Source organism: Urocitellus parryii, chromosome 11 (genome assembly GCF_045843805.1).
Source record: "Urocitellus parryii isolate mUroPar1 chromosome 11, mUroPar1.hap1, whole genome shotgun sequence".
NCBI lineage: Eukaryota > Metazoa > Chordata > Mammalia > Rodentia > Sciuridae > Urocitellus > Urocitellus parryii.
The window spans coordinates 123,284,494-123,345,441 of record NC_135541.1 but is presented as its reverse complement, the minus strand read 5'-3'; the positions used below and the strand labels follow the sequence as shown (position 1 = coordinate 123,345,441).

The 60,948-nt window shown below is 40.7% G+C and overlaps 1 protein-coding gene across 1 annotated transcript; it reads right to left on the bottom strand.

Moving 5' to 3' along the window:
- Positions 1 to 12,567: 12,567 nt before the first annotated feature.
- On the bottom strand, positions 12,568 to 12,759 carry LOC113175858 (uncharacterized). The gene has a single exon (XM_026380200.2). It carries the CDS (start codon positions 12,757 to 12,759, stop codon positions 12,568 to 12,570), a length of 192 nt encoding a protein of 63 aa, XP_026235985.2.
- Between the last annotated feature and the right edge of the window lie 48,189 nt (positions 12,760 to 60,948).

Genomic DNA, 60,948 nt, shown 5'->3' with positions numbered 1-60,948 from the left:
TAGTACTGGAAGTCACCCTTACATCTTGTCTGTCCTATAGGTGATGGCCTACTATCTCCAATTAACTCAGGCTGTTATATTAAAATTTGTACCTTTTGCAAGGTGTTAACAGATAATAGTTATAAAATTTACAAGGAAAATATAAAATGAAATTAACAAGAGTAAAAATATGTTGAATTTGTATAATAGCTATGAATAAAGAAACACAATTTTTTAATCTCAAATCTTTATTTCAACATTGAGTTTGAAGAGCACCAACTTGGTAAAATATTCTTCTAAACCTCGTATTTTAAAGATTCGTATACTTGGAAGATATGAATACATCTAGTATACAAAGAAGCCAGTAACAGCATCACCATTACACTTATGTTCTTATGTTAACCAAGTTTGGCTTTTAAAGAAAAATTCAGAATCTGCATTGAGTTGTTGTTTAGCCAGAGTTTTACAAACCCTAGTTCCTTTAAGCCTAATTTCTCTAAATAATAAGACTCACCAGACATAAGAGATCATCTCCATAGATAAGAACAGATTAATGTTTTAAGAAATCTTTGTTACTTCAACACATAGAGGATTCAACTTTGGTTTATATCAGTACATTAATATTTGACCTTAGGAGAAAGCCTTAAAGAACATAAACTGATTGTGCTAATTACATATTACCAATTTAATTACGCACAGACTTTTTGAAATTTACCCTCCACAAACCGTTTGCAACTTCGACATTCAACAAGTTTTTACTTTGTCATACAAAGTCTTTCTCATCCAGAAACATTTCTTTGTCCTTTTACTTTCCATACTAAAACACATTTCCATACCTAGCACCTTCTTATCTCTTTCCTAGCTTTTTAAATTCACATTCTGAAATAATCCTTATGAAATTTCTGAATTTAGACAAATTACTTCACTTTAATAAGATGGAATGCTTTGTTTTTATGATACTTTAATTGAAACCTAACTGAAACATCGTGTTGTCTTTATATATAAAATTATAACTGATAGAATCTTAACTCTCAGTAACCTTGTTTTTACTGAAGACAAAGAAACAATCTCAAACCTTTTTTCATTTACACATTTATGAAAACTAATTTGTTTTAAATTTATCTTATAAAACTTAAGAAGTCAAGAGCACTTGATTTTGTATTTAGCAGTTGATGTTTTAGCAAATTAACTTTGTAAATTAAACACATGTCTCCTAGCAAACATGTTTATGATTAATCCCATTGATGCTGAGTCTAATTTACTCATTTTTAACTGCAAAAACCAAGATGTCAGACAAATGCAGTTAACAATATTAGCTTTCTCTTCCCTGTTGATGAAAAAATCTAGAAACAATGGATATTACATTCTAGATATTTTATGGAAACCCACACTCTTTTAATTTTTGATCATGTAGAAAAACTTGTGAGTTAATAATTTTAAAGACTTCTTCACTCTCATCTGTTTATCTAATTTGAATTAAACTTTCTTTTAAGACATATGAACTAAAAGGTTCTTGGATATACTTCTCATTTAAATTTTAATTTATGAGCACTCATTTACCTGTGCCAATTTTGACATTCTGTGCATGGTATACGGACAGAAGCACATATGTAGACCAACAACACAATACACAGGTGTGCACACATACATAAAACAGGAAACAAAGATCTTGTAGCTTTTTGTAGGTAGATCTCCACAGCAGGAGGCAATTCTACAATGTTTATTAGGGCCTCTATTAGATTTAGCCTGATAGAAATTAAAATAGAGTCTACCAGACTTTTACATTATGACTTCAATATTAGGCAGTCCTATACAGTTGGAAATGCTAAAAGTAAAGTCTGATAGCCATTGTGGACACTAAAATCAAAGGTTCAGGTGGCCACTTGTCCTCAATGGCTATCAGATTTAGTTTCAATATCACCATATCTATGTTCTCCTTAGGAGTCTGGAAAAGGAGGTTTTCCAGTGTATTTGAAGCAATAATATTTCACAATGTCGGGAAGCGGCAGTGTGACTGAGCTCCCCATCACCCACTTGACCAGGAAGATATACACACCCAGTACTCTACAGTGTACTGTGTGGCTTAATTATGTCATTCAGTGAGGTGTATTAAAGTCACTTTTTTTACTTTTTATATTTTCAACTTACAATGCATTTATGAGTATGTAACCACATCATAAGTCAAGGAGTATTTTTATACCAATTCTATGGCCTGATTTTGCCATCTATCCTAAGGAATGTTCTACAGGCACTTGGTAAAAGTATGTATTCTGATATTGTCAGACAGAGTGTTCTATAGATGTTTACAAAGTCTTGTTGGCTTATGGTATTGTCCAATTCTCTTATTTCTTTTAAGTGACTATTTAAAAGCATTCTTTTTGTTTAACCTTTATTTATTTATTTTTATGTGATACAGAGGATAGAACCCAGTGCCTCATACATGCTAGGCAAGTGCTCTACCCCTGAGCCACAACCCCAGTGAATTCTCTCATTTATTTTTTGATCTGCCTAATTTTTCTATCATTAAAAGTGGGATATTGAAGTCTCTAAAATTATGAGTTGTCTACTTGTCCCTTAAATACTGTCAGGTTTTGCTTTATATATTTTTGAGACTTTGTTTTTAGTTCAATTATTTCTTGAACTCTACAGTAATTTATCAGCAGTTGATAATCACCATTACCCACTAATAGTGTAATTGTTTCCACCACTTCTCCTGTAGCTACAAGTATATGTGGTCCCCTTTGAAGCATTGCAGGTGATGGTTTTTCTGAGTGTTTTGTCACTAGTTCATGTGGCTCACCATCTTCCCGACCATCAGCATCAGTTTTCTCATTGTTCATCACCAATAGCTAAACTAAATGACAGACAAGGTAGGCATCTGTTTCAACAGCTTCCCCTTCGAGATGCCAACTGTTGTTATAGTGTAGATTACTATGGAAAACAGTCCTAAGCATCAGTAGCTTAACACATTAGAAAGTCATTTCTCACCCATATTAGAATCCAGTGCAGATTAGCATAGACCTCTATTTTCTAGTCGTTCACGGATCCACGCGAGTTCCTTTACACAGCGCCACATCGTGTAGGACCTTGTTCTTTGCATTCACTGTGCATACAGACGGAGATCCTAGAAAAGGTCAACCTGGTAAACTAACTTGGCCTACAGGTGACACATACTACTGTCACTCACACTTCCCCGGCCAGAGTTCAGCAATCACTGCCACTTAGACCAAGAAATGTCACCCAGCAGTGTGTCCTGGAAAGTGAGGGGAAGGCAGACATGGCCTGTGCCTCACACCCTCTATGTCTGCTAAATTGAGAACCCTTATTCCAGACCCACGAGAAACACTAGCAAGTAGTGTCTACTCATCCACTTCTGAAACCCAAGTTGGTTTATTCTTTCTTTATTTTTGACATATGGTCATTGCAAACTGACCTATGGCATATATGCTGAAAGGTACTGAAGCTGGAGTGGCCATCATAGTATATTATGGGTAGGAGGTGAGTTAGATGTTCCCCGAGTAATTAACACAAGTTGTCACATAATTTTAATTGTGATCATGTCCATAATTGGGAAATGGAAACTGCTAAGTATATAAGTATTCTATAACAGATCACCACAAACATAGTGGCTTACAATGGCATAAGTTTATTGTCCTAAAATTCTGGGGTTCAGAAATTGTGTTAATCAGGTCACCCTGACCAAAATACCTGGCAAGAACAACTAAGAAGAGGAAAGGTTTCCTTTGGCTGACAGTTTAGGAGGTCTCGGTCCGTATGAGCTGAATTCACTGCACTGGCCCAAGGTGAGGCAGAATGTCATGGAGGAAGAGAGTGGTAGAGGAAAGACACTCAGTTAATGTCATGGCAGCCAACAAGAGAGAGTGAGAAAGTGTGAGGAGCCAGGGACCAGATATAATCCTCAAGGGCACACCCACAGTGACCTGCTTCCACTAGGCATGCCCCACCTGCCTACTACCCAGTCACCCATTTGGATTATTAATCCATCAAATAGATTAATCCAGTGATGAGGTAACAGCTCCCATGATATCATCATTTCACCTCTGAACATTCCTGTGTTGCCGACCATGAGCTTTTGGGGGATGTCTCATATTCAAACCATAATAGAAGTTCACCATGAGTCTCACTGGGCTAAAATCAAGGTGGCTACAAGGTTATGTTCCTTTCTGCAGATTTTAGGGGGGAATTCTTCTCCTTGTCTTTTCTAGCTTCCAAAGGCCATCTACCTTCCATGGATCTTGGCCCCTTCTTTTATTCTCAAAGCTGGTAGCAGTGGGTTGACTCATTCTCACACTGCACTCTCTGAAGCTCCTCTTCTGCCTCTCTCTTCCACTTTTACGGACCCTTGATACTACACTGAGTACCATGAATTATCTGGAATCTCTCCCCACCGAGGCAAACCTACTTAGGCATGCAACCTGTTAAGGTCTGAATGTAAAAATTTGTCTCCCCCAAATTCATACTAGGTTGAAGTCTAATTGCCAACATGATGGTGTTAAGACATGAGGTCTTTGGGAACTGATTAGAGTATAAAGGTGACACCCCCTGAATGGGATTAATGCCCTCACAAAAGTGGTCTGAGACACCTTATCCCTCCACACTATGAGGACACAGCCATCGGCAAACCAAAAAGGAGACCCTCCCCAGTCTCAATCGGCCTTGATCTTAGGCTTCTAGCCTCCAGGACTATATGAATTTCTGATCTTTACAAGAACTCAATCTGTAGTATTTCTATGGCAGCCCAAAATGAAGAAGACACAACCCTAATTCCCCATTGTCATGTGGAGTACCACATTCACAGGTTCCAGAGATGAGGACTTGGACACATTTGAGGGGCCATCCTTCTCCCTACTACACTGACAGAGTGGATCAAGGCAAAACCTGAGACCCTAGAAAATTATAGAAAGGGTCTTTAAGAAAGTGAAATTAGGATGACGCCAGAAAGATGAATAATTCATCTTACGCCATAAGATGAATGCAGCTGGACACAGTTGTGAGGAGTAGGCCAAGGAGGGAAGTGAGGGAAGGTGGACTCCAATGGAGCTCACACCCCATCATGTGGAACTGAAGGCCCAGTGTTCCTGGCTGGAGATGAATCAAAGGGAAAGTGGCAGGAGAGTCTGTAGAGACAGAAAGGGGCAACTAATTTACAGCTTTAGAAGCCATATTAAATATCTGGGATATTATCCCAAGAGAAATAAAAACTCTTTAAAACTTGACGTGCATTGAAAAACAATGTGGGTACCTTCAGAAAACTTCCCAGAAGTTGCTGCAGTCTCTCTTTGCTTGGGTTCTAATGAGAAAAAAAATAGCAAAAATAAATAATATGACACATTTCATGTCTTTGGTTATAGGGAAAAGTGAATTAAATGATGATAGATTCTAAATGTCACTAGGCACACATTGTGACTCCTTTTGAATGTGTACCACTTAACCCATCTCAAGTGATTTTTGTAACTGTGACTCAGCAACTCCAGGCTCATCTTCCTCTTTTCTAATGAGTATCACAGGTTTCCTTTCTTCTTTTTCCCTGACATCCAGAATATCTGTTTTCCCCACCCAAGACGGTGACATTCCCATCCCTGACCCAATTTTCAAACGGATCTTCATCTTCATTGGCCACACCAGCGTTTTCTGAGATGGTATCAAGTAGGACTTGGATATAATCCTGCAATTTTGACGTGCTAAGGACCTGGGTGTTGTGCTCTCCAGCTGTAGGATGCTGAACTCTCCTCTTTTCTTTTGTCAATCAATGCAGTTATTTTAGTTCACTTTACTGAGCTCTGTACTAAATGCAATGACTTAATTACTTAATTAAAATTAATTGAAAATTACTATTAAGATGATTAAACTATAGAATATTTTCATCACCCCCAAATCTCTCTTTTGCCCTATATAGTCCCTAAAACAAAAAGGGACAATAGAACACCGTGTCTCTGAATGCTTCTTTGTGTTCCCCAAAATCTGGCTTAATTCAGGGAGCAATGAGAGCCAGCCTGGGCTAAAATGTCCAGATACATATTGTCTTGAAGGACACTGGCTTTCTCATGTATACCCTGGGAACTAAGGTCAGTCAGTGTTACCTGTAAAAACTTCTTTCTTGCATGCACACTGGACAGCTACCCCTTGGGATACTGGTCATACAAGCAAACTAAGCCAGCTTTAGCATGAGAAAATTGTGTTTATTTGTATCTTTCTAAAGATGCATTTTGTAGAAGACTTTTAGCTATTGCTACCAAGTCAGAAGTTAAAGATTAAGGGAGAAGTGATTGCAGAAAGAATTGGCAATTTTAGTGTCATGAGAAATTTTCACTGATTACTGAAAATATGACTTAAGCTATAAACACTTTTCTCATGATAAAATAGGAACAGAGAAATGGATTGATGGGGTATCTGGTCTTGTCTGTTGCCTATAAGATATTTGAAAAGACATTTAATAAGACAAACATTCAATTATGTAGGCAAAATTGACACTCGGTACAGCTTTTTGGACTGCTAAGCTAAAAATCCACTTAAACAGAAGTCACCAAAGACCACCATGTTATTAATGGAGTCTGTATTTTTCAGGAGAAGTTTAAAAGTAGAAGAGCTTCATGCATTCAGGGAGCTAACTCTAGAATAAATGTTTCCTCGGGTCCCCCAAATTTCCCCCCAAAATACCCACCATGACTGTTTTCTCCCCAGTTATATATACCATAAGGTTTTTATCTAACACAGGAATTCAGTGGTGGGAAGGTTAATGAATGCAGAACTTCAGCAATGACAGGCAAGAGGGACTAGCGGGGATGGCATTTAAGGTGTAGGTTTTACTCCGTCATCATACCACTCCACAGGGCACGCCAATTAGGAACCCTTGCTCAGACATTGTTAATCGGGAAAAATTAGTAGATGAACTTTTGTGGTCTCTCACTTTTTAAAAGTACTTAGGACACAGACTCTATTAGCACCACAGTCTGCCTTCAGTAGTACACCTAAAATGTTTTCAGGATGAGAGGCATGGGCATTGCATTTAGTTGGAAAAACAATTCTCTTTGCAAATGTGAATCTGTATTATTACTAACACTGTAGGTCAGAGATTAGGTTTTTAATGATATTAACAGTAGTCTGATAAACATTTAGAAGTCTGACATTGAGAAACAAAAGCTTATACCCAACTAATATTTTAATTAAAAAATAATCAGTTTCTATTAGCTTTTTAAAATTCCCTTACATTTATTTATCCATATAATGTTTATTTATTTCATGCCTTTCATCTCACTGAAAATTGTCTGCAGGCTCTTTGATTTGGATTAGATGTGTGAAGTACTGCTCTTGCCAAAAACCTCAAATTACTTCCTCAACCCGCAAAGTAGTGGGTTTGTGCTTATTTGGAGATCAGTTTTAAAACTATCTGTACTGCCTTGGATGTCAAAATTTTATGTATAGCATAGAGAAGCTAGCTCTGATTATATTTTCCTAAGAATAACAAAAAAAAAGAAAAATTCTTAGAAACAAATGATAACAGAAATAAAACATTGCTGAGGGCCATAGCTGAGTCTGAATGATGCATGGCATTTTTGCCAGAACCGAGTGGTTGAGAGGTGACAGCAAGCCATTGAGATGATAATGGTGATGTTCAGCTGTGTATGTTAGACCCCTGCTGTCCGCCTCAGCCTGCTACTTTGGAGTTCTCTCGGGGATTCCCGGAGAGTTCCCATTGGTTGGGGAAGGGCCGGAGGAGGGATTTCCGGTTGGTGTGTGGCGTTCTCGGGAGTGCCAAGAATAAAGGAGTTCTTGTTTTGAACCTACAAGGCTGTGTGGTGGCTTGGTCATTTTGTGCCCAGCCAGACTGTGGCAAAACATGAAATTCTCTGGAACAGTATGAAGACAGTTCTAAGAGGAAAGTTTATAGCATTGAGTGCCCACATTTTTAAAAATACCAAATAAATAATCTAATGCTATACCTGAAGGCATTAGAAAATGAAGAATTCCCAGATATAATTAATATCAGAGATGAAATTGAGAATACAAAATTACAAAGGATCAATTTAACAAAGATTTGGTTCTTCAAAAAGATAAGATTGGTAACTCTTAGCCAAACTAACTACAAGAAAGAAAGGATTCACATCAATAAAATTAGAGATGAAATAAGAGATATCACCACAAACACTCCTTTTTAAAAGATTTTTAGTTGTAGATGAACACAATACCTTTTTTTTTTTAATGTGGAGCTGAGGATCAAACCCAGTGCCTCACATGTGCTAGGCAAGTGCTCTACCACTGAGCCACAACCCCAGCCCCATCATTACAGTAATTTCTGAAGTTCAGAGTATCATTAGAAACTATTTTGAAGATTTATGCTCCAATAAATTGGAAAATCCAGAAAACATTGACAAATTTCTAGACACATATGACCTGCTCAAATTGAACCAGAAATATATGGAAAATATAGACCAATATCAAGATTAAAGTAGCAACTAAAAGCCTTCCAACAAAGAAAATCCCAGGACCAGATGGATTCTCAGCCAAGTTCTACCAGAACTTTAAGAACTCAAACCAGCCTTCCTCAAATTATTTAATAAAATATAGAGGGAGTGAACACTGCCAAATATATTCTGTGAAGCGAGAATAATCCCAATTTGAAAAATCAAAGACACAACAAGAAAAGGAAACTACATACCAACATCCCTGATGAACACAGAAAAGTCCTTAATAAAATACTAGCAAATTGCATTGAAAAAGACATCAAGAAGATGGTACACCATGAACAAGTAGGCTTCATCACAGGGGTAAAAGTTAGGATCAATATATGCAAACCAGGCTGGGGTTGTGGCTCAGTGGCAGAGCGCTTGCCTAGCATGTGTGAGACACTGGGTTCAATTCTCAGAACCACATAAAAATAAATAAAAGTCCATTTTATTTGGCATATATATATACCAATAAATGTAACTCACCATATAGATAGTATTGAGAACAAAAATCACATGATAATCTCAATAAATGCAGAAAATCCAACACACATCCATGTTAAAAACACTGGAGAAATGAATGATACAGGGAACTTAAACATTATAAAGGCTTTATACAGCAAACCCAAAGCCAACATCATACAGAGATGAACAGAGAAAAACTGAAAGTATTTCCTCTAAAACCAGGAATAAGTCAAAGATGCCTACTCTCATCACTTCTATTTAATATAGTTCTTGAAACTATCTACAGTAATCAGACTAGAGATGGAAATTAAGGCTACAAATAGAAAAAGAAGTCAAATATTTCTGTTTGCTAATGAGAAAATCAAATAGGACAATATCTATATATAGAAGACCCCAAATATCCATCAGATGACTTCTAGAACTGATAAAAAAATACAGCAAAATAGTGGGATACAAGATCAACATCCATAAGTCACTAGCCTTTCTGTACTCCAAGAGTGAATGTACTGAGAGAGAAATCAGGAAAATAATCCTGTTCACAAAAACCTCAAAAGAACTTGGGAATAAATCTATCCAACGAAGTGAAAGACCTCTACAATGAAAATGTAGAAAAGCAAAAAAGAAATCAAAGATTTTAAAAGATGGAAAGGCCTCTCATGTTCTAGAATAAAGAATTAATATTGTCAAAGTGGCCACATTACCAAAAGCAATATATAGATTCAATGTGATCTCCATCAAAATACCAATGACACTCTTCACAGAACTAGAAAAAAAACAGTCCTAAAATTAATTTGGAATAATGAAAGATCTATCATAGCCAAAGCAATATTAGACAAGAAGAGTGATGCTGGGGCATCATAATACTTGATCTCAAATTATACTACAGAGTGACAGTAACAAAAACAGCATGGTATTGGCATAAACAGACATGACTATCAAAAGACTTGATTAGAAAATAGAGAGAAACCCACATAGATACCACCAGATACTCCACAAAAGTGCCAAAAACATAGGATGGAGAAAAGATGGCCTTTTAAACAAAAGATGCAGGGAAAATTGAATATCCATATGAAGAAGAATGATGCTAGATCCCCGTCTTTCACTCTGCACAAAGGTCAAATCAAAATGGATCAAAGAATTGGGATTAGACCAGAAAGGTTGTGTGTGTAGAAGAAAACATCAGGACCCTACTCCAACATAATATCGGCACAGGTACCAACTTCCTTAACAAGACCCCTAAAACTCAATAAATAAAACCAAGAATCACTAAGTGGCATGGCATCCAGTTAAACACTTTCTCACAATAGATAAAACAGTTAAGAGTGTGAGGAACAAGCCTACCTAACGGGAGAAAAATTTTGCCAGCTACACCTTTGACAGGGGATTAATCTCCAGAAAACTTTTTCCTTTTTTTAAGTATTGGATTGGCATCAAGAACAAAGACCAAGGTTTGTTATCAAAAGAACCTGAGAAAATCAATAAATGGAGCCTACATTTATTTGGGTTTGTGTATTCAACAGTCCAGGGTAAGCTGGATCCATTGTTTGGGGACCTGTGCTGAAGAGTGTGGTAGAGCCAAGCTGCTTACCTCATAGTGGCCAGGAAGGAGGGAGAGAGACTGGACAAGACAGACTGTTCAAGAATATGCCCTAGTGACCTAGGGCTTCCTTCCTTCCTTCTTCCTCAAAGAATTATAACAGACAAGTTTTTGTGATTCAAAAATAAATGTATTCTACCCTGTGAAGTTAAAAACGTAACTGATCTTTCTCATTCAACTTCGATTCCCATTTTGGACACTTGGGACCACAGGAAAAGACTCACATTTTTTTAACTACTCCAGTCAATGTAAGGGAGACTCTATTGAGGTCCCAAGGCCATACGTGGCTTGGGGAGGAGGCCACCCTTTGGGAAAAGGAGCCAGTGGAGCGGTTTTATTGACCTCTTGGGGTGGAGGTGGCTGTGGGGCCACACTTCTTCTTGTGGCCCTTGACAGTCCTTGGGGCCCAGGCGGGCGTAACTCTTGTGACAGATCGTCTCTCCCAGTTGTACTCTGGGCAGGTTGGCCCAAGGAAGGCGCCATGCTGCCACCTCGCAGGTGAAGCACCAAGTGCAGGGGACTCTGTCTTGAGCAAGGCCATCCCCCCACCGTCTGCCTGCAATAGATGCAGCTGGTCAGCTGGGGTGTTCTGCTGGTCTTGAATTTGGGCTCTGACATTCTCCATGGTGTCATTGGGCTCGAGCTCCAGGTGACGGTCTTACCCATGGGGTCTTCACAAAGATCTGCATCTCTGCGTCTGCGGCTGGGGAAGCTCCTTGGAGAGAAAGGGCGGCAGAAGCAGCCACGTACCCCGTTTCATGAGCTGACTTGACGAGGAGGCCAAACCCTTAGTGCACTGTCTGCACAGTGACAGGAACTTGCAGATCCCAAACAAACCGTGGAGACACCAATGTTTTTCAAATGTAGGGCCCGAACACTCTAGAAAGTAATCTCAGAGGTGAACAACAATGGTAGGAGCCTGAATGCTTTTGTGTTGGTGGAGCAAGAATGTGGCATACATGGCCAAGCCTGGTGGCACATGCCTGTAATCCAAGCAACTGGGGAGGCGGAGGCAGAGGACTGCAAGTTCAAAGCCATCCTCGGCAACTTAGTGAGGCCCTGCCTCAAAATGAAATAAAAAGGACTGGGGATGTAACTCAGTGGTGAAGTGTCTCTGGATTCAATCCCCAGTACCAGAAGGAGGGGAGGGAGGGATGCAGGGTGGGGGAGAGAAGTAGAAGGTGGCGGCACACATGAGAGTCTGACAGTTTGACTTCCATACAATCTGTGTTCTAAAGACTGCTGTAATTTTATGCAGGACATCCACCAATTCCTAAAAGCTCCTTATCTGCAATAGTATCGCTTAGAAAAATTGAGTTAGAAAATAAACAGTAATAAAGTTTTTACATCTTATTTTCTACTTCTGTGGAAGTCACTTTGTTGCTGGAGCAAATATGGTGGTGGTAGTGGTGGTAAAATAAATAGTGATGATTAGCTGCTGCTAATAAACTCCCACTTATTGAGTTCTAACTGGGTGTCAGGCATTGTCCCAACCAAACGACGTGCACAAATTCAATTTCATGCCAAAGACTAGTTCCTGATATCAACACCCATTTCCCCACTTTACAGTAAAGAGATTGAAATTCTCAAAGAGTTAAATAATTTGTCCCTCAAAACAGTCAAGCAGGAATTAAAGGTCATGACATGAGTTTGAATATGGAAATCATCTTTAAAAAGAAAGAGAACACTTATCCTGTCGCCAAAAATAAAGTTGCTTTATTCAGAAAGTGGGTTGCCCACATGGTAGAAGTTCCTGCCCAGGTGACAGACAGGGAAGACACCCTCTGACGGCACCGAGTGGGAGCACGGCTGCTCTTCCTTCTGCAGGGCTGGATGCTGGCACAGCCGGCCACTGTCGTCTCTCGGTTACTGTTGGGACATATCAGTCTAAGAGGATGCTCCTCACTGTCAGCAGTGATCCCAGGCAGACATAGGCTAAAGGACAGAGAAGAAGGTTCTGTATGCTTGATAAGCTTTGGAGATGAAGATGAAGACGTTGCTGTGGCATTAGAGCAGCCAACTTTCCTCGTCTTGTCATGGTCTCAATGAGTCTTGGAGCTGTTACTTGCTCTTGGGTGGGCACTTCTGCTGGCAGGGCGGAGGAGGCTGCACAGGAGGGTATTTTTGCTGATACTGTCTAGGTGGGCATGGCTCAGGGCACTTTGGAGGTGGGCATGGCTCAGGGCACTTTGGAGGTGGGCACACTGGGGGTGGCTGGCAGGGCTGCTTACACTGCTGCTGTTGATAAGACATCCTTCTAGAGTCTCAGAATCTGAAAAAAAAATATGACAGTGTTCACAAAAAGAGATTCCTACGGAGGAACAAGGCAATGATTATTGACATCAGGGGACATTATTTTTCTCTCCAAGTATATACTTTAATCTCCCAACTCCCTGTGTATGACTTTGTGACATCTCCCTTCTGTTTTAGTAATTTGTTTCAGACTTGGGGAAACCTTCTTTTATCTCATGCAATTTTTACTAAGAAAATATCTGTTTCAAAGAATTAAATAATGTCATTTTCATGAAAATAAAATCTTTAAGAAAGGCAGTCACAAGCAATCCCTATGATTATCTCATATAAAGTCCCAGTAGGCTGGCTAGGATACCGAGTGCAGGGCCATTCTGGAAGAATTCAAGGGTCTCACATCTGAATAGATCTTTAAAAAGAACACTAAAAAGATATGAAAAAGAGAAAAATGCTTCATTCTGTCCTTTTCTTCAAACAAATCTTTCCTATCATCTTGCTTTTTTCTCTATGAATATCAAACTATCTACAAAACAAAAACACATCGATACAGTAAATCATTATGCTCCAGGGGTAAATTTCATTAAATAACATCTGTCCCACGATCATAATTTGGACCCACCAAACTCACCGTCTCCAGATTCAACTCAACACTTGATAAGACAAAAAGAGAAAAGTCAGAGAAACTCAAGAAAAGTCAGATGGACTCACCAGGTTCTCCAAAGTGGATCAGGACGCAAGTACCAGGAGTGTAGTATCCATCCACCAGAGGACCTCTTTATAAAGCCTGGGCTCCACCCAGGGGGAAGCTGAACTGCCTAAAACTGGGCTGGCCCAACAGTTTCCTCACCAAAATGCAAATCCACCTGTAACTGGCTTGGCAGAGGCTCTGAAAACAAGTGGGGAAAATTCTGACCCAGGATTTCCTCATTGAGTTCAGTGCTCCTGATACAGAGGCCCTGCCTTAGCCGAGTTTCAGGAACTGGTGGAAGAAGTGGGAGGATTGGAGGATTCTGACTGGGGAGCAAAGTTCCTCTTTCTTGAATGAGGACAATAATCCCTTCCTGTCTTGAGCCTCCCCCAAATCTTCAAGCTACCTGACATCGTTGCTCCTCATTAGCTGATCAAAATGTCGCAGCCTTTTCCAGCTCCACTTTCTTCATACAATTTGCTCATGTGCTAAAAGGAAGAACTGAAAATGACCTGCAGGCTGGTCCCATTCTCTCTATGACAAGCCATAACAAGTCATGGTGACAATCATGGGCCCGTCACCTCTCCTCCCTGGGTTTGAGTTTTTCTCTCTGAAATAACAGCTGCCTCTCAATTAGGATCCTGACTGCACTGGACCATCTCTTGATCCCGTTCAAGCCTAAACCTTTTTCTGTCAATGGGTAGAACCCCAGATTTCAAAACATCTTGGCCTCTTTAAAGCTATCTTCTTTCCACTCAAAAAAAAAAAAAAGCACTTCTCTCCCAGGAGAGTTTGATTTCAGAGTGGAATCCAGACTCCTTGGTATTTTTCTCCCCTCAAAGGTGTGTCCTGGAGCACTTTTATTTCTAAAAATGTTTTCTTCATCACCACATTAAGGAAATGGAAGCAAGTGAACAAAAACCACAAGCATTCATTCAGAATTTACCTACTGAACCACGCCTGTGTGGTCCCCTTGAGGTTCACTACAGAATAGGACAAGATGCGAGAACCACAACATCATGTAAGTAATTGAGTAAATTTGGAAAGAAGAAAGTCTGAAATCTGAGAGACAATAGCACCCCTGCATGTCGGTTTTCTCTTTTTCAAATGGTTCCCCTCCACACACATTTTTTTTTTCAAACAGGTTTTAAGTCTTTGAAAGACAATAGATTTGTTTACACACCATCTTCTCCACACGCTCTCCAGCGCTCTCCACCTGCTACATAATCCTGTCACTACCCAATGTCTCCCTCTTTTCTGTTCAATTTGGTGTATTCTGTTCACTTAAGGCATGTTACCAATGCATTTAGGGACTAGTCCTTTAATCTTTCTTTTAATTCTTCCTGCAATTGTAAGGCTAACCAAATATCACATACTAACATTTAAAGTGCTGTTGCTAGTTTCCTTGTCTTGGCCAAATAATCAGGAAACTTTCCAAGAATGCTGTTTTCTAACTGGAGAAAGAACAGAAGAATGAGGAACAGGAAAAACTCAACTTTGAAACAGTCACCAGCTGAGCTCCAGAAAGCACAGGAGCATCAATCAACCTGGAATCTCGTCCTCCAGGGTCAGCAGGTCAGTGAGGTTCCCAGGACAGGAAGGAAGAGCTTGTGGTGATCACACGCTTTGACACCTCAAAGACATGCCCGTGACACCTCAGACAGAGCCACGGCTTCAGCACCTTGAGCCAGGGCACCACTGATGGCTCTTGAGGACCCCCACACTTGCCAAATGGAGAAAGGATAAAGTAAGGGACTCTCCTCAACAGGTCAGGCTCTGCCATACTTCACATCACAGCTCAAACAGAAATCTGAAAATGTCCAGCTTCCGCCATTCAAAATGTGAGCATTGGCTGACTCAGTGGGACAACGGTGTCCGATGACCCAGTTCGGGTTACACTGCGAGATTCTTCCTCCGAATACATCCCACTCCAAAGAACTGCTAATCCTGAGAAGATAGGCACCCTAATCATGGCAGACCAGAGACATGAAGCATAGCACACTTCACACACACACACACACACACACACACACACACACACACACTCATACACACACAATGTGTCTTACCTGTCTGCATCGCCAATGAACTTAGCTTTATGACATTTAAAATTCAATAGCCCTGAATTCAATCCTAATACTGGATAATTTTCTGAGGGTTTTTACTATAAACCATTACTATAACAGGAAAGAACAAAATTTTAAATTTTTTTTCTAATTCTTGACTTATTTTATCTCACGTTTTACTACTATATGATTAAAGAAAATAATCCCTGAAAATCAAGATTCAACAATAAAATGTGAAAGAAAAAAATATTAGGAAATAGGAATTATGGCAAAATATTCTTGTCATGTTCAGATAAATGGTAAGGAATGCAAGATCCCTTGATTACTGCTTTTGTTTTTATTCCTCAATGTAGGACTCACTCGCCATGGTTCTTTTATAATCTTGCTAAAACAGAAAAATTATAGGACCTATATATGGTGAAAATCTTAAGACCATTAAAGAATGTTTTAGATGATTATTTAATATCAAAAATGTTTGAATTATAATAAAAACACTTAAACATGATGGCATTTTGACTAACATACTCATTAAAAAGATGTAAAATAATGTAACAATTAGTTAAAAGTTATTATATCTAGCTGGTGTAATAACAGATGAGTTCTGTTTTCTATTTTGCTTTTCAAAATAGTTTCCACCTGATGACTGGTTCCAGTAAATGTGATATATATGTGCAATGGAATACCATTTGGCCACTAAAAAAGACAAAGTCCTATCACTTGTGACAATATGGAGAGACCCAGGGGACATTGCGTTAAATAAGACATGTACAAAAAGACAAACACTACATTATTTCACTCATATTTGGAATCTAAAAAGTTGATCTCATAGAGATCAATGGTAGAGTGGTTTATCAGAGGCTGGGGGAGAGCAGGCAGGTGGAAGAGATGGGGAAAGATTGGTCTCTGGAGACTAAGTGACAGGAGAAATAAATTACAGGAGAAACAAGGGTGAAGTAGAATAACAATGTCGTGTTGTACATTTCCAAAAAAGCTAGAAGAAAACATTCTGAATGTTTTCACCATGAAGAAAGGAGACTCCAAGTTACAGATATGTTTACCCTGATTTCAACGCCACACAAGGTCCGTGCATACTGAAACATCACAGGGGAACTACCCCATAGAGATGTATGGTATAATGGGACGTCATTCAGTCCTCAAGAGGAAGGAAGTTCTGAAGCATGCCACAACACGGAGGAATCTCACAAACATTATGCCCAGTGAACAGTCAGATACAAAAAGTTTGTATGATTCCATTTACATGAGATACCTGGGGTTTTTGAACAATTAAAATAGATAGTAATAGAAACAGGATGCCATACAGGGGTTACCAGTGACTGGAGGAGGAGGAGGAACGGGAAGTTACCATTAAACAGGCAGAGTTTCTGTCTGGGGTGATAGGAAAAGGTTCCAGAAATGGACAGCCGTGATTGCTACATGGCACTGCAAATGCGTGCACTTAATGCTACTGGATTGTTTTACAAATGATTTTTAAATGAAAAATTGTGTTATTTTTCCATGATGAAAAAAGATTTTAAAAACTTAATACAAAAGGGATTTAGAACATTAAGAATTTTCCATTAATGGCTTTTACTTATGGAGAGATTAGTATACTTGCTCAGAATATTAAAATTTATTACAAAAACTATCCTCTAGAAGCAATAGAAATATTGTTTCTATGTTACAGAAATTGAAAAAAGTAGTTTAAAATGTCTCATCAGGAGAACACTTTAGGCCCCCAAATTAATTTCAATGAGTAGCTTTTCTTTTTTTTTTTTTCAATAGAGACACTCTTTTATTTTTCATTTTCATATTTTTTATCTGTGGTTGACTGAATCCAATGGATGGAGAGGGCTGATGGCCTACTGTATTTTATCTTTTTTTTTTTTTTTTTTTTTACTTTTCTGTATACGTGAAATCATTTTTTTTAAATTGTTGGTTGTTCAAAACATTACATAGTTCTTGATATATCATATTTCACACTTTGATTCAAGTGGGTTATGAACTCCCATTTTACCCCGTATACAGATTGCAGAATCACATCAGTTACACTTCCATTGATTTACATATTGCCATACTAGTGTCTGTTGTATTCTGCTGCCTTTCCTATCCTCTACTATCCCCCCTCCCCTCCCCTCCCCTCCCCTCCCCTCCCCTCCCCTCTTCTCTCTCTACCCCATCTACTGTAATTCATTCCTCCCCCTTGTATTATTTTTCCCTTTCCCCTCACTTCCTCTTGTATGTAATTTTGTATAACCCTGAGGGTCTCGTTCCATTTCCATGCAATTTCCCTTCTCTCTCCCTTTCCCTCCCACCTCTCCTCCTTGTTTAATGTTGGTCTTCTTCTCGTGCTCTTCTTCCCTAGTCTGTTCTTACTCTCCTTATATCAAAGAAGACATTTGGCATTTGTTTTTTAGGGCTTGGCTAGCTTCGCTTAGCATAATCTGCTCTAATGCCATCCATTTCCCTCCAAATTCTATGATTTTGTCATTTTTTAATGCAGAGTAATACTCCATTGTGTATAAATGCCACATTTTTTTTATCCATTCGTCTATTGAAGGGCATCTGGGTTGGTTCCACAGTCTTGCTATTGTGAATTGTGCTGCTATGAACATCGATGTAGCAGTGTCCCTGTAGCATGCTCTTTTTAGGTCTTTAGGGAATAGACCAAGAAGGGGAATAGCTGGGTCAAATGGTGGTTCCATTCCCAGCTTTCCAAGAAATCTCCATACTGCTTTCCAAATTGGCTGCACCAATTTGAAGTCCCACCAACAATGTACAAGTGTACCCTTTTCCCCACATCCTCGCCAGCACTTGTTGTTGTTTGACTTCATAATGGCTGCCAATCTTACTGGAGTGAGATGGTATCTTAGGGTGGTTTTGATTTGCATTTCTCTGACTGCTAGAGATGGTGAGCATTTTTTCATGTACTTGTTGATTGATTGTATGTCCTCCTCTGAGAAGTGTCTGTTCAAGTCCTTGGCCCATTTGTTGATTGGGTTATTTGTTATCTTATTGTCTAATTTTCTGAGTTCTTTATATACTCTGGATATTAGGGCTCTATCTGAAGTGTGAGGAGTAAAGATTTGTTCCCATGATGTAGGCTCCATATTTACCTCTCTTATTGTTTCTTTTGCTGAGAAAAAACTTTTTAGTTTGAGTAAGTCCCATTTGTTGATTCTAGATGTTAACTCTTGTGCTATGGGTGTCCTATTGAGGAATTTGGAGCCCGACCCCACAGCATGTAGGTCGTAGCCAACTTTCTCTTCTATCAGATGCCGTGTCTCTGATTTGATATCAAGCTCCTTGATCCATTTTGAGTTAATTTTTGTGCATGGCGAGAGAAAGGGATTCAGTTTCATTTTGTTGCATATGGATTTCCAGTTTTCCCAGCACCATTTGTTGAAGATGCTATCCTTCCTCCATTGCATGCTTTTAGCCCCTTTATCAAATATAAGAAAGTTGTAGTTTTGTGGGTTGGTTTCTGTGTCCTTTATTCTGTACCATTGGTCCACCCGCCTGTTTTGGTACCAGTACCATGCTGTTTTTGTTACTATTGCTCTGTAGTATAGTTTGAAATCTGGAATCGATATACCACCTGATTCACACTTCCTGCTTAGTATTGTTTTTGCTATTCTGGGTCTTTTATTCTTCCATATGAATTTCATGATTGCTTTCTCTATTTCTACAAGAAATGCCGTTGGGATTTTGATTGGCATTGCATTAAACCTATAGAGAACTTTTGGTAATATCGCCATTTTGATGATGTTAGTTCTGCCTATCCATGAACAGGGTATATTTTTCCATCTTCTAAGGTCTTCTTCAATTTCTCTCTTTAGGGTTCTGTAGTTTTCATTGTATAAGTCTTTCACCTCTTTTGTTAGGTTGATTCCCAAGTATTTTATTCTTTTTGAGGATATTGTGAACGGAGTGGTTGTCCTCGTTTCCATTTCAGAGGATTTGTCGCTGATATACAGGAATGCCTTTGATTTATGTGTGTTGATTTTATAACCTGCCACTTTGCTGAATTCATTTATTAGCTCTAATAGTTTCTTTGTAGACCCTTTTGGGTCTGCTAGGTATAGAATCATATCATCTGCAAATAGTGATAATTTAAGTTCTTCTTTTCCTATTTTTATGCCTTTAATTTCTTTCGTCTAATTGCTCTGGCCAGTGTTTCAAGAACTATGTTGAACAGAAGTGGTGAGAGAGGGCATCCCTGTCTTGTTCCAGATTTTAGAGGGAATGCCTTCAAATTGAGTAGCTTTTCTGCTGATAAACTCCTGCTCAACAAATAAGAAAAACATTGTGAAAAAATTTTAAGTAAAAGGCATGAGAATTTTTTTCACAGATAAACAAATGGCTAGTATATAATGTGACACTCAAACAAAATAATTTATACAATATGAATCAAGAGCATGATGAGATTTCTTTTTACCAATTAGATAAATATAAAAAAGTTAAATTCAGTCATGTCAAATATTTAAGAGAATGCATTAGTGGGATATTTTTGGATTACTCATGGAGTGTGAAATAGTCTAGCCACTTGGGAAAGAAATAATGACTCATAAATTTAGCAAACACATTAATATTAATTATAACTCAAAATTTGACTCCTCAGTATATGTAAAGGAAAAAATATTTGCCTATGTGGAAATATTTCACATCATCATGATTGTAAGAGAGAAACCAGAAGCAACTTAAATTCTATTGAGAAGAGTATAATGTGCTATAGTCATGTGATGGAAATCATTTACAATTAAAAAAAAAAGATAAACTATAGTACAGTTACAGGCAATAATATGAACAGATCTTTGCAAAATAATATCACTGAAAAAATCATGTCCCAGAAAGCTACATGTAATTAAAGTCTTTCTTTCCCAAAGTTTTTGAACAATTAAAATAAATAGTAAAATAAAGTTAAAACAAGGAAATGAAAACCTATGAGATAAACACAAATTTCAGGAAGATAAGGGGGATTAGATAAGCTGCTACTTAGGTAGACCCAATTTGTCAATTCTAGTTCTCAATGGTCATATAAAATTCAAAATATTATTTTAAAAATAATATGGCTCAGCCTTGTATGGACCGGCAGTTACAGAATATCTTGAGCCAAGGATTAATGTCTGTACAATTCAGAACTGAAGTTCATTTAGGGCAGAAATTAATGGTTCAGCTGCATCCATTGACCCCCATTAAATCCTCTTCTCCCTTGTTTTCATATCTGCCATGACTCAGAGCAAGATCCCACACTAAACCCCTATAAGTCTTAAAGTAGAGGTGGAAACTGAGTTGGCAGATACTTGCCTAGCAGGCATGAGAAACTGGGTCTGATCCCCCAACCTGGGAAAAAAATAGAAAACAAGATGAGAAAGGTAACAAGACTAAGAATCTTCCCTACTTTTTATATTTGGCCTTTTTAAATTAACATTCTCGCTACAGCAAAAAATGTTAGCAACAGCTATGATAGCAACAGAAAAATAACATTAAGTGGAAGGCACCTAATGAGATAATTATAATGTGCACATTTAAGGAATAAGTCTGTGATGTAGGGATTATAGTCCTGACTTTGAAGTGGGAGAAACTGAAATTCAGAAGGATAAAGAAACTGGCCCAGGGTCACAGGGTGTAATCAGTAGTGTACAGATTTGAAGCAATGAGAAAAGGTTGTTTTAAACCATTATATAGATCCAATTTAAGCAAGATGCATGAAACATTTAAGAACCTAAAACTCCAAGAAATGGGGGAAAAGATTCTCTCTCTCTCTCTCTCTCTCTCTCTCTCTCTCTCTCACACACACACACACACACACACACACACCACTACCACAAAAATAAAACACTGATCAGCTACAGTTGGCAAAATAAAAGCAGGGTTTTTATTTACTTAATGGGAATAAAATAAGAGAAACTGAATTTGCATTCAACCATAAAGCATGTTCTTTATTCATAACAGAGAGAGGAAGGAAGGTTCAGTGCCCAGGGGATAGAAATCCCCACCTGTCATAGACGAAGGGCACATAAGAGGGCTGTCTTTGTTCCTCTATCTCCAGCCTTAGGAGGCTTGGAATCAGGGTGGTTCTTGTTTAGAGAGGAGCAGTTTATTTCTGAAGAGCAGCCAGTTTTCTGTCACATGGCACTCCAGGCAAGGTAGGGGTAAAGGTTCGTAAGGGCACCAAAAAATAAATAAAAGCATGCTAGTAAGATGCGGAACCCCTGGGCTGGGGAGAAACACATGTGTTTCATGTTGTGAAAGTTTCCAGGGGTTGGCTGAGCTCTTGGGGGGCTCTTCTGGCAGCGTGGGGGTTGCTGCACAGAGGGGACTTTGCTGACACTGTTCACGATGGTGCAGCCCAGTCGGGCTGTCTGGAGGACCCTGGTTCCAGATGGTAGTGCAGGAGGTAGTTTCCAGGGCTACAGTGTCTCAGGGAAAGGTGGGAATCCACGGGGTCATGAAGAAAGTGTTAAGAAATCAAAGCAGATACCTGAAAAAAAAAAAAAAGGGCTGATTACACAGAGCTCAGTAGTTGAGTGTTGGCGTCTATCCTGAAGGAGTGTCCCTCTACAATCATCTTATTGTTTGGGAAAGTTGCCTCTTCTCCTGCCGCTGATGCAACCAGTTTTTGTTTTGTTTTGTGTTTTTAAAGTGCTGCCATTGGGCTGATGCAAGAAAAGTGTCTACTCATGTTAGAGAACTTGTCCCAAGAAAGACTATGTCGGCTCCACGTGTCTCCTTGGAGGGCAGGAAACGTGCCAGCAGGTTTTCTAAGTCACATCTCTACAAACGTTTTAAGTGATTACTTCATTACTTTTTCATTTCCCATTTTATTTTCTGTTGAATTTCAATACAATTCTCCAAAAAAAAAAAAAAATAACCTACCACCACCACACGTTGCTTCCATTGACTGAATAACATGAAACAGATCTACACAATTTGGATTTATAAATTAAATCAAACATTTTCCTAAAGCAAGGTGTAACACCTCCTCTCATCCCACCAGACTCTACGAGTTCTCTCAAGCCAATGTGGAATGGAGTGGTCCAGCACTGCGGGCCGAGAACCCAACTGGGGTAGGACAGTGCACACCTAGGCTGTTTGAAACAGTGGGCCACCCCGTGTAACCCGCCTGGAACTAAGAGACTTGACACACCCTGGTTCCTGGAAGCGTCCTGCCAGGACCCTTTCCCTGGGGGTGTGCTCAGCAAGACACTTGCCTGAATCCCTGCATCACCTGGCGTTCCCAAGGCCTTGTCCCAGTTGGAGGATGGGGAGTTCTCCAGTTGGAAACCAAGGTGATGCTTGAATGAATGAGGTCAGCACCCTGTCCCCGTCCTGGCCACATTCCCTGACCTACTGGACACCTGGCCCCACCTAGACCTCTCTCCTGATCAATCATGACCTCCCCGTCCACTTCCCTTAGCCTCAGTGCTCTTTCTAATGATCACTAGTGAGTCTGCGACACTGGGAACACTCTCCTTAGAGAGACAAGTGACTCCAGCACCCATTACCAAGACCATAGTTTTTAGATCAATAACTCCTTACCGTCTATTCTCCTCTTACAAAAGACACACACACACACACACACACACACACACACCACACACCCCTCTATGGCATATATCATATTTAGCAATAGCCAAATACACATGTTCTTGGTATTCTCCACAGGAATAAACAAATGAAATCTCCAAAGGCATATTCATCCCACTCCCTCTTGCCTTCTTTATTTTAAAAAAATTAATTATTTTAATTCACAATTTTTAACAACAGAGACTCAAAAATGTAACACAAGTCTGCTCAAAACAAAAATATCTAAACAAACAAGTTTTTTAAAAACATGTGTATGCATATATGTGCCATACACACACACACACACACACACACACACACACACACACACACACACTATAATATGATATTGCCCAGAAGGACGAGTTATTACAAGTTTTTTATTTCTTATAATTTGCATAGAGTCTGTCCTGTTCAAATCTGCATGGCAAATAGAATATAAAGCTGAAAACATCTAGAGAGAAAAAGATCAACATATAATATGTGAATATTTATTTAAACATAAACACACACACTTTCCTGTCCTAAGATAAAACATTAGTATACACTGAGCAACAAAATTCTGATTTCTTTCCCTGGAGGTAGTATAGAAGGCAGACAAATACCAAAACTATGTGAGACCAAATTTACAAAATGTGAACAAGTAGGGTCAGCACTCTGTCACAGCCCTGGCCACAAAATTTGAGCAATGATTAATATTCAAGTGATTATCTTTTACTAAAATTTATCTCTAGACTAATACCTCTAATGCTTTCAATATTCTTATTTAATGGCCTTTCCCTCAAGTAGAAATTTTCACAACAATCATTTCAAATCAGAACAAAAGGGGCGGTTTTCTCCTGCTCTTTAAGAAATTATTTTTAAAAATCTATCTCAAGTAATTCCTTACTTGATACTCATGTGATTTACCAGAACCATATTTTTACAGGCTGTTTTCCTCCAAACAGAGCACCAACATTCTCTGGGCTTGGCAGTCTTAATAAAGCCTGCCCCACTGTGGCTACCCGAGATTCACCAGGACCCCAGGTCTCCTGCGCTGCCCGTCTCCAGTACCCAATCCCGGGTCAGCACCTGACCAAGTTCTCCTGACAGCTCTCCAATGCGCCCTTACTCTGCTCCTTCTCACAGAATTACCCCCAAATGACTCTTCCTACTCCTTCAACTTCTGAAGGATGCCTATATAAGGACTCCCTGTCCTACCTGAAAAATGGAGTCTCCGAGTAACCTCTTTACTCAGTCATTGTAAGCACCAATATATTTGCTATTTTAATTCAGGTATTTAAATAATGATCATGTGGTCACTCCATCCTTAGACTCCTCTAGAGCGATTACTTGAAGCCTTTCTTTTTAGTAATATAAATATTCTTATTACTTATAAAGAGAAACGTTTCATTTAATTTAATACTTAATGAGATGAACATGTGCTTTGTAAGAGGCAGAACCTGCCTTTGGGTGGCTACAGGGTAGAGGTGGGGCCAGGCAGACAACACCATGGGCTACTTGGTTCAGAGCTCCAGGGTCCTGCCAGGCAGTGACCGGCCAGCAGCTTCTGACACGCGTTTCCCTGCCATCGGCCCCACTAGTTCCTGCTTCCTCCGTGTCTTCCTTAGCCACCTTTCTTTAACCAGAGAAGAGCGGTGAGGACCAGCCCACTCTCTCCTCCAGGACCAACTCAAAATATCTATTCCCACCTTTAGTTTCCACTCCACACTGAATTTAATGGATCTCGTGAGATCATCAAAAACCTTTCTTAGGATATGGTTTCCAAAGGGAGAAGAAATGTGAGCAGGACCCTACGAAGAAGCCGGTGCCCACTCCCTCGGCAGCTTTGTTCTCCCACTGAGCAGGGGGCAGGGCTCAGAAACACTGAGTCACCTAAGCTCCCACTCAGGAAACAAGGTACCCGACGGCCTTCCTTGCAAGGAAGCTCGGAGCTTTATGTGAAGTCAGCAGTTTTCATACCTGCTCAGGAATAGAGCTACCACCTTCAACAGCTTGAACAGACACCTGTGAATAAGATCACCAGTAAGTCCACGATTGTAACATGGACTCGTGGACACACCAAGGGACTTTCCCCAGCAGGAAGCGATTCCTCGTGACACACCCAAAACATGATTTCTCAAAGGAAGACTTCTCTTCCAAAATTTGTGAATCATTTACCTAAATCTGGGTCACATTGACACACAGCAGCACATGCATTCCCAAACGGTGGCTGCTTTCCATGACATGAAAATGCTCATGTTTCTTCGGGTTTAGTGCCCCAGGCCCTTCAAAGCAAAAGTTCATTATAAGCAGGACCCCCCTTCAGGCCCCAAGTCATGCCTGGGAGCCGCTGCTTGGACCACCCAGTCAGTATTGACCCCCGGGACTTCTATCGCACTAGCTCCCCCTGGCTAGTAAGGCGTTCCTTGTAGCCAGTTGTCAGAGAACAGAAGCCCAAACACGATGATTGGCTGAGCATAGGGGTGGAGGCCAAAAATGAACTTCCCCTTCACAACAGTCCCCCTCCAGGATGGCCTAAGGCAGAGCTGAGGGAAACCCACCAGAGGAGAGGAAGAAATAAAGAGCAAAGGCAGCTGGGTGTGAATCATGTAAATACGTTCCCACAGTTTGCTAACAAGGAGGTGAGGCCTGAAGTATGCTTGTCATTACCTGCATGACCAGAGCCCGGGACGAAGTCGGCACACTAGGGTTCCTGGGAGTTTCCGAGCAGGAGTAGAGGTACTGATACTTATTAGATGGTAGTAACTCAAGGATATAGGTTACAATCTCTGGAGCATTAGCTAAATAATAATAATAGGAATTAACAAAAGGGATCTTACAAAAATGGAAGACCAATAGAGTGGAGGAAGGGGATTGAGGAGAGGAGGGTAAGGGGTACTAGGGTATCAAATCTATCAAAGTACGTTATGTCCATGTAGGAACATGCCACAGTGAACCTCCCATATGTAATCATAATGTGCTAATTAAAATAATACAGGGGAGATCAGTAGAAGGAAAAAAAGATCAGGGGAGGGGGAGAGGAGCAAAAGGAAGGAAAAGGAAAGGAGATGGATTCAATTATGTTGTGTGCAAGTGTGAAAATGGCAGAACAAATCCCACTTTATTTACATTTATAATGCAACCACCAAAATGGTCAGAATGTCTAAGAAAAAGAGTGTGTCAAAAACTAACAGAGATGGGACAAAGGAAGGTGGCAGAGGAAGAGGGAAACCTCCTTTCCCATAGCCCAGTGACCCGGGAGTCCAGCAAAGGAAAAGGGGGCAAAAATGAAGTCAAGCTGCTTGCAGGAGCAGTGCCTCAATACACAAGGACAGAGAAGGTGAGAAACGCCACAGACGCCCCAGTGCAGAAAATCCCGAGGCTGGAGGAGCACCCTGCCCCAGGTGGATCAGTGGCCTGGGACACAACAAACTGGTGCACAATGGATGCCCGTGTTTGACCGTAGTTCACCTCGAGCCAAGCAGGAGCCATGGCTAGCCAAACACTGCAGCAGCCGGCAGACATGGGAGCCAGAACTCAGAGCCAAGGAAACAGGCCTGGCTCAGACACACAGTCCAGCTAGAAACCAGCCACGAGAACCAGTCTGAGCTTAGCAAAATCCAGTGAAACTTGGGCATGGAGAGTATGTTACTTGGTGGGGGAACAAGTTAGAGAGCTCAGGGGGACTCTGGCTCCCTCCCGCCTTTGAGTTCAACAGCTCCCAGAACTAGCTACAGCAGGTTGGGAGCCTGAACCCAGGGCACTGAGAAAGACACAGGACCAGCTGCGGTGGGTCAGGAAGCTAAATGGGCAGGTGTGATTTCACCTAAGGGATGGGCCCCAGGAGGCCTAACAGGGCAGAATCCAGAGTAGCAGAAGCCATATGGGACTGGCTCCTCCATCCTTGGGGTGGATCCCTGGGGAAGACTCTGGGGGTACAGTCTCCCTGACAGTTAGGCATCAAAAGGGCTCTAGGTAAGTGGATTCAATATCTTCAGAGAACTAGCTGCCCTATAAAGCATGGGGGCCTCACGAGACCTAAGCCCCACCCCCAAGAGCTCTGCATCTACAGGTACTCATCTCACACAGCCCAGCTACGTTTCACCCTGGAGCAGAGCTGACCTGCTTCCCATCCCAAACTTCATCTTACCACCAAGAAGGTAAGCAGATGTCTCTGAACTCCAGCTAGCATCTCTGGGAGCAACACAATTAAAAGAAGGAAGCTGACAACCCACAGCCCCTAATCTTGCACCCAGTACATACCTCAGGAAGAATCAAAAGAAAGACTACTGACAGTTGGGCACAAGACAGCAAACATATTCTCATGGACATTTTTGTCCACCACAGTGAAAATGACCCCTTAATTTTGCATCAAGATTCTTTTGTTTGTTGGTTTTTGGTTTTTTGCTTTTTGTTTTTTTCCCAGTGTGCTGAATGATTCATGGACATTTATACATACACATATTTCTGTTTTCTCAATTCTAGCATTTTCCCAGCTCCGTCTGTTAACGGCTCAGATACACGGTCCAGGTAGTCTGTTAATGGTTGGGGTTTTGATTAATATATTTTGATTTTGTTTTATATTGTCTTCACTATTCTCTTCCCCTTGTTTCTCTTTCTCCCTTTTCTCTTCCTAACAGCCACATTCTATTATTCTTTCTTCTTCTTTAATTTTTTACTTATACTTTTCCCACCCCTCTGCAAAACCATCTCATCCTACACCACTTTTGTATCTTCCACATTCACCTATTGAAATTGCAAACACTTTCTACCCTCCTATCTCTTCATATTTCCTATTAACTCTATTCTTAACATCTCTTAGTTCAAATTGGTATACACAATGCCAGACCCCACCACTAATGCAGTAGTAATAACACTACAGAAGTCAAAGATCACAACTATGTGTGATTTTATGCTAGACATAATTCATAATTACTTACTACTCACTGGTGGAAATTAATGATTCTGTCAGTTCTGTTTATTATGCCAATCAACATTATAGATGTCATAAAAGGAATTAAGAGCTTAGTTTATTGCTATATATTTTTAACATAGGTCATTACTATTATTTGGTTCCCCCTAATCTGTGACGTACTAGAAACAAACAAGGACACTAAGTTTATAGAGTAGAAACTTTGCTCCTCAGATCCTTTCAAATAGATGAATAAACACAAAAAATATAAAAAGTCAAGGGGAAAAAAAATCCCAAACAACCCAGAATGCCTCGACAACAGAATCCATTGACACCACAGTAGAGGAAATATGAGAGAAGGAATTTAGAAAGTTCATAGTTAAATTGATCTGAGGTAAAAGATGAGGTTACGGAGTGAAATCAGAGAAAATTCAAGAAGTAAAAGAACTCCCTAATCAGGAGATAGAGATCCTGAAGAAAAATCAAACAAAAATCCTCAAAAGGAAAGAAATTAAGCATCACCCAATGAAGACAACGTATATAATCATGAAAATAAATTTGATCATAGAGAAATGATGTTAAGAGACCATGAACAGAATTTAAGAAATATAGGATAGCATTAAAAGGCCAAGATTCATAGGGATAAAGGAAGGCTATGAAATATAAACTAAAGGAGTTCACAAACTTTTCAATATTAGAAAATTTTCCAAACCTTAAAAATGAAATAGAAAATCAAATACAGGAGGCAGAAAGTACTCCAAATATACAAAATTACAACTGATCACTCCAAGGCACATTTTTAAAAAAATGCCTAACATACAGAATAAGGATAGAATTTTGAAAGCTGCTAGAGAAAAATAACTAGTCATATTTAGAGGTAAACCAATTCAGATCTCAGCTGATTTTTCAACCTAGACCCTAAAAATCCAAGAGGTCTTAGAATACTATATACCAAGCTCTGAAAGTAAATGGACACCAACTAAGAATATACTACATACGGCAAAACTAAGCTTCAGAATTGAAGATAAAAATAAAAGCCTTTCATGATGAACAAAAGTTAAAAAAGAATTCACAACTAGAAAGCCTACACTGCAAAACATACTCAATAAAACATTTCTCGAAGAACAAATGAAGAAGATGATGAACTGGAGAACAAGGTAAACAGTCAAGCAAAGGGAAATATAATTCAAGTTAAAAACTAGAAACATGTCAAAATGACAGGAGACAAATATCTCTCAATAACACTGAATGTTGGGGCTGGGGATGTGGCTCAAGCGGCAGCGCCCACGTCTGGCATGCGTGCGGCCCGGGTTCGATCCTCAGCACCACATACCAACAAAGATGTTGTGTCCACCGAGAACTAAAAAATAAATAAATATTAAAAATTCTCTCTCTCTCTCTCTCTCTCTCTCTCTCTCTCTCTCTCTCTCCTCTCTCACTCTCTCTTTAAAAAAAATAATAATAACACTGAATGTTAATGCACTAAACTAATCAACTAAAAGACACAGGCTCACAAACTGGACTAAAAAACAAGATCCAACAATACACTGTCTCCAAGAGACTCACCTCAGAGGCAAAGACTCCAACAGACTGAAGATGAATGCAAAAACCATCCCTCACATGGATCTCGTAAACAAGCAGGGTTTCTAATCATATCATTTGCAGTTGACTTCCAACAAAGTTAGTCAAAAAGAGACGAAACAGGCCACTTCATGCTGCTTAAGGGAATCATACAACAGGAAATAATAAACATCTATGCCCCAAACAATGGAGGATCTGTATACATCTCTTCTCAAGAATCAAATAGACCACAACACAATAATACTGGTTGGCTTTAACATGCCTCTCTCATCACTACCTAGGTCTAAACAAAAACTTATTAAAGAAGCTACGAAACTAAAAAATCCAATTAAAAATTTAGAATTAACAGAGTATTTCATACAAATACTGAATGCACTTTCTTCTCAGCAGCGCATGGAACATTTCCTAAAACAGACCACATCTTAGACACAAAGCAACTCTTAGCAAATACAAAAAAAAAAAAAAAAAAAGAGAGAGAGAGAGAGATAACATGCTGCTTGGTATCATATAATCGAATGAAATTAGAAATCTGTGCTAAGATAAAAAATAAAAATTACTCTAACACCTGGAGACTAAATGATTCATTATTGAATAATAAATGGATAGCAAAGGAAATAAGGGGTGAAATAAAAAAATACTTAGAAACAAATGAGAATATATGGCATATCAAAATTTCTGGGACACTATGAAGTTGGTTCTAAGAGGAAAGTTTAGAGCATTAATTCGTTCACTAAAATAGAAAGATACCCAGTAATAATCTAACATTACATCTCAAAGCCCTAGAAAAGGAACAAGCCAACAGCAGAAGCAGTAGAAGTTAGGAAATAATTAAAATCAGAGCTAAAAAAATCAATTTGGAATTAAGATTCAAAACAAATTTTTTTTAAAAATCAACGAAACAAAAAGTTGAAAAAATTAACAAAATTGATAAATCCTTAGCTAAGCAAATTAAAAAAGCTCAAATTGTTAAAAGCAGGGATGAAAAAGGAAATATCACCAGAAACATTACTGAATGAATAAAGGATAATCAGAAACCATTCTGAAAATTTATACTCCTATAAGCTAGAAAATCTTGAAGACATGGCAAACTTCTAGAGACAGACAACCTACCCAAAGTGAATGAGGACATAGAAAATTTTAAATTTAAACAGATTCCATCAGAAGCCTATCAACAAGTAAAAGTCCAGGACCAGAAGGATGCTAAGCAGAGTTCTACAGATTATTAAAGGACTAGTGCCAATCCTCCACAAAATACTCCATGAAATAGAAAAGGAGGGAATCTTCCAAACACATTCTATCAAGCCAGTATCACCCTGATACCAAAACTAGACAAAGACACAACAAAGAAGAAAATTTCAAACCACATGCCTGATGAACATAGATTCAAAATTTCTTCATAAAACATCACCAAATCACATAAAAGCACATTAAAAAGATAATACGCCATGATCCCAATGATGCAAGTTTGCTTCAACATATGGAAGTCAATAATGTAATTTATCACATAAATAAGCTTAAAGACAAGTCACATGATTAGCTCAATAAATGCAGAAAAATACAGCATCCATTCATGTTTAAAACCCTAGAAAAAAATAGGGATAAATGGAATATACCCAAACATTGTAAAAGATATATGGTAAACCCAAGACTAACATTATTCTAAAAGAAAAAATGAAAGCATTCCTTCTAAAAACAAAAAGACAAGGATACCTACTTTCACCACTTCTTCTCAACATAGTCCTTGAAACTCTAGCTGAGCAATCGGGCAAAAGAAATTAGAGATTATGAATAAGAAAAACAAAATTCCAAACTACCTCTGTCAACAACATGATCCTACATGTAGAAGACCCAAAAAAACTCCACCAGGAAAACTTGTAGAACTTAAATGAATTCAGTAAAGTAGGATACAAAAATAACATCCGGAAAATTATGTTCCTATACTACAACCATGAATCAGTTGAAAGAGAAATTAAGAAAACCATACCATTTCATAGCCTAAAAAAAAAAAAACTTGGAAATCAGTCTAACAAAGAGGTGAAGGACCTCTACAATGAAAACTACAAAACATTGAGAAATAGAGGAAGACCTTAGAGAATGGAAAGACCATGTTCTTAGATAGGCAGAATCAACATTATCAAAATAGCTGTTCTGCCAGAAGTGCTATACAGATTCAATGCAATTCCATTCAAAATTCCAGTGACATTCTTCATAGAAATAGAAAAGGCAATCATGAAATTTATTTGGAAAAACCAGAGGCCCAGCATAGTCAACACAATCCTCAGTGAGAAAAGTGAAGCAAGAGACATCCCGATACCAGACTTTAAATTATACTAAGGAGCTACAGTAACAAAAACAGTATGATATCGGCAACAAAACAGACATGAGTAACAATGGAACAGAATAGAAGGCACAGAGATAGACCCACATAAATACAGGTATCTCCTATTAGATACATGCATCATAAATATACAGAGGAGTAAAGATAGCCTCTTCAACAAATGGTGCTGGGAAAACTGAAAATCCATGTGTAGTAGATTGAAATTGAACCCCTCTCTCTCACCCTGCACAAAACTCAAAGTGGATCAAGGACCTAGAAATTAGACCAGAAACACTGTGCCTACTAGAGGAAAATGTAGGTCCAACACTCCAACATATTGGCTCAACTTCCTTAATAAAACTCTAAAGTGCAAGAAATGAAATCGATATTCAATAAATGGGATGGCATCAAACTAAAAAGCTTCTTCACAGCAAAGGAAACAAGATCATGAAGAGAGCCTACAGAATGAGAGAATCTTTGCCACCTGCACCTCAAATACAGCATTAATCTCCAGGATATACAAAGAACTCAAAAAATTAACACCAAAACTACAAATAACCCAATCAATAAATGGGCAAAGGAACTGAACAGACGCTTCAATGAAGAAATATGAATAGTCAACAAATATATGAAAAAAAATTTCAACATCTCTAGTAATTTGAGAAATGTAAATTAAAACTACACTGAGATTCCATCCCATTACCATTGTAATGGCGATTATCAAGAATACAAATAACAATAAATGTGGTCAAGGAGGTAGAGGAAAAGGTACATTCATAAATTGCTGGTGGGACTGCAAATTTATGCAATCGCTCTGGAAAGCAGTATGGAGATTCCTTGGAAAACTTGGAATGGAGCCATCATATGACCCAACTCTGACTCCAAAGATTTATTTCCAAAGATTTTTAAATCAGCATACTATAATATAGTCATATCAATGTTCATAGCAACTTAATTCACAATAGCTAAGCTATAGAAACCAACCTAGGTGTCCTTCAAAAACTGAATGGATAAAGAAATTGTGGTATATACACAATGACTGTACACAATGGATGGATCTGGAGAATATCATGCTAAGTGAAGTAAGCCAATCCCCAAAAGCCAAAGGTTGAATGTTTTAGCTGATATGTGGATGCTAACCCACAATAAGGAGGCAGAATAATAATAATAATAATAAATATTCCCCTTTGTCTAACCTACTGAATAAAGGGAAGAGAAACAGGGATAGGAAAAGAGGGTGAAATTAATCTGACATAGTTTTTCTATGTGTGTATATATGAATATTATATCACAGTGAATCCTGTCATCATGTACATCCAGAAGAATGGGGTCCTAACTAGAATAAGATAGTTCATGCTTGTACAATTATTTTAAAATAAATTCTACTGTCTTGTACAGCTAAAAACAACCAATTTTTAAAAGTGCTATCCCACAGGTCACAGCTGCCTAATCTGGAGAGAAGAGGAAAACCTAACCAGCCCCTCTTATTACCAAAGTCGACGTCTCCCGTGATCACTGGTCATCTATGTCCTCACTGTACTGTCCATGAGGTTGACGGGATTCCCTGCACTTCCTACAGCTTTCGAGGAGCCTGTGAAGTAGAGGGAAATCTTCCTTCAATATTCGTAATGTGGCCAGAAGTGGCACATTGAACACAATGACCTTCCAGTTCAAATAGACTGTGGTTTAATTCCTCTCACGCAGAGCTTTTTTTTTTTTTTTGAGAGAGAAAATTTTTTAATATTTATTTTTTAGTTTTCGGCGGACACAACATCTTTGTATGTGGTGCTGAGGATCGAACCGGGGCTGCACGCATGCCAGGCGAGCACGCTCCTGCTTGAGCCACATCCTCAGCCCAACAGAGTTTTAAATCAGCTGTGTTCCTTCCAACATCTAAAAGACACAAGGATACTCCTCACACTTCAGATAGAGCCCTAATATCCAGAGTATACAAAGAACTCAAAAAATTAAACAATAAGAAAACAAATAACCCAATCAACAAATGGGCCAAGGACCTGAACAGACACTTCTCAGAGGACATACAATCAATCAACAAGTACATGAAAAAATGCTCACCATCGCTAGCAGTCAGAGAAATGCAAATCAAAACCACCCTAAGATACCATCTCACTCCAGTAAGATTGGCAGCCATTATGAAGTCAAACAACAAGTGCTGGCGAGGATGTGGGGAAAAGGGTGCACTTGTACATTGCTGGTGGGATTGCAAATTGGTGTGGCCAATTTGGAAAGCAGTATGGAGATTTCTTGGAAAGCTGGGAATGGAACCACCATTTGACCCAGCTATTCCCCTTCTCAGACTATTCCCTGAAGACCTTAAAAGAGCATACTACAGGGACACTGCTACATCGCTGTTCATAGCAGCACAATTCACAATAGCTAGACTGTGGAACCAACCCAGATGCCCTTCAATAGATGAATGGATAAAAAAAATGTGGCATTTATACACAATGGAGTATTACTCTGCATTAAAAAATGACAAAATCATAGAATTTGCAGGGAAATGGATGGCATTAGAGCAGATTATGCTAAGTGAAGCTAGCCAATCCCTAAAAAACAAATGCCAAATGTCTTCTTTGATATAAGGAGAGTAAGAACAGAGTAGGGAGGAAGAGCATAAGAAGAAGACTAACATTAAACAGGGATGAGAGGTGGGAGGGAAAGGGAGAGAGAAGGGAAATTGCATGGAAATGGAACGAGACCCTCAGGGTTATACAAAAATTACATACAAGAGGAAGTGAGGGGAAAGGGAAAAAAAAACAAGGGGGAGAAATGAATTACAGTAGATGGGGTAGAGAGAGAAGAGGGGAGGGGAGGGGAGGGGAGGGGGAATGGTAGAGGATAGGAAAGGCAGCAGAATACATCAGACACTAGTATGGCATTATGTAAATCAGTGGATGTGTAACCGATGTGATTCTGCAATCTGTATAAGGGGTAAAAATGGGAGTTCATAACCCACTTGAATCAAAGTGTGAAATATGATATGTCAAGAGCTTTGTGATGTTTTGAACAACCAACAATAAAAATTTTTTAAAAAGACACAAGGATAGACAAATTATTAAAATCGAGTTGCAAATGCCCAGCATCACAGTGATGCTCTGGTAATGTTGTGAAGGTGCATGGCATCCTTTTCAGCACTATCTATCAGCAATGAATCATCATAAAATTGGATATTCTCCTCCTCCTCCTCTTTCTAAACTCCACCAGGTTAAGTAAATTTTTCAAAATAGAATTGGCAAATTGTATAAAATATTCAACAAATGAGCACCGTACTGAAGGAACAAACTGTTTTTTATTTCTAGTTTAAAAAGTAATAGAGATGGAAGAATTATAACATTCAATCTAAAAGGAGATAGGAGTGGAGAGAGAGAAGAATCTAATGGGTAAGAGGGGAGTTCTGCTGCACTGAGGATATAGGAAGTTAGAGAAAGCTCCAGCTCACCCAGCTGAAAATAAGATCCACATAAACTACAGAAGCACATCCTTCTCCAACCCACAACAGCAAGGGTTTTGAAAGAACCAAGGGGTTGAACCTCCACGAGAGGCAGAAGGGCTCACCTGACATCAGGAGGAAGAAATGTCTGGTGCAGGCCCAGCACAGGAATAACTCAGCCCCTTGTGGACAAATGAGAACCAGTCCAGGCCAGCCAGCATACCCTGGGGAACCCCCTGCCGCTGCAGGGACCAGACACCTCGTACTCCCAGTGAGTCCTTCCCCATGCCTCTCTACTCATGATGAAATAAAAGATATTTTAAATCTCCGAACAGATGAAAATGGATACACACTCTACAAAATCTATGGGACACAGCAGAAGTATTAGTAAGAGGGAAGTTTTATAGCAATAAAAGATAGGAAGATTTCAAATAAATAACAATGTATCTCAAAGGTCTAGAGAAACCACGGCAAACCAAATCTAAAATAGAAAGAAAGATCGGAACAGAAATATATGTGATAAAGACTAAAAAATACAAGAGATCAAAGACATGGAGCATGAATTGAAACGAGTCTTTTCTATGAACAGTGCCGTGGAGAAAAACTAAACAGACATTTCTCAGAAGAAGAAATCCAAAAGGCCTAGAGATATAGGAAAAAATGATCAACATACCACACAGTCAGGGAAATACAAGTCAAAACTACACCGAGATCCCACCTTACTCCAGTCGGATGGCAGTTATCAAGAATACAAATGATAATAAGTGAGTTTGTCATGCATACTAGCGGGGTTAGTTTTGACTTGATCATACATGCACTGAATATAGTCTGCTCCACTTCAGTCCCCAGTACTACGTCTTCCCCTCCCTCCCTCCCCCTGCTCCTCTTCCTCCACTCTCCTGGTCCTTTGTCTATTGGTTTTTAATTGATGCTTTACAGATGTGAACATGTATCATTTGGTCAATGTCTTTCCATGGGCCCTCCCTCTCCTATCCCTCCTCCCTGCCCCTTAATTCCCTTCCCCTTTACCGATCTCCTTTCTGTTTCCCGTCTTTTCCTCTAACCTCTGCATCTAAGATAAAATATTTGACCCTTGACTTTGAGTCTGGCTAATTTCACTCAGAATGGCAGCTTTATTTGTGATGACTTCAAATTACCATGAAATCTACAAAAAAAATTATAGTAGATAAATCAATTGTAGGATAAGCACACAAAGCAAGGTCAGAGAGCAGTAAATGGCTCATGTAAAAACAATTGCACTTCCAAAACATAAGGCCAGGTGAACGATATCAAACATGAAAAGGTATGTTCTACACGATTCCATTTGCGTAACGTTCAAGCCATAAGCAAACCCAGCCCTCAGTAATGAAGTCAGGATCGCTGCGACCCGTGCAGGGGAGACTGAGGGGTGCCCAGGAAGAAACCTAGGGAATTTCTATTTTTCCAGTACTTGGTAATTACACAGGTGGGTCCATTACGTGAAAATTCAATCTAGTGAGTGAAGGAATAAATCATAAAAACCAGATGACGCTGATCTTTTCCATTCCAGGGGCTTTGACTTTGTCAGCCTTCTGGTGGGGAGAAAGGAAGCCCAATCTACCAGGATGCTGTTAAAGACACTCCGGCTCCGAAACTCCCACCAGCACTTCATTGGTCCCAGGGGGCAATAACAGGATGATGAGAGAACGAGAGCGAGCTAGAGAATAGTTCATGGCTGGGAAAGGATATGGTTAGATGCCAAGCAATTTGGGTCTTAAATATATTGTAATTTCTAAACTCTGAAATTTTTTGATAAATATTTTTATTTGAGAGATGAGATTGCTAAATGTCAGAAACTAAGTGATTAGTCAAGTACAAATTCCAATACCAGAAATTGTGTTCCCATCCCTAATAAGATCATCCAAATCAAATCCATTTTACCTTCATTTTGAGATTCAGAATTTAAAGGTCATTTGAAAATGAAAGCGGGGGACACTAAATGACCACATATAGCAAAGGAGATTCAAACAAAATGCTAAAAAGAATATCTGTTCCACCATGATGTGCATTAGTAATGAAGCAGAGACAAACGTATAGCTTCCTAGGTGATGAAAACAAGGCCCCAGGTACTAAAGTGAAGAGAAAAATATGCGGGTCCACGTTACAGCAAGTGAATCAAAATAAAAGATCAAGGTTTTTAACTCTGATTGTGACATTCAGAAAAAGCCCATTGAAAACCTGGAATGGGCTAGTGTAGTCACAGAAATGTTCTGTCTACATTATTCCTACTGATTTCTTTATTATTTAAATAATAGCATTGGTAAAAACAATAACAAAATGTAACTACAGTTTTGTGTATATTTACTGTGTGACAAATACTGTGCTTTTTTTTGTGAGGAAACACCCCCCCACCCCCCGTAATCACTATGATCTTCTTCCACTGTATCCCACCTCACTGCAGTTCATTCAGCTCTCAATGGATTAATCCATAAGTGAATCAATCCATTAAGTGGATTAATCCAATGATAAGGTCAGAGGCTTTATGATCCTATCATGGCCTAAAAGCCCCACTTCTGAACCTCATTGCATTGAGAAACTCACTTTCAACACATGAGCTCCTGCAGCAACATTTCAGACTCAAACCATAACAGCTTCTCTCCTGGATCCAAGAGAATCTGGGGGAGTGGGACAGCAGGTGACAGTGTCTCCAAGAGCAGCGCTCCAGGTGGCAAAACAAACCAACGTTATTTGGGTGAGCTGAACAAATATCCCTTCAGTCTCCAAGAATCTGCTTATATCTTGAAACAGTTTAGGATTTTGAGTAGATTTCTGTCTTATAATTATTTTATTTCAGGACTTTATTCTTTCTTTTAGACACAATCAACATTTACTTAAGAACAACATTTTAAACATTCATTAGTAGTAAAGCAGAAAGTCTTTGCTATAGAACCTCTTCAATATATAAAAAAAAAGGGATTTTCTACTCCTATATTCCACTTGAAATAATAATTTTTAACTCAAAGGCAAAGCTACCAGGAACTTAATATTCTGCATGCAATGCAAGATATAACATTATGACCTTCATTTAAAACTTGAATCATGAAAACTAGTAAGTCTAACTAGTGACAAGGGAGATTTCAAAATCAGACCTTAAAAATATGAATAAAAATCATGACTTAAGTCCATTGAGATCTTTTTTTTTTTTATTGGTTGTTCAAAACCTTACACGGCTCTTGACATATCATATTTCAGACATTAGTTTCAAGTGAGTTATGAACTCCCATTTTTACCCCAAATACAGATTGCAGAATCACATCAGTTACACATTCACCTTTTTACATAATGCCCTATTAGTTGTATTCTGCTACCTTTCCTATCCTCTCCTATCCCCCCTCCCCTCCCCTCCCATCTTCTCTCTCTATCCCATCTACTGTAATTCATTTCTCTCCTTGTTTTTTCTTCCAATTCCCCTCACAACCTCTTTTATGTAGTTTTTTATAACAATGAGGGTCTCTTTCCATTTCCATGCAATTCCCCTTTTCTCTCTCTTTCCCTCCCATCTCGTGTCTCTGTTTAATATCAATCTTTTCTTCCTGCTCTTTCTCCCTGCTCTATTCTTAGTTGCTCTCATTATATCAAAGAAGACATTTGGTATTTGTTTTTTAGGGATTGGCTGGCTTCACTATGCATAATCTGCTCTAGTGCCATCCATTTCCCTGCAAATTCCATGAATTTGTCATTTTTTAGAGCTGCGTAATACTCCATGGTGTATAACTGCCACATTTTTTTAATCCATTCATCCATTGAAGGGCATCTGGGTTGGTTCCACAGTCTAGCTATTGTGAATTGTGCTGCTATGAACATCGATGTGGCAGTATCCCTGTAGTACGCTCTCTTAAGGTCTTCAGGGAATAGACCAAGAAGGGCAATAACTGGGTCAAATGGTGGTTCCATTCCCAGCTTTCCAAGAAATCTCCATACTGCTTTCCAAATTGGCTGAACCAATTTGTAGTCCCACCAGCAATGTACAAGAGTACCCTTTTCCCCACATCCTCTCCAGCACTTGTTATTGTTTGACTTCCTGATGGCTGCCAATCTTACTGGAGTGAGATGGTATCTTAGGGTAGTTTTGATTTGCATTTCTCTGACTGCTAGAGATGGTGAGCATTTTTTCATGTATTTGTTGATTGATTGTATGTCCTCCTCTGAGAAGTGTCTGTTCAGGTCCTTGGCCCATTTGTTGATTGGGTTATTTGTTGTCTTATTGTCTAATTTTTTGAGTTCTTTGTATACTCTGGATATTAAGGCTCTGTCTGAAGTGTGAGGAGTAAAAATTTGTTCCCATGATGTAGGCTCCCGATTTACTTCTCTTATTGTTTCTCTTGCTGTGAAAAAACTTTTTAGTTTAAGTAAGTCCCATTTGTTGATTCTTGCTGTTAACTCTTGTGCTATAGGTGTCCTGTTAAGGAATTTGGAGCCTGATCCCACAATATGTAGATCGTAGCCAACTTTTTCTTCTATCATAAGCAGAGTCTCTGATTTGATATCTAGGTCCTTGATCCATTTTGAGCTCACTTTTGTGCATGGTGAGAGGAGGGGATTCAGTTTCATTTTGTTGCATATGGATTTCCAGTTTTCCCAACACCATTTGTTGAAGATGCTATCCTTTCTCCATTGCATGCTTTTAGCCCCTTTATCAAATATAAGATAGTTGTAACTTTGTGGATTAGTCTCTGTATCCTCTATTCTGTACCATTTGTCCACCCGCCTGTTTTGGTACCAGTACCATGCTGTTTTTGCTACTATTGCTCTGTAGTATAGTTTGAAATCTGATATTGCTATACCGCCTGTTTCACTCTTCCTGCTTAGAATTACTTTTGCTATTCTGGGTCTTTTATTTCTCCATATGAATTTCATTTATCTATTTCTACAAGGAATGCCATTGGGATTTTGATTGGCATTGCATTAAACCTATAGAGCACTTTTGGTAATATCGCCATTTTGATGATGTTAGTTCTGCCTATCCATGAACAGGGTATATCTTTCCATCTTCTAAGATCTTCTTCTACTTCTCTTTTTAGGGTTCTGTAGTTTTCTTTTGTTAGGTTGATTCCCAAGTATTTTATTTTTTTTGAGGATATTGTGAATGGAGTGTTTTTCCTCATTTCCGTTTCAGAAGTTTTGTCACTGATATACAGAAATGCCTTTGATTTGTGCGTGTTGATTTTATATCCTGCCACTTTGCCGAATTCATTTATTAGTTCTAGTAGTTTTTTTGTAGACCCTTTTGGGTCTTCTATGTATAGAATCATGTCATCTGCAAATAGTGATAATTTAAGTTCATCTTTTCCAATTTTTATGCCTTTAATTTCTTTCGTTTGTCTAATTGCTCTGGCCAGTGTTTCGAGAACTATATTGAATAGAAGTGGTGATAAAGGGCATCCCTGTCTTGTTCCAGATTTTAGAGGGAATGCCTCCAATTTTTCTCCGTTCAGAATGATGTTAGCCTGGGGCTTAGCGTAGATAGCTTTCACAATATCAAGGTAAGTTCCTGTTATCCCTAGTTTTTCTAATGTTTTGAACATAAAGGGATGCTGTACTTTGTCGAATGCTTTTTCTGCGTCTATAGAGATGATCATATGGTTCTTATCTTTAAGTCTATTGATGTGGTGAATAACATTTATTGATTTCCGTATATTGAACCATCCCTGCATCCCAGGGATGAATCCTACTTGATCATGGTGCACAATTTTTTTGATGTGTCTTTGTATCCGATTCGCCAGAATTTTATTGAGGATTTTTGCATCTAGGTTCATCAGAGATATTGGTCTGTAGTTTTCTTTCTTTGAAGTGTCTTTGTCTGGTTTCGGAATCAATGTGATGTTGGCCTCATAGAATGAATTTGGAAGAACTCCCTCTTTTTCTATTTCCTGAAATAACTTGAAAAGTATTGGTATTAATTCTTCTTTAAAGGTTTTGTAAAACTCCGCTGTATACCCATCCGGTCCTGGGCTTTTCTTGGTTGGTAGTCTTTTGATTACTTCTTCAATTTCATCCATTGATATTGGTCTGTTCAAATCGTGTGTGTCCTCCTGACTCAGTCTGGGCAAATCATATGTCTTAAGACATTTATCGATGTCTTCACTATCTTCTATTTTATTGGAATATAGGTTTTCAAAATAATTTCTAATTATCTTCTGTATTTCTGTGGCGTCTGTTGTGATATTGCCTTTTTCATCCCTTATGTTAGTAATTTGAGTTCTCTCTCTTCTTCTCTTCGTTAGCATGGCTAAGGGTCTGTCAATCTTGTTTATTTTTTCAAAGAACCAACTTTTAGTTTTGTTAATTTTTTCAATAGTTTCTTTTGTTTCAATTTCATTGATTTCCGCTCTGATTTTAATTATTTCTTGCTTTCTGCTGCATTTACTATTGTTTTGCTCTTCCTTTTCTAGGGCTTTGAGATGAAGTGTGAGCTCATTTATTTGTTGGTTTTTCCTTTTTTTGAGGAATGACCTCCAGGCAATGAATTTCCCTCTTAAAACTGCTTTCATTGTGTTCCATAGATTCCGATATGTTGTGTCTGAATTTTCATTTATCTCTAAGAATTTTTTGATTTCCTCCTTTATGTCTTCTGTAACCCCTTGGTCATTCAGTAACATATTGTTCATTTTCCATGTGATATTGGATTTTCCCTTCCTTCTTTTATCATTAATTTCCAGTTTCAATCCATTATGATCAGATAAAATGCATGGTATAATCTCCACCCCTCTATATTTACTGAGGGTTGCCCTATGGCATAATATATGGTCTATTTTTGAGAAGGATCCATGTGCCGCTGAGAAAAAAGTATATCCATTCGATGATGGTTGGTATATTCTATATATGTCAGTTAAGTCTAGGTTATTGATTGTGGTATTGAGTTCTATAGTTTCTTTATTCAACTTTTGCTTGGAGGTTCTGTCCAATGGTGAGAGAGGTGTGTTGAAGTCACCCATAATTATTGTGTTGTGATCTATTTGATTCTTGAACTTGAGGAGAATTTGTTTTATGTATTTCGCAGCACCGTTATTTGGTGCATAAATATTGATAATTGTTATATCTTGTTGTTTAATGGTTCCTTTTAACAGTATATAATGTCCTTCCTTATCCCTTTGGATTAACTTAGTCTTGAAGTCGATTTTATTCGATATGAGGATGGCCACACCTGCTTGCTTGCGCAGACCGTGTGCGTGGTATATTTTTTCCCAACCTTTCACCTTCAGCCTATGTATGTCTTTTCCAGTCAGGTGTGTCTCCTGGAGGCAGCATATTGTTGGATTTGTTTTTTTAATCCATGTTACCAGCCTATGTCGCTTTATTGGAGTGTTTAAACCATTAATGTTTAGAGTTACTATTGATATATGGTTTGTACTTCCAGCCATGTTTGATTATTTATCTCTTTTTTTTTAATATTTCGTTTGTTTCTCCATGATTAGCTTTCCCCGCTCCGTCTGTCTTTACTGAGGTACTTCCCACTGTTGGCTTTGGTTATTGTTTTCCATTTCTTCCTCGTGAAGTGTTTTGCTCAAGATGCTTTGCAACGCTGGTTTTCTGGCTGCAAATTCTTTTAGTTTTTGTTTATCGTGAAAGATTTTTATTTCGTTGTCGTATCTGAAGCTTAATTTTGCTGGGTACAGAATACTTGGTTGGCATCCGTTGTCTTTCAGTGTTTGAAATACGTTGTTCCAGGATCTTCTCGCTTTCAGCATCTGAGTTGAAAAGTCCGTTGTTAACCTTATTGGTTTACCCCTGAATGTAATCTTTCTCTTTTCTCTTGCAGCTTTTAATATTTTCTCTTTGTTCTGTATATTGGATATCTTCATAACAATGTGTCTTGGCGTTGGTCTACTGTGATTTTGTGTGCTCGGTGTCCTGTATGCATCTACAATTTGTATATCTGTTTCCTTTTTTATTTCTGGAAAGTTTTCTGCAATTATTTCATCTAGTAGATTACTCATTCCCCTGGTTTGAATCTCTATCCCTTCCTCTATCCCAATGACTCTTAAATTTGGTTTTTTTATATTATCACATATCTCTTGTAGGTTTCTCTCGTGATTTTTAACCAGCCTATCTGAGTTGGCTAGACTCTTTTCCAGATGATATATTTTGTCTTCGTTATCTGACGTTCTGGCTTCTACTTGCTCCACTCTATTAATGATACTCTCATTTGAGTTTTTAATTTGGTTTATAATTTCCCTCATTTCTAAGATCATTGCTTGATTCTTTTTTATAGTCTCTATCTCCTGATAAAGATGCTTAACTTCTTCTTTTATCTGTCTATGTAATTCCTTCTCAATGTGTTCTTTCGCTGCTTGAATTTGCTGTCTCGTATCCTCTTTAAGGTTCTGTTCCATCTGTCTCAGGTGATCCATGAGTTCTTTATATGACCATTTTTCTGGTGACTCTATATCCTCCTGAATATTTAGGCTGCCCTGCATTGTTTGCACTCCTTTTCTTCCTTGCTTTTTCATGCTGTTCATATTGTTTCTTGTTCTGTTTGACTGCTGAGTTACTGTTTACTCCTACAAATTTATTTGATGCTTGGGAGGAAAGGTATTAGAAGGGATGGGAAGAAGTCACTAAAAAGAATGTGAGTAAGCAGGTAGAATTCAAGGAAGGGGTAATAAGAAAATTGAAAAGAAATGTAAAGGCAGGAGAAAAGAAGGAAAGAACAAAATAGAAAATTTAAAAGAATTTAAAAAATAATAATAGTAGAAATGAAAAATGAAATTAAAAAAATAGAATAAAATAAAATAAGATGGATTAAAAAAACATTTAAAAGGACAGCAAAAAAAAAATATATATATATATATATATATAAATGTAGTCCTAGAGTTCGATTAACTGCTCTTCCAGTAGATGGAGCTATGCCTACCGGGCCAAGTCTCTCCTCTCAGTAGGCGGGAGTCAATCACTGTGCAGCAGTTCTTCCTCCCGGACTGGGCGGGTCTCCACTCCTGCTGTGGGCGGGGCCTTTCGCAGAGCTGGTCAGGGGTCGTTTGCAGCACTGGGCTGGCAGGTGGGGGGTGGTCGTCTGTAGCTCCAAACCACCCGAGGAGGTTCACAGAGTCGGGCCAGCCGGGGCCGAGCAGGCAGCGCCCGCTCCCCCACTCACTGCAAGGTTGCAGGCAGCGGCTCCTTGGCGCCAGCCGGCGGCAGTTCACAAAGCCGCGGCGGGCGTGGGCCCTGGCAGGCAGCGCCCGTTCCTAAGTTTGGTGTAGCGTGTGGGCGGCGGCAGTTCACAGAGCCGGGCGGCGGGGGCCCAGGCGGTCAATGTCTGCTCCTACGTTCGCTGTAACGTGTGGACTGCAACCACCCGGCAGCGGCCAGTGGTGGATCACGGAGCCTGGCCGGTGTGGGCCCAGGCAGGCCGCGCCCGCTCCTAAGCTCGGTGCACCCCGTGGGCCGCTCGTCTGGCAGCGGCCAGCAGCGGTTCACAGAGCCAGGCCGGTGTGGGCCCAGGCAGGCCCGCCCGCTCCTAAGATTGCTGCTCCGAGTGAGCAGCAGCCATTTGGCGGCGGCTGGCGGGGCTGTGCCCCTGCTCTGCGTTGCCGAGATTCAGTAGTCTGTGACAAGCAGACACCTCCAATTAAACTTACTAGTTCCCGGTAGGTCTCCTTTCAGTGGAATTTTGCTTGAAGTTTCTCAGCCTGACGCCTGTGGGTGTATTAATGAGTCTCTCTGATCCCCTTACCACGGACGCATTGAATGTGCTGCCTCTTCGCTGGCGGCCATGTTCCTCCCCCAAGTCCATTGAGATCTTATCACAAAGAAAAAAAAGTTGCCTAAGCAATGAATACTTCCTTTTTCTTCAGTCAATTTCAGCTAATTTATGTGACTCAAATTCTAAAACCAGTAGTCACTGTTAAAAAGTAATGTTTTATACATTAAATCATCTTAGCACTGGATAGAAACATGATCTGAAGAACTTCACTTTTTTTACCTTTCTTTTATCCCACCACTTTTTAAAATAACAATTCCCCTTTTTGTAAAGCAGCAAAATTTTGGTAAAATGTGAATATTACTGCCAAAATTTGAGCTACTTCCACAGCAAATTCCTTGCCCACCCCCCACATAAGGTCCTGATTGTTCATCTGAGCTAACGACAGAACTAAACCACAGGCAGTTCTAGGATCAGCTCCAGAAGGACAAAGCCTCACTCCCATCACCCAGGGCTTGCACTCTAAGAGACAGACATTTGGAACTGAAATGGAGCAGGAGGTAAACAAAATTTACTACCTCTTTCTCTCCTTCCGTTTAATGATGCCCTTCAAACTTTATTTCCCTTATAGACTTCAGTATTAGGCACCAAGTACCAGTCAAGATGATGTAATTAATACCATTTCCACAATCCCATTTTCTTCTATAAATAGGAGCCAGAAGACCAGTCATAGAGCAAAGCAGACCAGGATATACATGCATTTCCTAACAAATACCATCTGCCTGGAATTCCAAAGAATGAATTGCCATATTGTGCTAATAGGAAACATGCAAGCCCACGATGACCTTTCACTGGGTGGCAGAGCTGTGTCATATGGCATGACAAGAATATGAGATGTTCTCTGCCAGACTTATTGGTAGAGGTGCCTGCCCCGGCCCCTTCCCAACTCCATAACCCTTCATGTTCCCTACAGATAAATCATTCAATTTTCCTGCTTAGTATCCAGCTTTGTGCACTGAGATACCAGAGATATGATATGACCAGGGTGGGCAAACCCTATCCTTATCCCAGCTTATGGATAGATGATAGATACAGTAATGGAAAGCTGACTAACATACTAACAGATTCCAGAGATAATCAACTTATAAAAAGAAAAGGCTTACTTTGGCTCATGGTTTTAGCCAAAAACTCCATTGGTTCCATTAATTTGGGCCTATAATGTGACAGACTCATCATTGTGAGATAAGAAATGGGGGAAATAGGGGTGGAGACAGAGCTCCTGCAAATGGCTATGAGCTGGCTTCATACAGAAGCTGCTTCTGGCTTCACCACAGGCGTCCCGTCAGCACTGGACACACCAACAGTCTTCCTAACCACCAGGTGGCCATATACTGAGCCAGTTCCAGCTAGTTCCTCACATAGGTGCATCACCTTTCTGCTCATTAAGACTGAGGACCACCTGTATTCACACGGCCCTTAGCTGTTAATTAAATGCTGATAAAGCTGAGCAGAGTTCCGTGAAGGTACCTCCCAATTCCAGAGAACTTCATCCATATTCAATCTCTGTTTATGAGCATTAATTCCTTAAGTAACATAAACCAAAACCCGCCTGTCTGGGCACTGCTCAGCACTTAAGTCCGCCCACACCCCCTCAAGCGTGTCTTTCACTTGTGCAATACACCTCTGCCTTTCCACTAAACCTTCAACAGCCTGGAGGGTTTAAGTAGAAGTCCCCTCTGCTCCAAGAGACCTCCTTATATCCCTGGTGACAATAGCAGGAGTATGGGGTGAAGCAAAGCCACTCACCTAGTGTCCGGGAAGCAAAAGCAAGCAAGAAGGGGCTGGGTTCTCACTGTCCCCTTCGAGGGCAGGCCCTCAGTGACCTGAAGACTCCCCACAGGTCCCACCTCTTAACTGTGCCCCCACCTCCCAACAGAGCCAGTGTCTGAGGACCAAGTCTTTAACAGATGGGTCTGTGGGGGACAATCTGGATCCAAGTTATAGCAGATAGACGACAGACTGATATAGATAATATAGATACAAATGACATGGAGATATACATTTTCTTCATATTTAATCATTTCGATCACCACCACCAAACCTTCCCCTCGGCCTTGCAAGCCGTGAACTGACATGCCACATGCTTCTGCCCATGACTCCATGGGATGCATATTAACACAGAGACCTGTGTTTTGTGGTCTTGGTGACCCTGGGCCTCTGCTTCCCTGTCCACCCAACGTTATCATCCATCATTTTCTTCAAAAAGTTTTCAATATCTGAGCTCTACAATTATGAAGGTTTCTTGCTCTGTTTTCCTACATACTTTGCACTGCCTTCTCCTAAACAAATTACTTCAATCGATCCTTATAATTTATTGTTATATCAAGTAGCATTCAATGGATTGCTCACTTTCTTTTGGCACATTCAAGGAATTAAGCTCAGTAAACTCTTACACCACTCAATGCATTGGATAATTCTTATTAAGTCAATAGGGGTTATCACAGAAACCATTGATAATTCCTCAGTAAACTCACCCCCAGTAATGTTACTTTTATTCCAACTTGGAGGCTTGACTTTGCAGTCAGTGTGTGCCACGGTAGCATGCCCTTAAGTGTTTCTGAATCTCTCTAAAGCTCAGATTTTCAGCTCTAAATTTGAAAAATTGCAATAACTAAGTCAAAGTTTTCTACAAAAATGAATTGAGAAAATAAGTCTCAAGTTCTAAGCACAATGCATGTTACAGTGTGTTCAAGAAACATTAGTCCTCTGAGGGAGAAGGACATTTACCTAATCGTAATTTAAAATGCCCTAAATGGTAAAGAATGAAGCTCTTTAGACAGATGCCTGCTATTCCTCTAGTGGGACCCACTGCTAATTGGAGGTGTCAGTATGACGGTACCTTTGGGGTCTGCACCTGGCTTTCCCTGAGCAGGCCCCCTCCTTGTTCCCCAAGAGAAGATGTCATGCCGTGTGCCCTTTACTTACAAGAGATGATGCTGAGGCGCATCTGTGCTGTGAAGCTGGATTGGGCTGGTACAGTAGAGAGGAGAAAAGAAAAAGATGACTCACGCCATGTATGGGGGAAAAGGTCTGGAGAAAGGGCATGGAGCCTAGGAAAACAGAGAGTAACAACCGTATTGAAATGGGCTGTATTCCTATTCTCTTTCTCCCATTCAGGAGGGACAATAAGGGCCAAGATGTCCTTCCACACACCCCCAGTGGGGGGCAGATTTCAGCAATTCAGTCATTCTAGGAATATTAGGAAACTGAGTTCTTCAGAGATTCCAGAAGGTACAGGGATGCCCTCAGGTTGTGTGGTTGTGTGGAGATACTAGAAACAGCACCTACCTTAGGTTCAGGAATTATTTCAGGAGCATGTGATTTTATCAAATCTTCTCTTGCCTCCTTTGGAAGGGCTATTCCACAAGTTAGTATTAGATTCCAAAAATCATTTCTTCCAGAAGGAGGAGAGAGAATGAGACCAATTTTTTTTTCCAGAGCCTCACACATGCTAAGCAAGCATTCTGCCACGATCCTCCTTATTTTGAGACTAGTTCTCACTAAGAAGTCCCAGCTGGCCTCAAACTTGTGATCCTCCTGCCTCAGCCTTCCAAATAGCTGGGATTATAGGTATGCCCCACCAAGCCCAGCATGAAGAAATATTTAAAGACATAATAATCAAGAATATTTAGGAAAGTAAGTTTTCAAGAATAACCTATACAAAAGTTGAAAAAGATTAAGAGTACTGGCATACCCTTCCAGATATCAAAAAGTAGATTTAAGCTATAAGAATTAAAAGTATGCTAGAAAAGGATTAATTTGGTTTTAATGGTACAGAAGAGAGTCCAGGAACCCAATTATGAGTATGGGAACTTGCCACGCAAAGATTGTGGTATTACAGATCTATAGAGAAAACAGTTTGGAATTAACTAGCTCTCACAAATCAGCCTTTATATTGACCTTTATCATACAAAAAGTATGGATCAGATGCAAGCTATTAGAAAAATACAGAACATCTTCATAAGTTTGAGATGAGGGAAGCTGCTCAAATGTAACATGACTCACACAAACAGTAAAGGAAAAAAAGCACAAATATGGGTACATCAAAATTTAGAACTCATACATGGTAAAACCCCAGACAAAATTGTAAAGGGCACATAAAAAATTTACTCTACAAAATCCAAATTAAAGCCAAAAAAACCCCACCATTTCCTATTAATTAGTAAGTCAAAGAGTACTATAGAAGTAAATGTCATGACCATGAAATTTATCCCATGATAAGAAGTTTCATCACATCTTAAGTGTGTATTATGTGCACTGTTAAAGCATTTAACTCACTGCAGTTAAATTTCAAGTAATGTTATCAATTAAAGAAAAATATCATATTATCATATTGTCAAGAAATACTTCAATATTTTACTAGAAAAATATTTTTAATTCTTTCAAACAAATGCTACCTGCAAATGTTAAAGACATTCATTTAAATTTAGCTGAACTTGATCTAAAATATTTTCCCCTTCCTTGAGCATCCCTAGCCCTCCCACTCCCCCGATTATCACAAGATGGTTCTTAGACAGTTCTTAGATTGTGTCCTGTGTTTAAATAAATAAAATTTTAAATGTTTGTAATCAAATGTGTTGGAACATGGAGAATTGATGAAGTCTATTTCTTTCTTCCTGCAATACAGAGCTTAATTAACAAGTTGTTAAATTCCAAGCATGCCAACTCATTTCCACCAAATACTGTGCCTTCTATCACATCAAACCCATTTAGTCTCCATAGTAACCATTGAGGTATTATCCCCCATTTTATAGATGAAGAAACTGGAATATATGAATATATGCCCCATAAATATATACCCCATAACCATGCCCCCAATTAACCATTTTCTCCAGCCATATCCCACCTGCCTCCAATTACCACTCAGTTAATCCCACCAGGGATTAATTCACTGATTGGGTTAAAACTCTCACAGCCCAATCATTTCTCCTCGAAACCCTCTTGTATCATCTCACACGTGAGCTTTTGGGGGACACCTCACATCCAAACCATAACATTCCACCCCTGGCCCCCAAAAGCTCACAACCATCTCCCAATGCAAAATACATTCAATCCATTTCCAAGAGTCCCTATAGTCTCAACAGTTCCAAGGCTGCTCAGAGTTCAAGTCCACAGTCTTCTCTGAGGCTCAAGGCGATCTCACAGTGTGAGCTTCTGTGAAATAAAAGGCAATTTACAAATATCCAACACACGAAGGTCAACATTTCCATTTACAAGAACAGGGGCATAGAAAGGGATGGACCAATGCAAGGCTGAATCCACTGGGCAAACGGGTCCTGTAGCTCCATGTCGGGTATCAGGGGCACATGGCATCACGATGTCCTCTCTAAAGGGCTTGTGTAACTCCACCCCTGTGGCCTTGCAGGTTGAAGCACAAGTGGCCTCTCTGTTGGCTCAATTCCCACAGCTTTCCCAGACTATGCCCCACAAGACTGGCATTTCTTAATCTCTGGGGTCTCCACTGCAGCTCCGCTTCCTCCCCACATCTCCACGCTTTACCTTCTCAGGGTGCCTGCAGGGACTCTGACCCTGCTGCTCTGTGCCTGGCCTCCCAGGCCTCCTTTGAAACCTTAGTGGAAGCCTCCTTGACCCCTAACCCCAGGATCCTGCATTCCTGCAGAACCAGCTCCATGGTTGACACCAAGGTCTGCGGCCATCTGAGCAGTAGCCCAGCCTCCAAGGACTCTTTACTGCAGCAGCCCCTGAGGGTCTGGGTGGCTGATCATGTTGAAAGAACTTCCTAGGCCTCCAGGTGCAAGTGGATTCTCCACTGCTCTCATCAGGAGAATTTTCACTTTTACTCCCTGGAGCCTGAGATGGGTGTGGTCTTTCCAGCTCCTGGGATGCCTCAGGCCATCTTTCTTATCTCCAGGCAAAGTCTTTAGCATTTCCATAGTGGTTTACTCTGGCCTTTCAAGTTCACTTTTTCCAGATCCTTCTGCTCTGCTTTCTGCTCCTGATTCCCAATAAATTTGGCTAAAATCTGCTAGCAAAATCCACACCACCACCTTACCACTATGCTGCTAGACATTTGTCCTGCCAGATGGAGGGAGAAAGCAGCTTCACAGAAAGTCTCGGGACTCGGGCAAAATGAAGACAGCTTCTCAGCCAGAACATAACACAAATGGCCTCCACTCCAAATTCCGTTAGAGTCCTCCTTTGTTGAGCCCTCTCGAGTCCTGTCTCCCCTGACCACGGTCCTACTGCCCTCTGGTTTTCTGAGCTCCCACCAGACTTGGCCATGAAACTCTGTTTCCAACAATCTAAGGCATTTCCAGATGGCACTGCTACACAGCTCAAAATTCTCCCCCCAATTCCAAAGAGCCCCAAAAGCTTCTGAGCCACATGGTCAGGTTAGGCACAGCAACGACCCCACTTCACGGTACCAATTTCTGTTTTAGTCGGCTTTTTCCACTGCTGGGACTAAAGGACCTGATGGGAACAATTGTAGACAAAGAAGAGTTTATTTGAGACCTCACAGCTGCAGGGGTCTTAGTCCAGAGAAGGCCGGCTCCATTCCTCAGGGCTCCAGGTGAGGCTGAACATCTTGGCAGGAGAGAAGAACATCGTGGTGGCTGAGGGAAGCAGCTCCCATCATGGTGATCAAGAGGCAGAAACCCCACGCTCCGGATACAAAATATATACCTCACAACCACGCCCCCAATTAACCACTGTCTCCGCCACCCCCCACCTGCCTCCAGTTACCACTCAGTTAACCCAGCAGGGATTAATTCACTGATTGGGTGAGGACTCTCACAGCCCAGTCTTTTCTCCTCCGAACCTTCTTGCACAGTCTCACGTGTGAGCTTTGGGGGACACCTCACATCCAAACCACAATAGAAGGAAAAAGGAAAGAAGGAAACAAAAGAAGAGCTAAAAATAACGCTTTTTGATCCCTCTCAAAACAAACAGTTGTAATCTTTCCTCTTAAAGAAAGGATCTGTTTGCATGTGTTATATTTTAAATATTATTTCTCAGGAACGCTCCTAGTGTTGACGGCTCTGCCATACAGATGCTAAGGAACACAAAGATCAAAGGAACATAAGCTGAACATGTGGCAAACAAATCAAAGAAAACACCTGGTGAAACTGATCATTCAGTTCAGGACCTGGTTATTTCTAAGGGATGTGCTATGGTACCAACTAACAGTGTTTGTACAGTAGGTGTGACACACACAGTGTACAATGAGATGCTGCACACAAAGTTATACAAAGAAAAATAATCTTGTCTCCCATTCCATCATTTTGTGACCCAGTTTTCTGTCCTACTTGTGCTTTTCTGAGGGCGGGAAGGAGGAAGAGAAATAAATGAGGCAGATTTCAGAGGTGGACTTTGTAGACCCACATGGAGACTTTGGCTCTTGTTCTGATTTAGAAGGCAATGGTTTAAGCCACAGAGGCAGAGCAGCAAGGGTCATGTTCAAAGCGTGAAGTGGACCCTGTTACAGTAGCATCAAAAATAGGTACACAAAACTTTAACAAAAAAAATGTGTAAGACCTTTTCACTGAATACTCTGAATTTTTTGTTGAGACAAAGTAAACAAATGAAGAGCTATCCCTTACTTATGGATTAGAACACTTAATATTGCCAAGTTACCAGTTCTTTCCCAACTGGCCCACAGATTTAAGATGACTCTAATCAAACTCCCCTTGAGAAATTGGCAAGCTAATTATAAAATGTATGCGGGAATATTTATGCCCAGACCAGTCAAAATGATTTTGATAAAGAAAAATAAAGTTGGAAAACTGATACTATCCAATTTAAAGACTAATTATAGAGTCGCACTAATCAAGACAGTATATAAACATAATAATAAGCGTAGAGATCAACAGAATAAAACAGAAAATCCAAAAATCGACCCAACCCCCCCACGCACAGTATTATATATATACACACTCACATACGTGTGTGTATGTGGTCAACAGAATTTCAATGAAGGTGTAAATGTAACTCAACGGAAAAAAATCTTGTCAGCAAATGGTCCTCAAACAATTGAGTATTGGTATTAAACATACTGAATCTTGATTCTTAGTTCACATACATGAAAATCAATTCAAAATGTGTCAAATATTTAAATAGGTCTTAGATTTAAATAGGTTTAAACAGGTCGCAGACTATATGATTTCTGGTGGAAAAGATAGAAGAAAGTCTTAGTTTCCATGGGCTAGGTAAATTACTATTAAAGATCAGTACCCAAAATATGTTGAGTACTCATTTAAAAATCAGCAAGAAAATTGGGTAAAAGCCTTGAGCAGGCACCCCAAAAATCATGTATTCAAATGGCTAATGAACATTTTTTATTTGTAAGAACTTTTAAAAGCTATTCATCTTTAATAAAGAACATACTCAAAGCACAACCAAAGATCATTACACACATGAGAGAGACAAAACTGTCAGAAGTATAACAATGGTCTACTCATTTAAAGTAAGAGAGGAAACAGAAAAAAAAAAAAACCCACTACACAGCTGGTAAGAATTGAAAGTGGTACATGCATTTTAGAAACAGTATGCTACCTAGCAAGATTCAATGTATAGACTTCAGGGAGTCTACCCTAGAAAATATGTGCATGTGCACTAGTGGTCATGAAGGAAATAGCAAAATGGCACATCAACCCAATGTCAATCAAGAGTAGGATAAATAGATAGATAGATAGATAGATAGATAGATAGATAGATAGATAGAGTTGCATACTTATGCAATGGTATACTAAATACTCAGTGTATGAGTATTTACCACGTACAGCTAAAGTTTATGAACTTCACGAATGCTTTATTATGTTTCCCTAAAATATGAAGATTGTTTTATTTTTTTTTAGAAACAAAAAGGGGATGGAGGAGAGCACTAGTAACAATATTAATCCCGAGCTCTTTTTGAAGTCATTATGTGTTTCCTTCTGTAAAGTCTGCTTTTCCTGTAGGGTTAAGAGTCCACCAAGAACAAAATTCCCCAGCATTTTGCTGACTATGATTGAATGAAGTTGATGAAATGGATTTCCCTTTAAGATGTTGCTCTAGTTCAGATGCTGTTCCTCAGAATTCACAGGTGGGAACATAATTCCTGAGTCACATGTAGATGGTATTAGAAGACAGAACTTCAGGGACAGAGGAGTGAATGAATGGCTTGCTGAGCTGTGGGTGCAGCGGCTTGTTGTAAAGTGAGTCTCCTGTCTCACCCTGTGTTGCTCTGGGCTGCCTCAGAGAGAAGGGAAATGAACATACTCAGAAACTCTGGGTCCAGTGTTTCCCCTCATGTGCAGAAGGCGGAGGAAAATAAAGGAAAGGGGGAGGGAAGGCAGGATGGCCTCAAGAACCATCAAACATGAGTCAGTAGGAGAGCAGAAGAAAGAGCAGTGGAGGAGAGGAAGGAGAAGGGGGGTGGACAGGGAGGGGAGGAGAGACCATGAATGAAGTCAACCTCAGGCAGGTGTGAGCTCCTGGGAGGACCCGACTGTTATGCACAACACAGAGCTCTTAAAAAACTCTGCAGAGTGCCCACCAGCAAGAAAGCCCTCCCCAGACACCACCCTTAATCTTAAACCTCGGACTTCCCAACTCTAGAACTGTGAGAAACCACCACTTTTTATTGCTTACCCCGTCCTAAGTGTTCCATCACAGCAACAGAAAAGTGACCTGGATACGTGGAATAACTAGTAGAGCCACTTCTCATTTGTTTACCCCTTCAAGGTAATTTTCCATTTCACAAGAGTTTTAACTTATTCCTTATTTATTTTGCTTTTTAAAAATCACCATAAGTACTGTTAGGTCACCTTTCACACAAACCTTCAGCAGAATATGGCTGTCAACCCTTTAGTGTGTACCAAATCATTACTGTCACCTAGAGATGACCTCACCTGCAGACAGTGTCCCCTTGACACTCTTTGCTGCTGTTTTGCACTTCTTCAAGACATGTCATTCACTCTCATTGGGACAGTCTACCCCCAGGTATGTCCATGGCTCACTCTTTGTGTCTTTGCACAAAAGTCTCTTTAGAAGGGTTTTCTCAACAGTTTTCTCTAAATATAACCCATGCATCCATAACTTTCATTTGTTGTGTATTTGTCTGTGGGGTGGGGATATAAACTCTCTAAGAACAATGGCTTTGTTACCATCATCCATATTCCCAGCTCTTGGAAGACTGCCTAGCACAGGGTAGACAATCACGAAATATTTATGAACAATTTAATTTATTTCTCAGAGTATCCTGAGTTGGATACCTTCTTCCCTACTTTTTGAAGAAACTGAAGCTAAGAAAGTTTAAATAATCTTTCAAGGTCATCAAGTTAAAAGGGGTAAAAGTGAGTTTCAAACCAAGACGAGGCATAAATCAATATAACCAATCCAAAGGCATATATCAAGCAAGACTGAATTCAATGATTGAAAGCCTGATTCTAATAATGCAGTAGGGGTGGAAAAGAACACTCATCTAACACAGTTCACAGATGAGGTTTTTAAAAACACACAAAATGCAAACAAAACTTATGCTTGCTTGACCATGAAGTGTGTGCTTTATTGGAGAAGCAAAATAGACAAGGACAGGCTCACAAGACGGGACCTCCATGGAGATCACAGACAGATGGGTGGCTGGCAGAGCAAGGTCAGGCAAGGACCCCACTTGATCATCTTCCAGCAACACAGTATCAGGTGCAGGAGCAAAGCCCTCCCTCCATGAGTACCAACAAGGTAGGAAATGAAGGAAGGTTCTCTGGGTCACCATGGCTGAAGGGAGGAGGAAGTAGTTTTAAGAAGAGTCTCTGGATCTTGTTGTTTCATGGTCCCTATAAATTCCAGTGCTATCACTTACTCTTGGATGAACACTTCTGTGGGCAGGTGGTCCTGGTTGACAGAAGGGCATTCTGGTGACTTGTGGAGGTGTGGTTGCAGGTGGGCAAAGAGCAAGTGGACATTACTCGTGGCACCGTGAACTTGAGCATGGTTCTGAGCTCCTTAAGGGTGGGTAAGGATCCGGATGCTGTGGTGAATGGAAAGGCTCAGGGTGTCCTGGTAGGTGACAGGGCTCAGGGTGCCATGGAGGATGGCAGGGCTCAGAGTGCCTTGGTGGATGGCAGGGCTCAGGGTGCCTTGGTGGAGGACAGGGCTCAGGATGCTGTGGTGGAGGACAGGGCTCAGGATGCTGTGGTGGTAGACAGGGCTCAGGATGCTGTGGTGGTGGACAGGGCTCAGGATGCTGTGGTGGTGGACAGCACTCAGGATGCCGTGGTGGACAGGGCTCAGGGTGCCTTGGTGGATGGCAGAGCTCAGGGTGCCTTGGTAGATGACAGGGCTCAGGGTGCTGCGGTGGATGACAGGGCTCAGGATGCTGTGGTGGTGGACAGGGCTCAGGATGCTGTGGTGGTGGACAGGTCTCAGGATGCTGTGGTGGTGGATAGCACTCAGGATGCCATGGTGGACAGGGCTCAGGGTGCCTTGGTGGATGGCAGAGCTCAGGGTGCCTTGGTAGATGATAGGGCTCAGGGTGCCTTGGTGGATGGCAGGGCTCAGAGTGCCGTGGTGGACAGGGCTCAGGGTGCCGCGGTGGATGGCAGGGCTCAGGGTGCCTTGGTGGAGGACAGGGCTCAGGATGCTGTGGTGGAGGACAGGGCTCAGGATGCTGTGGTGGTAGACAGGGCTCAGGATGCTGTGGTGGTGGACAGGGCTCAGGATGCTGTGGTGGTGGACAGCACTCAGGATGCCGTGGTGGACAGGGCTCAGGGTGCCTTGGTGGATGGCAGAGCTCAGGGTGCCTTGGTAGATGACAGGGCTCAGGGTGCCTTGGTGGATGGCAGGGCTCAGGGTGCCGTGGTGGACAGGGCTCAGGGTGCTGCGGTGGATGACAGGGCTCAGGATGCTGTGGTGGTGGACAGGGCTCAGGATGCTGTGGTGGTGGACAGGTCTCAGGATGCTGTGGTGGTGGATAGCACTCAGGATGCCATGGTGGACAGGGCTCAGGGTGCCTTGGTGGATGGCAGAGCTCAGGGTGCCTTGGTAGATGATAGGGCTCAGGGTGCCTTGGTGGATGGCAGGGCTCAGAGTGCCGTGGTGGACAGGGCTCAGGGTGCCGCGGTGGATGGCAGGGCTCAGGGTGCCTTGGTGGATGACAGGGCTCAGGGTGCTGTGGTGGAGGACAAGGCGCAGGATGCTGTGGTGGTGGACAGGGCTCAGGATGCTGTGGTGGTGGACAGGGCTCAGGATGCTGTGGTGGAAGGCAGGGCTCAGGGCACTTATGCATGAACCCGGGAGGTGGCTGGCAGGGCTGCCTGCACTGCTGCTGCTGGTAGGACATCTCTCCTGGCTCTCAGATAATCTGACAGACAGACAAGCAGTTCTGTTAGAGACAGCATCACTGGCAGAGCAGATCCCTAGGACATGAACCCTCCGGGCTCCAGGGGCCTGTTTGATCTCTCAGTCTATGATTCTGTGTAGCTTCTTCTTTCTTCCATTTTAGCATGTTTTACCCTCACCTCTTTGGTCTTTTTTGTTAATCTCATATTATACCAGTTTCTAAAACAAAATGACTTATGTAGCAACAGCAAGCATCTCTCTGAAAATAAATATCTACCTAGAGAAGGAAACTCCAGGTATTAAAGATCTAGCCAATCCCCAACAGCGTCGGTTCTCACCTTTCCTAAGCCCTGGTTCCCATTTAAGGGAACTGAGCCCTGGGTCTTTGAGGAGCACTGGGAAGGTTCCAGCCCATCACTCAAGGAGATTGGCACTCGGAGGAGGATATATTTGGAATGAACGTCGAGCTGTTTAAAACTCTATCCATTTAAGATTTGGCTCCATAAGATCTGCACCTTTGACTCTGTTTCCCTCACCACTTTCAACGTCATCAGCCAAGTACCAGTTAAAAATCATTGCCAAAACCTCCTTGTTGTCTTCTCCTGCTTCATGAGCACTGATTGTTATGGGAAATGGCCACATTCCCCCCAAGTTAAAGCCTAAGATAACTGAGGGCCAAGAAAGGCCTCCAAGAGTCGTACTCACCAGATTCTCCAAAGAGAGTCCACAACTGAGTGGCAGGAAGATGGCTCAGCGGGGCAGGGAGCCCTTTTATAAGGACCAGGTGGCCCCACACGGAGGGAGAGCCCAGGACTGGGACGAGGTGCTGATTTCCCAACCAAAAATATGACCTGCATGCCATCCCCAAATGCCTTGCCACCCTCGACTGATGACAAAACTTCCTGGTCCAGGATCCTCCTCACAGACCACATCAGTGATTCACTCAGACCTGATTTCAGGTTCTCGTGCCAGGACAGGTGACGAGTGGAAAAGATGCCACATTTTCTGACAGCTGGGATGATGTTCCTTCACAGAAACGGCGCGTCCCCTAGACCCAGATGGTCACGTTCCTTTATGTAAACTGCTCCCCATTCAGTTCCGCTCGCCCTGTGTCCGGCTTTGCTCCCTTCAATGAGGAGACCCCCAGGCTGGCCACAGTTCGCCCTCAAGGGCACTCTCCCTTCACACTAATGCTCCTTTGCCGGGCCCTGTGGGTCTCTAAGTTTTTCTCAATAGGTCCTTGGCTTCAACAGGCCAAGGTCACCTCAGTTCCTCCCACTCGCTGACAGCCCCTCCTCTGGTGAGCTTCCAACTGGTCCTTTAGGGGGCTTCAAGGGCACCTCACTCCTCAGCTCTCTAGGCCTGAGTCACTGCTGGGGTCCCTCCCCAAAGCCCCACGTTTGTAGATTCACACGCCACCCTCTTCTCTGTGGCCCCTGGAAGCCAAGTGAGTGCACTCTGTTGGAACCCAAAGTTGTCTTCTCCCCCTTTCTTCCAAACGGCCTCGAGTCTGGGTTGCCACTGAGAAAATTTTCCACTCACACCCCGAAAACACTGTGTGCTGCTGTCTCCCAAGGAGTCCACTCAACGGACCCCCTGACTGGGTCCTCTGTTTTGAAATGGCAGTTAGCAGGATTTCAGGCCTTCTCTGCACACTCGAGGAATGAAGGTTTGCAATCTTTGTTTGATTGATGGGTATTTTTACTTCACAAAATCAAATATCGCTGACACCAGACTCATTGATGATTTCTCAATATAATTTACTGAAACACAGTAAGTAAATACAGTACATAATAACATCTTATTATAGTTTATGGAACCACAATAACACAATTATTCATGGTTCCAGCTTTGGGAAAACTTGGCTATTGGCTACGTAGAGAACATCCACCACTACTATTATGTGACAGTAAATACTTCTGACCTCTTGAAAACCAGTTCACATAGCTACAAGTTTAAAGTAGGGACTACACCTTCCTCAAGAGTATTCTACAAATCTCTAAGAAATGCCTAATGTAATACACACAACAGAGTGGTTCTTGAAGAAATATGAGCCCAGAAAGGTAGAAAACTAATAACAAAATCATAAGTAATCAATAATTTTAACCCTGTCATAGGCATAGCCGTGCACCCCTGTAACCCCAGCAACTGGGAGGCTGAAGCAGAAGGATTGAAATTCAAGGCCATCCCCAGCAACAATACCGAAGTCCTAAGCAACTCAGCAAAATCCTGTCTCAGAATTAAAGACAGAAAACAGAAAGGGGGCTGGGGGTGTAACTCAGTGGTAAGCACCTCTGGGTTCTGTCCCTATAACAAAAGATGGCATTGTTACGCCTGAGGTGGCACACTCCTATAATCTCAGCTCCCTGGGAGGCTGGGCCTGGGGACAGCAAGTTAAACGCCAGCCTCGGCAACACAGCAAGGCCGTCTCCAAATAAAAATTAAAGAGAGGGTTGGGGATGTCGCTCAGTGGTAGTGCATCCGGGGTCAATCCCTACTGCTATGGGGAAAGAATTAGAGGCACTGTCTAGGTTAGGGACTACTTGGTGACATCCGTGCCCTGCTTGCTCCTTCTGGCTGGCTTCACTGCCTGTTAGAAGGACCTGGGGCACCTGCAGGGCTGCTCCTTCTTTCCCTGAGAAGGCCCCTCGGCCGCCTTAGGAAAGAGCTCACACCTTGGGATCTTACCCCAGTGCTGGGCAGCATCTGCAGTTTCCCACCTCGTTTGGGCTGGTGTGGGAGAGAAGAGATGATGGGTAGCCTAACCTGGGATTTGAAGGTAAAGGAATTTCTTTGGGTTGAGCCCTGATGTTGACACTTGGCATTCCAAGGGAAGAACACCAAGCCTTTGCTGCTCCCCAGCTCCCTGAAATTCAAAATTGAGTCATCTAGATTAGGATCAGGAAACTGGCATCTCTCAGGGAGGCCCCAAGGAACAGGGACGCTCTTGGGATGGCTGAGATGCTCTCATGACATTCTTTTTGATGCTGAAATTCTAAGGCTGGTGCCTGCTGGAGCAAGAAATTAGATGTAGGAAGCATGTGATGAACACAGATCTATCACAGGGTGAATGGAGGCTGAGGAAAGAGGAGAGTCCGCACCTCTGTTCTTCTTCCTGAACACGCACCACACAGTTTGAGGCACGAGTATCATCTGTCTGGACTCCACCACCACTTTGCATAGTTCAGAAATCTATCCAGAGGGAACTGGCTGGAGTCTTGTGGTTTTAGAAACCTTTTCCTAAGGGATCTTTTCAATTCACTGAATGCATCCAGGAGAAATGGGAATCTCCAAGCCAGTGCTCAGGGTGTATTACGCTTCCTAAGGCACAGTGGGAAGGCTTGGCTTGAAATGGTCCACAGTGCTTTCTTCTTTCTCATCATCCCCAGGTGAAGTCCAATGTATTAAGTATGCTATTAGCCTGTCCCAAAGACAAAGGAGCATAGATTCAATAACAGGAAGAGTGGACTAAAATGAGCCCTGAACACTAAGATGTTAATTGCAAAATTATTATTACATCTCGTAAGTGAAAAAAAAAGGAAGAATAGAATAACTGTGCTTGATTTCAAGATTCAATAAGCCATGAGTCAAAGAAAAAAATCATCATTAAA

What these genes read in the sequence shown, in the direction of transcription:
- LOC113175858 (XM_026380200.2), bottom strand. Translation starts at nt 12,759, where the DNA reads ATGTCTTATCAACAGCAGCAGTGTAAGCAGCCCTGCCAGCCACCCCCA.